The sequence below is a fragment of the Cupressus sempervirens genome, chromosome 4, assembly GCF_028749045.1.
Source record: "Cupressus sempervirens isolate cs-2001-9-10 chromosome 4, ASM2874904v1, whole genome shotgun sequence".
Lineage (NCBI taxonomy): Eukaryota > Viridiplantae > Streptophyta > Pinopsida > Cupressales > Cupressaceae > Cupressus > Cupressus sempervirens.
This window is the reverse complement of record NC_143121.1, coordinates 481,628,040-481,700,128: the sequence shown is the minus strand read 5'-3', so window position 1 is coordinate 481,700,128 and position 72,089 is coordinate 481,628,040. Positions and strand designations below refer to the sequence as shown.

General features: G+C 33.6%; 3 non-coding genes across 3 annotated transcripts; 2 read left to right on the top strand and 1 right to left on the bottom strand.

Annotated features, from left to right (window-relative positions):
* The first annotated feature begins 42,423 nt into the window (after positions 1-42,423).
* On the top strand, positions 42,424-42,495 carry TRNAW-CCA (transfer RNA tryptophan (anticodon CCA)). Its single transcript has one exon. It is a non-coding gene; the product is annotated as a tRNA-Trp (tRNA).
* Positions 42,496-42,607: 112 nt separating this feature from the next.
* TRNAA-AGC (transfer RNA alanine (anticodon AGC)) lies at positions 42,608-42,680 on the bottom strand. Its single transcript has one exon. It is a non-coding gene; the product is annotated as a tRNA-Ala (tRNA).
* A 128-nt stretch (positions 42,681-42,808) lies between these two features.
* On the top strand, positions 42,809-42,970 carry LOC149562056 (U1 spliceosomal RNA). The gene has a single exon (XR_016364286.1). It is a non-coding gene; the product is annotated as a U1 spliceosomal RNA (small nuclear RNA).
* Positions 42,971-72,089: the final 29,119 nt, after the last annotated feature.

Here is a 72,089-nt window from a genome sequence, read left to right as displayed (position 1 = left end):
TTTTTTTGAATTCTCACCAACTATGCCCATTTTAACATATTTGGCAACTTTTGGCTAATGCAATGACAACATTTTTTCCAAGGTTGGCAAATGACTCTCACATTCTTCCTAACTTTCTAGAACATACCTATTGGACCCTTAACTTGATCCTTATTTAAACCATGATGTGGCTAAGGTAATTACAAGCCAAAAATTTTAAGTGTTTATTGTCCAAACCCTAAGTTCTCCTGCACCACAAATTAATGGAATGGGGGTATTAATTTTAGATAATTGAATTCTTTGTTTTACTTGTTCTATCATGTATTCATTTCACTATCTTGTTGGGGTTTCACATATAAATTCTACCATACTTGTTTGTACCTACATCCCTTTGAATTTAATAAATTTTTAAGTGTCTTGTGAAGTTACAAGTTGGACATGTAGATCAATGCCTATATTACACATAGCAATGCATGCACAAATTATTGCCTACAGCTGAATTAACCTTTCCACTAATTTAGTTTAAATTTTGGTTTTGAAGGTTCTAACATTTTTTCAGTTATCTATGACTACCTTGGTTCTACACATTTATGCCATTCCAATCTCATTCTACCATTTTTTGGTTTCTAATTCTTATTTTTCTATCAAAAAATAGTTTTTATGGAAGTATAAGATTTAAACTTTTTTTGTCTACTAACTACTATTAATTGAGTATTTTTGCAAACTAGTGCATGCATAAATTGGCATCTTTTCCCTCTATCAATATTTCCACTCTGGTAAGCACAGATATATTTTTGTGACACGTGTCCTTCAAGTTATTTGACTTTTCCTATTTGACTAACATCTTTGTTGATCATCATTTTTTCCTAATCACTGGCTATGCATGTTAATCAACACATTTTCCTTGTTTCAGATTTTAAATTGTTCTTGGTGGTTTTTCCTAAATACTAACAATTGGTGCAACTTTCTTGCACATGGGAAAGAAAAAATAAGATTATTATGATTTTGTAGGCCTTTACTTTTCATTATTGCATTGCTCATATCTTTTTTATTTTTTATTTATTTTTATTCTATCACTTCATTAGTTAAGTCCTAAATATATAATATAAGAAGTATCCTCTCCCCTTTCCTTTGTAGACCTTGTGTGTAAGATAAAACTGCTTCCATCTTTTCCTCTAGTGAGGTCTTCTTTGAGCTCCCATTAGTTCAAGGAACAACCTCAAACTAGTGAGTCTCTTGGTCATTATGAGTAGGACATGTGCTAAATATTGGAATCCCCTATCTAAAAAATCTCATGTATGAGAATGAATGATAGGTTAGACTATACCTACTTATCTAAGGAGATGATGCGACTCATTAGAGACTTAAGTCTCATAATCCTATACAAACTCATTGAAAAGATACGACAAACTTAATTACACACCTTAGCTTAGAAGCCACCCTTTTTTCCTTGGTATCCTATTTGTAGTATAAGAGGATTGTGTAACCCTATGAAGTTACTCACCATATGTGTTTCCTTGTAGATGATGTGAAGATCTTTGATTTGGATAGCAATAGTCTTCTCCAAGATTAGGTAGTAGCATCTTGAATAGGGGTACCCTTGTCACCCACTCCTTTAAGATTTGTTGAAGTATTCTAAACTCCCTTATCCGCCATAAGTGATTAGCTCCTTCTCTATTAGGGACAATATGCATAAGGATTATAAACATCAGGATTGGAAAGTAAATTCCATGTATGTGAGCCTACAAGTGTTGCATTGCAATATCCATCGGTAGAATTTGTAAAAGTAATTTTGTAAATATCTTTTGAAGCAAAACATTTGATTGATTTTTCAATTGTTTTCTAGTAGTGCATGTTATTTACATCATGTAGACCTATTTTGACTAGTCAAACATTGAAAACTTGCAAAATTTTGATCAAACCTAGATCAACATTTTACCAAACCAACATCAACATGAATCAATGGGTTTGCCCTAATAATTGATGTTTATGCCTCTTTGTACTTTTTTAAAAATTTGCTAGTACAAAAATTATTTAAATGGCAATTATGCCTACAAATTGACACCTACATGATATTTCCTCCAACAAGGAATGTTGTTTTTTATTTTCTAAGGAGAAAACCAATTAGACCAACATCTATGACATTGAAACCTCATGTTGGCCATTAAATCAAAACTTAAAAGTTGTGACTTGTTGAATTTTAGTCTTTATTTTTTACCTATCCAATCCAATCCAATTAAAAAATTAATCCAATTCCATCTAACCCAATAAAAAACTAAATTAGTCAAACATGTATCAAAGTCCACATCAAATTTTAAATTAATTCAATTCAATTTAATCTAAATTGATTCCAATCCAATAAAAAAGTTTAATGAATAAAACCTTGATCAAGAGTTGATCCCAATCTTTAGATTGAAATATTATCCAAAGTGAAACAAAGATACCCATCCCAAAATTAACTCCCTACTTAATTTTTCTCTTGAGAACATAGTTTGGCTCAAGTGCTTAAATTGGAGTCTTATAGTAGAATATTATTACTTTTGTGATTGGGGATCACTTAGATAATGACTTTCATATTCATGATATTTTTCTTGAATTACCTTATAAGCATCTTTAAAATCTTCATCCTCCTTGTAAAGGTCCTTAAAAATCTCAACTCCTATGCATGCACAAATGATCACCTACTTCTGAATTAACTTTTCCACTAGTTCAATTTGAATATTGGTTTTGAAAATTTTAACATGTTTATGGTCATGTATGACTAACCCAATTATGCATGTTCATGTCTTTTAAATCTCATTTCTATCATTTTTCAGTTTTGAACTTCCATTTTTTAATCAAAAGCCAATTTGTATGGAAGCATAAGATTTGAAAATTTTATTGTTTTCTAACCACTAGTAAACTAGTTTTTTTTGCAAATTAGCACATATGTAAATTTTCATCTCTTGCATGTATCAATGTTTCCACTTTGGTAAGTATTGTAATCACCCAAAAATGGTCATCTAGATTATGAACCCCCTTTCTAGCATTTTTTCATAATTTATTAATCACTCGTCTTTGATCAAATCCTCAAAAATCTATTTATTCGATTATGACCTATGATTTGACTACTTTATCCTAAGTCTTTTATTTAATTGAAAGAACTTGCTTCCTTTTAATTAAATAAAATTCCCCATAGTCTTACTTATCCTAAGTGTGCACATGAAAAGCTTTATGTGAGAGGAATCTTCTATTTTAAAAATAACTTTCTAGAAGAATCTTCTATTTTAAAAAATAACTTTAATTCTCCTCCAAACGTATTTTTCCTCTAAAACATCATAGTCAATCTTTCTTAGGTGAGATTCTTGTACACATAGATCACTCAAGATGCACTCTCCACCCTTGATTAAGTCTTTCTTAATCTCAATTTTCCATTTATCTTTAAAGCAAAGGGCTCTATCCTCATTCTCTAATCTCATGGTTTTGTACTAACATTATGCTACAAGTTTTCTAGGTTCCTTTGGATCTTTGGAGATATTGGAGCATTCTTGTACTTGCATTCATGGAATTCTTATCTTAGTTTCATTTTATTGTGTAGCTTAACTCACATAGCTTAAATAGGAGGCTTTGTAACTATCCATTCTTGTTGGTTTGTGTCATGCATATCATCTTAGTTTACCTTTCATTGCATTTTTATATTGAATATTGGATACTAGAATTCTTCCTCTTATCTTTGAATCACTTGTTTTATGGTTTGCATTGCAAGGGTTGTGTAGCTTGAATTGTTTGAGAGCCACCACACTACTATTTTGCACATTTGCACGTCATAGATAGAGAGCTATAAGTTGCCTCTCAGGTCTCCCTCTTCATGGGATTCTTTGAGAATAAGGGTTTATAGAAGTGTACCTAATTTTTCATATATATTTTTGGCATCAACCGTGGGGCCGAACAACCTTGTCTAGCTCCATTTCTTGCATTTTTGTCACTTTTTCAGCTTGTTGGTTTAGATTTTATTTTTACATAGAAAACTATCATATGATATTTTACCAGTGATCATATGATACTTTCTGAAAGGCGATAGAATACAAAGCCAATTAAGTTGTCATACTAGTATTTTGCACTCTTTTATACTATTATTCTACAAATTTTCATATGGTTTGATACAAAGTATTATACTAGACAACTATCATTTGGGCATACTGGGAAGTATTGTACGAAAATGTTGCAGCCAAAACTATCATCTAGTTTGTTTCATTTTCTCATTTCAATTTCTAGTTGGTATTTTTCATTTCCAAGTATTTATATTTATATTTTGGCTTTTTGGTTTCCTAATAGCTCCTAAAAGCTAGTTTTGTAGGCTTATTTTTTAGATTTTGATAACTATTTGATGCCCTAAACCTTGTTCATTGTGTAGGGGTTTATTGCCTATTTTCTTGCTAAGGACATTGCTAAATCAAAAGGGGCTACTAACATTAGTTGCAAGTTTGTCCAAGCTTTTTTTTAAATGATTTTCATGTGTCCTTTATTTCATTTCATTTGTGACATTTAGTAGTTATTTCATTTTATAGGCACATAAAACCCATAAGTAAGGGTTCATTATTAGTAGGAAAGTATGATCTTCACCTTTTAGGTGAATCAGAAATATTGACCCTTCATTGAATAAATAAATTTGATGGGATAATCCACTCTTTAGTGGATTTAATTAACTTGCTTGAGGGTAAAAGCACAAACCTATGTCACCTTTTATAAAGGAAAAGTGATATCAGAATTTAAACTCTTCAACTTTAACAACATAAAAGTGGCATTTGTGTTTAGAATTTGAAGATGATGTTAACTAATGAAATGTGTAAAATTGGATGAAGATTATGTCTATAATTTCAAAATAAATTGAGTGAATTTTTTTTTTGAATTTTTAAACTCTACTTTTGAATTTTTTTAAATGCTAAAAATATAGAGTTTTTTTCTCGTCAAACAAATATATGCAAATGTTTCATATATTCATCTAATTTTGGAATATGTTAGAGTTAACATGTATACCTAGTGCACCAAAAAAAAAAAATTGAAATTCGGCTAATATTTTTCAAATTATAACTGGTCAAAGTCAAAGTTATCAGAAATTGATAGTTTTTTTCTCTTGTCAATTTTAAAACAAATTACATATTCTTGAAGAAGACTCTCTCCTCTAGTGTAGCATTAAAAAATAATAATTTTTTAACATGATTTACTATTTTTTTCCTATTTTTGAATAGACATCTTCCTGAATCTTAAAATACCTACTTGTAATATTTTCAAATTATAACATATTATCAATAATCAAAATAATAATAAAAATTATATGATCATAATCGTCACTGCAAGACCTACAAAAGTATATTTTTAGTTTTAAAAAAAATTCAATTTAGTAGGTCAAATTGGCCTTCAAATTGAGATGTTTATAGAAGTTCTTATTTTTGCTTATGTGCCTGCCACCTAGGATGCCACATAGGGAGTTACGACTTTCAACCTAACCCTTTCGGCCAGACCTGTTCCAACCAAAAACCCCATCGGCCAATTAAACTGCATGTGGTTAATATAGATGTTTCATATAAAATAAAGTTTATTTTTCTTTTTTTTTAAATAAATATACAAAACAACGAAAATTGGAAGAGCATTTTTGGAAGACAACTAATTTTGAAGCCATTTTCAGCAACTATTTCACAGATTTAATCAGAATTGCAAAGGATCAAATATTTTGAACTTTTTTTTTCTTGTCTACTTATTTTTATTTTTATGTATTATATATTGAAGCATTAGTTGGTATTTAGTGAAATCTAAATTATTATTTTTGTTTCTATAGATTAAAGTATTCAATGGGCAGTAAAAGGAAAAGATCAAGGAAATATGATAGAATAAGAGATGACAAAATGAAAGGTCATACAAAACATAACCAAAACCAACCTACTAAAATTCTTGAACAAGATGAGATTCATGAAGAAAATGAAAGTAATGAAGAGGAAGAAATTGGCAGTTCTCCTGATAGAGACAAATTAGAAGGCATAACAAATTTGATGGATTTGGATGATGAACTACTTTTAAACCAAATTCCATCTAAAGATATGATAAATGATAACACTATTAGAAAGCATTTTCAGAACATGTGGGATGAATATTTCAAGGATAAAAGTATATTTGGATAGGCACAATTATTTGTCAAGTTATTTAGGAGAAAAGATATAAGACCTATTTTGGAGTTGTTGGATATTGATAACAGGAAAAGCCATGCACATAATAGTAATAAAATAATAGTTGTAAATTTGCAAAATGCTTATAACAAAATTGACATCACAACTCGAGGAGGTGATTTGAGTAATTCACGTAAAGAATGGATGACTACTATATCTAGTAGAAAATTGACACATAGAAAATAGTTACATGTAATTTCTAATGTACTACATATATCTAGAAGAACTATCTAGAGATACATCAAGAAAAGAAATATGCTAGATGATAACATTGAGAATAACGGGGTGAATATTTGTAGAGTGCCTTGAAAAGAAATTTTTTTTGAAAATGTAAAAAGACAAGTTGTTGAATTTTGGACCACACATTCTCGTGTTTCTTCCAACAGACGTGATACTATAAAATTAAAGATCAAGAGACAAGGGGAAAAATTGAACATCCAAAACATTTCATAGATATAACTCAAAGTGAATTATTTCAAACATTCAAACAAAATTTTCAAATGTCAAAATATGTCAAAGAATGTTTGAGACTTTGTGTCCTTCCTTTGTATGCATAAATAAGATGCGTGAAACTTTTTGTTGTCAAAATCATGTTGAATTTGGTCTACACTTGCAATAAAAAAAAAAATTTATGGTAGTACTTGATCCTAATTTGGTCATCCCTAGCAGTACAACACAATTTTTGAAGTCCATATTATGTGATAAATTAGAAGATTCAAATGAATTCAAAGTGCAATGCATCAAAAATTAGTGTGACGATTGTGGAGATTTATGCAAATTTTCTGAAATGCGAATTGAGAATATTAATGAATCCACACCAATTTCATGGATGAGATATGAATATGAGACATACCAAAATAAGACAGGAGATGAATCCAGAAAAATTGTATTGAAGGAGAGGGAATTGTGTTATGATGAGTTTATGATCAAGTTTTGTTCTTTTATATATCCACATATCCAACATTGTCATGGTGCACGATGGCAAGCTAAATAGTTTCATGATTCCAAAAATTGTTTTCCACCTCATTGTATACTTCTAGTTGTAGATTTTTCTGAGAGCTTCAAGGGAAATATTATCATTCTGAACAAGTTGCAATATTTGTGCAAGTGACCTATAGACATGCACAATTTGAGGTGGATCAGATAGAAAGGTTGGATGAAAATGAATGCATCATCATCAAAGAGGTTCATTTCTATATTAGTGGTGATAGAGTTCATGATAGGAGTTATGTGGCTCATTGTTTTGCAATGTTCTCTGAAGATCTCAAAAATCGTGGAATAAATGTTTCAGAGCATTGGATTTGGTCTGATGGATGTGCAGGTTAGTATACATGAACTTACACATTTATTTAACTTTATTTTAACTTATATTTATTTGGACATGTCTATTTTGATTTGATACATGTAGACAGATAATTGTAGATACTTATCATGTTTCATGTTCACAGGACAATTCAAATCTACAAAAGAATTTAATTGGTTAGCAATGCAACATGTTAGAACCAATGTTAGGTTTTTATGGAATTTCTTTGAAAGTGGACATGGAAAAGGGGAGCATGATGGAGCAGGAGCATGTATAAAATGTGCACTTCGACAACATGAACTTGCAGGTAAATATATGAATTTTTAATGTTCATATTTAATACTAGAGTAGCATATATTTTAAATTGTATATATATATATAGTATGTACATATAGGGAATAGGATAGAGAGCGCAAATCAAATTTTTGAATGGTGCAAAGTTCATTTTGGTTCTCGAGATATTGAATACAATAAGCGTTACTTTTGGGAACTGAAAGGTGAACTAAGTTATATTTATTTTTAATGTATTTTTTCAAATCAAGTTGAGTTTTTTATTAAATATTTATTTTGAAATATGACAATTATTTTTTTATATTTGTAACAGATATAGATCAATCTAATCCTTACAATTGTCAAACAATTCCTAGTATTAGAAGTTTACATCAAGTGATGACTACAGAAAACCATAAACCTTCAGTAATTAAAGTAAGAGAAAAAACATGTTTTTGTGATGACTGCATTAAGGACAATCTAGCGAGTGCATGTCAAAATATTGTGAATGGATATGTTTCACATTGGGATTTGAAGGAGATAGTTAGAAAGCCTCCTTTTGAAGATGCTAACATTGACATTGGCATTCATGATCCTATAGATTCAACTAATTATGAGCACATTTTCTATTTAGTTATGGCAGGTTTGTGTGCATATATACACATATATAAATTAATATGCATGTATATTCATTTTAAAATTAATTTATATTTATCTATTTTTTTATATACATGCACGAGATATTTCTACAGTTCAAGCCTTACCAAATAATGTGGAAAATGTGGACTATTATCTTTTAAGATGCACAAACGCAAAACACAAGTTGCTAGAAGGAACTATAGATGTTGATCAATAGTCATATCCAATTGGATCAATTGTTATTGAAGGAACATAGTATCAACAAACAAGGGTAACTGATAGTGGTATTGAATTTATTGAATACAAGCCTGGAGGAAAGGTTTTACATTACAGTAACCATGTTATAGCAACCAAATTACAATTTGAAGCGATACAAAGAAGAGGACGTTGTGGAAATCAAAAGTGGAAATTGTCAATTGAAGAACATGAAAAACTTCTAGAGATAATAAAAACTAGAGAGGATCCTAACAATACATTGTTTGTGGAGCTCTAATTTACCTATGTACTTATTGTGGAGCTCTAGTTCAGCTATGTCTATATAGCTCTTATACTTTCACATTTAATGTTGACAGGATATTTGTTTTATAAATTTGTATACATTGGATCATTTATCTTGGATATATGAAATTAGACATGTTTTGTTATTTTTATTTAAATTTGACACGGATATCTCATTTAAGACCACCTCTTAGGACCTCCCCTTAAGACCACCTAGTAGGAAATCCCCTTATTACCACCTTTTACCTAACCTCTCCTTAAGACAACCCCTTTAGTATTTGTATGTATTTATATACATTGTTTATATTCTCTTACATATGATTGTTAATGTTGTTATGTATTTATGTGCATATAATCTTTATATGTTCTTATATGATACATTCTTTATGTAACTTGTATATAATCTTTATGTTCTTATATGTATTAACTTTTATTAATTAAATGTTGTAACATGCATTCTTTAGGTCATACTCTTTATATGTTCTTACATGTATATGTTATATTCTATGTTACATATTACATGTTATATTTTATTAATTAAATGTTGTTAATTATAGTTAATTAAGACATGTCATTAAATATAGTTAATTATACTTAGATTAAGGCATTAAAAATGGTAACATATACATAAACATGAATATTGAAAACATATACATGTCTACATTTAACATGAACATATTTACATACATCTATGAAATAAAATATACATTCTTTATGTTTGTATAAAATCTAAGTTATGTTCTTATATGTATTAACTTTTATTAATTAAATGTTGTAACATGCATTCTTTAGGTCATAGTCTTTATATGTTCTTATGTACATGTATATGTTATATTCTTATCCATGCATTAATCTAGACATTCTTATAACATATTAAGTTTAGGATCTCCCCTTAAGACATGTCATTAAATATAGTTAATTATATACTTAGATTTTAAGGCTTTATAAACAATAACATATACATATACATGATTATTGAAAACATACATGTCTACATTTAACATGAAAATATTTACATACATCTATGAAATAAAATATACATTAATCTACATTCTTATGTATAATTTAGGATCTCCCCTTAAGATATGTCATTAAATATAGTTAATTACACTTAGATTAAGACATTAAGATGAATAGCATATACATGTAAACTTGAATATTGAAAACATGAATATAAGGCATTAAGATGAATAACATATACAGAAACATGAATAACACATACATAAACATAAAAGATTAAGACATTAAAAGATCAATAACATACATGTGTACATGTAAAAGATCGATAACATACATGTACATATATCTGGAGAATAATGTACCCATATCAAATGTATAAAAATATCATGTATCAAATGTCTAGAAATAACATATATAAAACATCAAAGTCTCCATATAAACATGTATCTAGAAATAACATATAAAACATCAAAGTTTCCATATAAACATCTATTTGGAAATAACATATAAAACATCAAAGTGTCCATATAAACATGTATCTGGAAATAACATATAAAACATCAAAGTATCCATATAAAATTTAAATCCAAAATACTATATTAAATGTCTCCAAAATATCATGTGTACATAAAATAAAAGGCCATGATCTAATCAGCTACATCCCCCTCCTGATCCTAGATGACCCATAAGGGTCTATCAGCTACATCTGAACCCTATGTCAAATGCTAGTGGACCAAATTATGTACAGACAAATTATATCAAGATACATGTATATAAATCAAATATATATTTAAATTGTAACATACCTGAGACTCAAGACGTGTAGGATCTATCAGTGTCTGTAGATCAACAAAACATAACATACTATCACTCAAACCCTATAACACATACACAAACACACACATATATATAAATTTAAACATATAGACATATTATTTACCATAATTAAAATAAATTTAAACATATAGAGATATTTACCATAGCATCATGTAATGCTCTACTGATCTAACTAATATATGAATCATGCAATGAAAAAACACTATCAGTGTCCAAGTCAATAGTGCGGCCCTGATCTGAAAGCATGGAGGTAAATAGACCAAGTTGTCTAGCCATGAAGTCCTGAGTAGGGGGGTGTTTTAGGGTCCTAAGTAGTTGGGGTTGGTGTTGTAGCCTGGGCCTGTGTAGCAACAAGAGTAGTAAAAGGTGCAGGAATTTCCTCCTACCTCTATGAACCCTCTGATCCTACTATACATGAAAAAATATGACTAATCTGAGAGCTAATGTCATGAAGTGGAATCCCTATGACTATAGATAATGCTCAATATGAATCCAAAAGATCAAATGCTAAACATGATCCCAAATGCCACAAGCATCCACCTCTAATACTACAGAAACCTCTAGTGGAGAAGGCATGTCTACTACTCCATATGCATCATCAAAAAGTGCGCTAGATGATGCAGTTGTGGGAATGGTATCTCAAGATTGTAACATATATCTACCACACTGATTAGAAGAAATCTCGTGCAACTGTGTGGCAACGATGGTGATGCTTGAATAAATTTGTGTCTTGATTGTGTCATCGGGAACACTCTAGCCTGCAACAACTATCTATGGACCTCTCGTCATAACCAAAAGGTTTGGACCCACCATTTCTCATTTGTTAATGGGCGCAAGAGTTTCCATGCGTCTAAATTTGTCTAAAAGTCTCCCCAGACCCTGCCCAACATGCCTTGGATAATCTGTGTAGTCAACATCGTAGTGTAAATGAAATTCTACAAATAATTGTTTACAGACATATAGAGGGAACTCATCCTTCTATGGCCATATATGATGAGTGGCTAACCAACGAGGATACATGAATGGTGTGACAAGCTCATCAATACACTTAATCACAGAGTAGCCTCTAAGTCTAGCTCCATCTCTATAAAATGGAAACATGGCCTTCACCATGGTAGTGGAAACCTCAGTGTCAACCTGTCTATACTTCACAATGCTAGTGACACTGTGAGATAGAGAAGAATAAAACATCTCAATGTTAATATCATCAAAAGGGTTGTATGATTCAATGGTCTAAATCATACAAAACAACTCCTCTCGCATCGCTGTGATCTTCTCCCTATTAGGGAGGGTGGTAGAAGAGGAAAGTGAGGTGTCCAAAACCTCTATAGCATGAGATAATCTTGCAAGTTTATCTCTGAATAACTGCTCTCTATCCTTAGTGGAGGATGTTGATCTACATGTTGTGCCAGACTGAGCACTCTAACCCCCTTTGTGAACACTAGCATCCCTTGAGGATGCAGGACCACAATCCCCAAAACTAGATGCCATAATGTATATATGTATATAATGTATGAGGATATGAGTGTGAAGCTACAAGACTGATAAATATCTAGAGATTTGCACATACACGCGCGCGCGCGCGCACACACACACACACACACACACACATACAAACATGCAAGTGTATAAATTAAAATAATTAAAAGTTAAATTTAATTTGAAACACACATACATATAAATACACAACATTAAATGTATGGTGTTATTCAATCATGTAATGTATGTATTTTAAAACAAATTATCTTAGAGACCATATCTAATGTATTTTAACACGCTCATGGGCAAATGTGAAAAATAAATATTTGTACATGTACATGTATATATGATAAATAAAATAAAATTTCTTGATTAAATTATAACTAAGTGTACACATGCATATGCGATAAAAAAATAAAATTCTTGACTAAATTAGATTTTGATTTAACTATAGGGTTAAACAATTTTTCTAAATTTCATATAGATGTAAAAGTGTTTCTAAGTTTCATATAAATGTACATTTTACCTAATGTTTTTCTACAATTTTACCTAATGTTTTTCTGCATTTTTTCACTAATGTTTTTCTACATTTTTACCTAATGTTTTTCTACATTTTTTAACTAATTTTTTTTACATTTTTACCTAATGTTTTCTACATTTTTAACTAATGTTTTTCTACATTTTTAACTAATGTTTTTCTACATTTTTAACTAATGTTTTTCTACATTTTAACCTAACATTTTTCTACATTTTTTAACTAATTTTTTTTACATTTTTACCTAATATTTATCTACATTTTTAACTAATGTTTTTCTACATTTTTACCTAATGTTTCACTAAATTCTTGCTTATGTTTTAAATAATTTACTAACAAATCTAAAAAATAATTTAAATATATTAAAAAATTAACAAATCTAAATATTTCACTCATAAAATACATTAAAAAACAATTAATTTAAGTACCATTAACATTTACTAATCAAAAAACACATTAAAAAAAATTTAAATGGAAAAAAAAAATTGCTAACCTGTTACAGTTGAAACACCTAGACTGCTCTCTAAGAAGTTGGGAACCGTGAAAATCAAAATGATAGTTGCAAAGGGTTTTTCGACGCTTTTATAAAACTCAGTGTTTTGGCATGAACACTTTCGGTTGAAACCCTTCTAACCGAAATGGTACATGCCACGTCTACACAGGAAAATGCCATGTATGTACAGCTGAAAATGTTACAACTGAAACTATTCTGGCCAAAACCCCTATTGATATCAGCAAAGGTGACACAGGTTTGTGCTTCCACCCTTGGTGTGTTTGGGCGAAACATAAGGGAGTAGGAGAGTATGCTCTTCACCTTTTAGGTGAATCAAACATCTTGACCTGCTTGGTGTAGATCCATTCTGTTAATATTCTAGTGAGATTCATGCCTTTAGAGGGCCTTCTATTGGTGGAAAGATACTAATAGGAATGTCCCAAAGTGGGAACAAGAAAAACCTAGCTATTCTGACCCTCTATAGTTACAAACCTCTTCATAAAGGTGAAAGCCTTGAGGGATTTATTTAGGGGGAAAGGGTGACACTTTAAATAGGGTCGTAGATCTCCCTATTTGGGGCCACTAAGACATTCAAATAAGTGTGTGAGGGAAAGAGAAAAATTTTCAAATATGATTCTACTTATGATCCAAATTAGATTAACTAGGTTGCAAAGGAAGAAGGGTGCTAATACTAAATTTGAATTATAAAGAGGAATGCAATACAATGTGAATGTGAACATGGAATTGAACTTGCTTAAACAATATAAATATAGATACTATGTAAACACAATTAGCCCAATTGAGATATAGATCTAGGGAAAATATATGAAAGGAAATAAAATATAAAAGCCTCATCTTGAAATGAGTAGAGAAAGATGTATTTTTACTCAAAAACTTGCTGATCTAAACTGTAATTGAACTTGTGTCCATAGATCTCAGAATAAAATGGTGAAAGGAATAAAACCCATAAATCTCCTTGAAAATGGAGATCAATGGACTAGGTTGACTTGGGAATATTTCCTACAACTAAATTGATATAGTTCGATGACTTGAAACTGACTTCTCTAGAAGGTTTCTGAAAAGTAGATTTCAAATCCATAATTCTTTCATTGATATCTTGCAAATCATCATAGAAAAGAAGGGTTTTAGGGTTGGGGTTCGATAAGGGACTACCTTGGTCAAACCCTAGGTTAAGGAATCAACCATAAATTAAAATATAAGTAATAAGGAAATTTCATGCATATAATAGATCTAAATAATATCAAGTGAAAGATACAATTACTTGTGATGATGCAATTGTCTTTGAGATATGATCAAGTATGTAAGTGTAATAGTCTTGACTCAAAGAAACCATACGAAAATCAAAGAAGCCAAAACCTCATGCATGGAAATGTATGTGACATGACATGGATGAATAATAGAAGAACTGTAATGGATTAGAATGGTGGATCTTCTCCTTAGAGCCAAACTCTACTATCATCTTGAAGGAAGAATGTTGACCCAAGAAGGAGATGCTTGGACTTGAATGCTTGAAGATTCTTTCTTGAAGAAGAATGCCTTGAATACTTTATGTTAGGGAGTAGAATAAATTGATAATGTGAGATCACTTGAGAAGATGAGATATGAAAATGAAGCCCTCAAGCCTCCTTTTATACTAGTTTCTAGGTAGGAAAACAACTCAGACCAACTAGGGAGGTAATTAAATTAATTGGAAAACTCAAGGACTTTCAATCCCCAAACCTCACAATCACCAAGGAATAGGTAAAAATGGTCCCAAATGACTAGATAGGAAGGCACATAAAGTGCTAGGAGGTGGTGCAAGTGGAACTAAATGATAGTGAACAAAACAAGAGATATGGTCAAAATGGTATCAAAAAAACACCTAGAAGACCAAATTGAAAAAAAATAATAACAAAGAGGGGTGAAATGGAAGATGAGAGGAGAAAAAGAGACCAAAATCACACTAAAGAGGGCTAAAAGGTCTCAAAATAAAGTGTGTCCATTTTGAGATGATACGTTTAGCCCCCACTTTAGCAGGAGTATGAGGCAAGTCATACTCTCGGTAAAGGAAGGAAGAGAAGAGAGACAATATAACATCAAGGTAGAGTATCACTAAGCTTAAGGACATAAACCCCCAAATCTAGGATCCCAACTCCATTCTCATGCATAAGAGCACAAAAACAAAGCAAAAAGAAAGCCAAAGAAGAGAAAAGGAAAACAAATCCAAAAAAGATACAAAAGAGGTTAGTACTAAAGCCCAAATTAACTAGTCAAAGAGACCTTAGCTAAGGAAAAGTCTTGCTCACTAATATTATATTTGGACATCTATTAAAAAATATAAGAGACCATATATGAAAGGAAAGAGCACCAAAAAGTATTGCTTCCCTCATGATTATGTCCTACCAACATGAAAGCATAGAGATAAAGAGAGACATTATCTTGCCCAGTAAGGTTTGTGTCCCTTACCATGAATCAAAAAGAGGAAGGATTGAATGGTCTAATTGGTTCATGTGCCTAATATTCAATCCTATAAAAGACAAAAAACAAAAACCAAGATCAAATGGTCTAGCGGGTTTTTGTGCCCAATAGTCAATCATGTGCACCCATTAGTGGCCTATGCATGCAATGTGCATGTGTCAACCCATGGATCAATTTCCTACTATCACCACAAAGTAAAAATGTGTGTGCACTACCCTAGGAGGGATTTAGCATAAATAAAAAAAGGTTTGTTTCCTTGGGACAAAGAAGTGTCACTATTGCTTGTAGAGGATTTATCAAAAAAAAAAGTGTTTCCTTGGGATGGGAAGATATCACTTATACCTGTACAAGACTTAGAAAATGTACATGTGTTACCCATATGTATGAGATTTAGCATATGTTATTATGTTTGCAAAAGATACATGAAGCTACAATGCATATATTTTGGGGTGACCTAGAAATCATACCCAATAGACAAGGCTAAAGTACTCCAAATCATACTAAAAAACCATATTTGTGTTCCTTGGAAACTATGTACAAAGAGGGTGTATATATGACCCCCTCCTTAGGATGACTATGTAGCCATAGAAATTATAAGGAAGAGAATAAAGGATGACTAATTCTATCAACAAGGAGATATCCTTTATCAAAAATATATACCATAAGCTTAGAAAAGAGCATGAACTATTCTAAGCTAAGGAAATAGATAAATTATGAATGGATATGTCACAAATGAGAAGAGACCCTTGAAAGGAATAAATCTTATTGAAAAGAAATCTACCTGCAAGAGGAGTGTTGGGAACAAAGATATAACTTCCATGAAGAATAAGGATGCACCTATTTAGCCCCCTTGTGTAGGTTAAATAGTGATCCTTGGAAGAAAAATTACAAACATTAGAGCGCATGGTAAAGGAAAATGCTTATAATAAACATAGTTTTGAAAATAAAGAAGAGATGATGATCAATGATATCCATCCCTTGTACGCGACAGAGTCATGATCAAAACACAATTCTTTATAGGAAAATAATGTCACATAATAAACAAATGCCACTATACTAAGGGAATCAAATCCTTTGACAAATAAAGAGAAAGAAAAAGGCCTTGCCCCCCAATCTTGAGACAAGAAAGAAAATCTATGATAAGATTAGGCCACAATATCTCATGACATATAAAAGATGTAGGCAAAAACCATAGCTATGAGAAAATCATCTCATATCAATAAGAAATATTATAGAATAATATCATAGCATAGAAGGATATAAGAAGGAAAGCATCATAGGATAGCCTATTCAAAACATCATAAGATGCTAAGAGAAGATATCTCATATGAAAAAAGCTATAGATGATCAGAAAATGAAAAACATTAATATTTAAGATATCAAAAGTAAATTTTTAGGAAAAAGACACACAATCCTACATGTAACAAAACCTTTTCATACCCAAAGATAAAAAAATATCATGAAATAATACAATCTATAAAGAAATAATTGAAAAGAAGAGAGTCATGCTATACTTATAATAAGAGATAACATGAAAGAATGTGAAAAAAATCCATCTAAGTGAGATCCTTATAATATGCATAATACAAAGATCGATTTGTACCACTAATCAATGTAAACATATTAAATAATACACACCTAAAAAGGATAAAATGATAAGGGATAACATAAGAGGTTATACCGATACTAAATATGCACTTAAGAAAGGATATATAGATATCAGATAACTAAAATAGATCCCAAGAAAGGATGATCATTTCCCCCCAATGAAGGTGAACAAGGATGAAGGGCCTATTGTACCACTCCTGAAGATATTATGCAAAATAATAGGGTGTGGCAACAATAAGGGTTAGAAATGCTAAGAATTTTTATGAAGAAGAGAGTAAATATCTTGTGTATAAGAAATTTTACCATCTTCAATGTTTCCATGAATATAGATGATAAATTGTATACAATCATGAAAAGAATGTTCACCGGTGTAGAAAAAAGGACATTTAATATAGCAACAAAATTTAGAATCAATGGTTGATGTTGTAAGGCATGAGCTTGCAAAAGGCGGCAATAAGCCCTTAAGGCTAAATCTTCCCTAGTGTCAGAAGGAGAAAGGTGAGGAACCAGAAGAAGAAGATGTAAACGAGGTCAAGGTGGAGAAGAAGAAGAAGGATCACTAGAAGGAGTATGACTAAGACCTCACTTATGATTTTGTGTAGGAGGGAAAATAGACTAAATATCATGTTCATTAATACCAAAACCTAAACCCTTATAACATTATTGAGTGATAATGTTATAAACCATATGATAAGTATGACAGAGAGTATAAGGAGAAAATGTAGTATCGAAAGAGGTATGAGTGAATGTAGTATAAGGAGGAATTATAGAAGTAGTGTGAAGATAAGGTTGAGAATTAGGAGGGGGCGACAAAGGAGATGGCTCATTTAAAAATTGAGAAATATCATAATCACAAACCATAGCTTGAAATATATATGAGAAAACAACATAAAATTTGAATGATAGTCTTGAAATATGTTCTATCTAGAAACCTTATGTTAATTAACCATAACAGAACATATCCAAGAAAAGTATGTAAAGACATGAATAACATAAAGTGATAGAAACTTACATAAACATCATAAATATGATAAATACATGCAAGAAGAGTAGTAACCATAAAAATCATGATAGACCTAAATAATGTCATTCATAAAATCCCCAAAAGGTTTACCTTAAAAGGAAGTAACTTCTTCATGAAATAAGAGAGATCTAAAAAAATATCTAACTTTAAGAAAGATGGTAAGAAGGTCAACTTCACCAAAAGAAGGTAAATACCAAATGAAAATAAGGGAGATTAAGGGATCTAACTCCAAAATCAAAAAGAAGGGGAAAAGAGGTCAGGTTCAGCAAAATGTTTAGGGGGAAAGGGGAGACACTTTAAATAGGGTTGTAGATCTCTTGATTCTGGGCCACTAAGCCATTCAAATAAGTGTGTGAGGGAAAGAGGGGAATTTACAAATATGATTCCACTTATGATCCAAATTAGATTAGCTAGAACCCAAAGGAAGAAGGGTAGTAACTCTAAACTCAAATTATAAAGAGGAATACAATACAAGAAAATGTACTGTTTGGCCCTTGAAGGGATAATGTGAATGTGAAATTGAACTAATTACTTAAATAATGTAAACTTGGATGCTATGTAAACACAATAATCTAGGGTAAAGATATGAAAGGAAATAAAATATAAAAGACTCGCCTTGAAATGCATAGAGGAAGATGTATTTTTACTCCAAAACTTGCAAGTTTGAACTTTCAATCGCGAATCTCGGGATAAAGTAATGAAATGAACAAAACCAAGAAATCTCCCTAAAAATGGAGATTGGAAGACTAGGTTGACTTGGTAAGAAGTCCTACAACTAGGTTGATGTAGTCTGGTGACTTGAAACTGGCTTCTCCACAAAGCTCCCAAAAAGTAGGTTCTAGATCCACAATTCTTTTGTTGATATCCTACAAGTCAACACAGAAAAGAAGGGTTTTGGGGTTGGGGTTTGATGAAGACTTTTCTTGGTCAAGCCCTAGGTTAAGGAATTAACAATAAATATAAATATAAATAATAAGGGAAATGCTTGCATCTAGTAGATCTGAAATAATATGAAGTGAAAGATGCAATTACCTTTGAAGATACAATTGCCTTTGATATGTGATCAAGTATTTAAGTATAATCACATTGACTCAAAGAAACCATAAGGAAATAAAAGAAACCAAAACCAAGTTGAGTTGGGTTGACTTGTTCTTAAAGGGTTGGATAGGAAGGCCACATGAAGTGCTAGGAGGTGGTACAAGTGGAACTAGAGGATAGTGAACAGAACAAGAGATATGGTCAAAAGGGTATCAAAATTATACCTAGAAGACCACATAGGAAAGAAAGAGATGAAAAAGAGGAGTGAAATAGATGAGGAGAGAATAAAAAGAGACCAAAATCTAAGGAGGGCTAAAAGGTCTCGAAATGAAGTGTGTCCATTTCAAGATGGTATAGGCATAATACTTGGCATTACTTGGTGAGATTACTTGTGGAATTAGGATCATGAGGAAATCACTAGGTTAGTATGCTTAAGGTACCATTGTGGTTGTGAGGTATTTTATTAATTCTTGCACTAGGAACAAGGGGGTGTTGAAAATAGAACCATTACTAGAAACTTTAGGATTTAAAGGCCACACTTTTTAGCTACTCAATATCTTGGTGCAAGAATCAATCCTATTGGACTACTTGGATCACCCCAAGATTTTACTCACTATATGTGTCCCTTCAATTGTGTTACTAACACTTCCATGACAAAGATAATATTGATTATGGAAAAGCACTTTGTGTGAGGTGGGGGGCATCAAGTTTTGGGTCAAGGTATTGAGTAATGAACTGTGACTTTTAGGTAGATATTTCTTCATGTGTCTTCAAATGTGCTAGACCTATGGCGATGATAGCTTTCATAGGGTCTTTGCTTTAAAATCTTCGCAAGTGTTTTTTTTGGTAAGGTTCTTTTGTCCCTTGTCCAGATGCTTGAAAACACATTTTTTCATCATCATTACTATCAAAATTGTCTATTTCATTGTCAAAACTAGATCTAAACACTTCTACAATAGTCTAATTCATTATAAAACTTGACCAAATCAAGTCATTCGAGAAAAAATAGTTTAGAAGTTACCTTTTCTACCAAATTAACAAATTATCGTATTAGTGCACTAGAAATCTCATACAATACTTTTGGTTTTTACAAAGTATCATTATACTTATTGTAAAGTTTAGTATTTTTTTATAGAAAGTATTGTATTGGACAAGAGTGTAGTAATTCTTGCAAAGTGTATTATGACATTTTATGTTGTTTGGTTTACCAAACTATCTCTCCTAGTTGCTAAACTTGCTTGGTGTGTCTTCAAACTTGTTCTTGGCTGATCTAACATCCCAATACTTGGTTTACCATGGTTTCTTGGGTGGAAATCTACATATCAGGGACTATTTTTCTAAAAAATTTACCTTGATATCTTGACTACACTCTTTTATTGGCAAAGTTGTTCACTTTTCCCCACACTTTACCTATTTAGCTATTGAGCTTCTTGTCTTGCCCCTGATTTGAGTCACTGGTGTCATAAATTGGTTGGATACTTTACTTGAAAATTTCATTATCTCATTGCTACTTATCTTGGAAAATAATAATTCTAACTCTCTAGTTTGGACATCAAGGTAGCTTGTGTCACCTCATTAGCTTTTTCTACTCTCCTTCATGCTTGAATTTTTATCTACCACCATGGGATTCAAACATTTTTCTTCCAGACCTCAACCAAGTTTAGATGATCGTGAGTTCCTACATGCTGCTAAATATTTTTGATGCATATACATTGAATATAAAGAGATAGAAGAGACAAATGATCATAATTACCTTCATCTCACTAAGCACATAATGAGAAAGCACTCAAAATTTGAAAAAATGGTAAAGGAGAAGATAGCATCCTAAATGAATCTTCCTTAAGAATATCACATACATATGAGTCATCTTCTTCAAGATCTACATATTATACTCCTAGACATCAATTGTCTTCATCTTCTAGATCCAACTCTTTAGAGAGAAAGCAAGTGATACCTCCTTTGAGCCTATGCAACCTATTCAAAAAATTTATGACAAACCTATCTTTGACCACTATGATGAAGACATGAATGCATGATATTCACTTGAGAAGCACCAAAAGAGAGCCTAAGAATACTTGTGAGAGAGAATTTACTCCTTTGGAAGACTCTTATGATGTCAACTTTCTAATACTTCTAGACAATGAGCTCATCACATTTCCTAAATCTAGCTCATATGACAACCCATTCTTGGAAATATATTGTGCTTATCATTGATATAATAAATGTAGTACATGGATTTAAAACATAAATTCCAAGATCTAATTGATGATGAGATAGTTGATGTTGTAACCTCTAAAGACTCATGTGATGCTACTCTTGAGCAATTTAAAATTGTTGAACCTATGTCTAGTAATGGTCTCCTTGATACTTAAACTTCTTCCAACACTCATGCATCTCCCAAAACTTTTTAAACTTACCAACATTCCTCCATTAAATGAAGAGCCTAATGCTTTCTACATTGACTTTGCATACCCTCAAGGGCTACCTTTAAAATAAACTCAAGATAATCGTCACTTAGCTACAAATATTTTCCATAATACTAAGACTAAAGATCCTCAACCTTCATGCGAGGCTATGCCCACTTTAGCTTTTTGTTTACTATCTCTTAAATATCGTACTACATGAACCTCACATTCCCCCTTTTCCTTAGAAGTGGTTCCATGTCAAGGGGACTCTCAAAAAGTTAAAGCTATAAATGTCAAGAAAGATTGAGGTTGAGAAACCTTTCATCTCCTTCAAGATGTCACATTTCCATATCCTATGTCTTTTCCACCTCCCAAGTAAGATGAATATACCACTTCCATTGAGCTTATTTAATATCAAGAAAAAATTATTATGCCTATGCCATCCAAAGAATCTTGTCAAGATCAAAGTATTTCCTCATCCTCTTGTTCCACTTCTTCATACTCACTTCAAAACTATTCTCAAGATTCAAATGCTGCTATAAAAGATATTTCTCCTTATCCACCTAATCTAAAGCCTTTAAAACTACCTTCAATATTGGGACCTTATGTTCCTCCATCTTGTACTTCTACTTCTAGCTCATCCTCTACTTCTCCCATCATACCTCAAGATCGACAAAGACACTCATCCTTGATGAATCTCCATCTAACCTAGTCATATCAACCTTATTTATCCACAAATCTAAGTCTTTTGGAAGCAATTTGTATGATCTACTTAAGAATAAATGCAATAATCCATTGAAAAATGAATATCACTTTTCCCTATCCAATCGACATGTGACTAAAAAGAAAAAAATACTCAAGATCCCACAAAGGTCCACTATCTAAATCTTGAAATCAAAGAAAATAGGGGTTTCTAAGTCTATTATTGAAGAAATGTTCTCTAAAGCGTCCAAAGGAAAAGAAAAATCAATAGCTATATGGATTCCAAAGTCTCTTTTGAAAGACTTCAATCTTGAAAATAAATCAAAGCTGACATTCAAGCTTCCAAAGGCCTCCACTCCATTTTCTTCCAAAAATCTCTCTTAAAAGATTTTGAAGCCTTCCACTCCATCTTCCTCCAAAATTATCTTGTTGTCTCATTTATCAAAACCTCAACCTATGTCATCCATGATTCCTCCATCATTCCACTACCTTTCAAAGTTTGATCTTACCTAGTTTTTTCCCTACCCTTATACAATCCTTTCAGTCCTACATTTACTTACTATCCATACTCCTCGCCTTAATCCAAGGTATGAACCCTTATCCTCCATATACTTTTCTTAATATCACCTCCCTTTCATCACCCTATCAACATCTTTGATCATACCTTTCTATGATCTTGATTATCATGGCTTATCCTTCCAATAGGAGCACTATTTATTCTATCTAAAATTCAAAAATAGGCAGGAAAAAAAAAGAGAGAAAAAAATCTTTACAAATATAGAAAAAGGTGCCTTGGTGAAAACCCAGTAAAGAGACACCTTGGTAGAAAAAGTTAAGAGAAATAAATTTATACAACTATGAACACCACTCCTTGTGGCACCTTGGAAAAGTACCATGATGAAAACCTAGAAAATGGGCATCATGTGTAATTCTTTCATCATTCATCTTTTCCCTCTTCTCTCTTTCATCTTGACAATGTTGAGCTATCCTTAAGTATGGACTATCTTATCCATCAGCTTCCCTATTATGATCTTTATCAATCACTCATAGCATTCATATCTAGTTTCATTATTGTTGCTCTATCATATCACTATCCTATCCAATTGACCCCTTGGTCTTGATCACATAGAGAAAAACATGTTTCTCATAGGCATGTTGACATGTCTACTCTTTTAGATTACAACTTTCATGCTATCTCACTTATTAGCTTCCACTTCTTATCCCATATTCTATCTTACTTATTAGCTTTGACTTATGCCCTATATTTTATCTCTCTTATTGGCTTCCACTTCTTATCCTATACATTATCTCTCTTATTTTCTTTAACTCCTTATCCTACATGCTATCTCCTTTCATGGCTTTCTTTTCTTATATAAAACATTCTTCATTTGGCTATTTTCACCCCTTTTCCCTAGCTTGGGTACTCTTGAGGAGTTTGTCCTTGAGGATCACATTCATCTTGCTTCTTCAATTCTTTTGTATCCATCTTATCTACCTTTGGTACTCCATCATACCCTTCACCTTGCTTGTCACTAGAACAAAATGATGTGATCTTTCTTAAGAGCTAATCAACCCTTCCTAGTGGTGAACTTGGAAACATGCACTACTTAAGACCCTTGCACCTATTTCTATCATCATCTTGATTTGTTCTTATTAACCATTCATATCCTATTGCTCTACCTTGCCTAGCTTGGAATTGACTCGCATCTAGGTCTAGGGGGTACAATTTACATAGCTTATCAGGGTCTCCTTGTTGCATTGGTGTTTCTTTGGCAACTCACTCAATTGTGTTTTTCAACACTTCCCCTTTACATCGAGTGTTTCTCAACACTTATTGAATACTTTGAATATAGTCTAGGATGTTTCAATACTTCTCACTAGAAAACTTGAGTCCTAAGGAGACAATCATGTGATTTCCACACATGCACTTCAATACTAAAATTGGATGAGATTTGTTGACTTCTTCTTTTTTAATGTTGTCTATGATGATTTCTTTTGTAAGTGTTCCCTCCCTAATAGTCTCTCAAGGACATTATAAACTAGAGGACTAAGGGTATGCGACATGTTTTCCTTTGATTTTTGTTTGCAGGTGTGCTTTGTTAGATTTTAGGTATCTTGAACATTTTTCTTGACCCACTTGACACTTAGGATCTACAATGTATCATCCTTGTCTATTTTTGTAAGATTGTTCTTATGGAAATCTCAATTTTTTTTTTCTCAATGCAATAATACTCACTTATCTGTCATTTCGTACCTTGATTTATCTTTATTTGATCAAATCTAGCTCATTTTTGCATCTCTTCTATCTCATTTTAGTTTTGATCCTGAGGGGGCAGGAATATTCCATCATTATTGCAAATTACTTATTCTCCTACGGTTATCTATTTACTATTAATCTATTTTCTTTCTTTGCTTGACATATTAGTGTTTGCCTTAGGTATTGGTATGTCTATTTCTCTTTCCTCATGCTCAGTTTTGTTGCTAATTGATTTTGCATTTATGATTTTCTATCTCTTTCTGCTTCATTCTTCAGAGGCAAATCTATCTATGTGTAAATTTCTTGTTATCTTCATTAGTTGACATAATGTGTTCCAAGATTGATCACACATTAGTTAAAGAGGGGAAAATATAATCAGCCAAAAATGGTCATCCAGACTATGAGCCCCGTTTCTAGCATTTTTGCATAATTTATTAATCACTCATCTTTGATCAAATCCTAAAAAAAAATTATTCGATTATAACCTATGGTTTGACTACTTTATCCTAAGTCTTTTATTTAATTGAATGAAATTTCTCCCTTTTAACTAAATAAAATACCCCAAAGTATCACTTATCCTAAGTGCGCACATACATGAAAAACATTATTCTTATTTTAAAAATGTGAGGAAAAGGCATTTTTGTCTACACGTGAATACTTTATATGTGAGAGGAATATTCTATTTTAAAAATAACTTTAATTCTCCTCCACATATATTTTTCCTCTTAAGCATCATTGTTGATCTTTCTTAGGTGAGATTCTTGTACATATAGATCACTCAAGATGCACTCTCCACCCTTGATTAAGTCTCTTTTCCCTCTTAATCTCAACCATCCATTTAGCTTTTAAAGAAAGGGGTCCCTCCTCATTCTCTAATCTCATGCTTTTGTACAAACATTATTCTGTAGGACTTCTAGGTGTCTTTGGAGCTTTGGAGATCTTGAAATATTCTTGTACTTGTATTCTCGCATTATAACTTCATGGCATTCTTAGCTTAGTTTCATTTTAATTCATAATTTAACTCACATAGCTTAAATAGGAGGCTTTGTAACTCTTTATTCTTGTCAAGTTGCATCTTGCATATAATCTTAGTTTAGTTTGCATTGCATTGCATTTGCATATTGATTCTTGGATACTAGAATTCTTTCTCTTATCTTTGAATCTCTCATTCTATGGTGCACCTTGCAAGGGTTGTGTAGCTTGGTTCACTTGAGAGCCACCACACTACTATTTTACACATTTTCACATCATACATAAAGAGCTATAGGTCACCTCTCAAGTTTCCCTCTTCATGGGATTCTTTGGGAATGAGGGTTTATAGAAGCAAACCTACTTTTTTTGTATACATTTTTTGCAACCACCGTGGGGCTAGACAACCTTGTCTAGCTTCATTTCTTGCATTTTTGTCACTTTTTCAGCTTGCTAGTTTAGATTTTATTTTTACAGACATAACTATCATACATTACTTTACCATTGATTATATGATACTTTCTAAAAGGCGATAGAATATAGAGCCAATTAAATTGGCATACTAGTATTATGTACTCTTTCATACTACTATTCTACAAAATTTCATTCTATTAGTATATCATAACAAATAGAACTATCATTTGGGCATACTAGGAAGTATCATATGAATTTTTTGCAGCCATAACTATTGTCTAGTTTGTTTCATTTTCTCATTTCAGATTCTAGTAGGCAATTTTCATTTCCAAGCATTTATATTTTGATTTTCTGGTTTCCTAACAGTTCCTAACAAGTGGTTTTGTAGGGTTATTTTTCAGATTTTGTTAACCATTTGATTCCCTAACCCTTGTTCATTTTGTAGGGGCTTATTGCTTGTTTACTTGTTAAGGACATTGTTGAATCAAAAAGGGCTATTAACATTGTAGGATTTGAGAAATACAAATTCACAAAGCTTGAAGAATACCTACACATAAAAACTTGTCACAGAGAAGAAAAAGACAAGAAGAGACAAGGGTTTTCTCTAAAAATATGCAAATTGTATTCTTAGAAATGAAAAAGATAAGAGATAATTACAAAAGATCAATCCTTATAGAAGGAGATTGAAACCCAAAAAAGGATAACCTAAAAGGTAAATGCCATTTAATAGTTACTAATTAATTATTAATTGTGAATGCATAAGTGCATAAAGTGGAATCCTAAGAAGGGAGAAAAGGTAATTTAATAAATGAAATGAAATTAACCATTTTCTCTAACACCCCCTTAAGATAAACAACAATGTAGCTACAAACAATGAAGAAAGAGCAAAGAAACAACAATGCTGAAAGAAAACTTGGGTCCCGACAACAAGGCCTGATGAGGTACCTAATCACAATCAAATCTCTATGAAGTGAAGAAATAGAGAAACCTAGTGGGAAAACTCCTAATCCAAAAAGATATAGAAAAGGATACACAGACAAAACATCTCAAGAGAATCTCTCAAGACCATAAGTATAATGAAAGCCTCCATGATAAAAGCTTGAGACTCCATAGCCCCCCCTAGAATGATTGAACTCCTATGTCAATGAACATACCAATGTGTGACATTTATGGGGGGTCTGAAGTTATAGACAAGAAGATGTCTCGGTCATTGTTTTAGAAGTTGTTGGATTGTTTTTTGCAAGAAAAAAAAATGACCAAATGCTTAAAGTAATATGTCCATTCAATATTATTCCAAACTGATACCAGATTTGGAAAGTACACAAAAAATTATGCACGTTAAAAAAATAGCACCTAAATATGTGTCCATATGAGCCCAAACGAAGCATTTGAAGTTGCAAAAAATAGGATTTGCAATTTTTAGAAAAATTTAGAAAAATAGATTCCAAACAACTTGCAACAATGTGTAGATCACAAAATTCTACCCAAAAAAAAATTGCTCAGAAAAAAGGAGTCTATATGAGTGAGATATCATTGTTTGAAAATCACCTTTGTAATTGTTTTTCTAAATCGCCACCATCACACTTCCAAAAATAAATAAAAATGCTCAAAATGCATCAGAAATATTATGTCAAATCCTCATTCTCCTTTTTCTCCAAATATCAAACAAGCTACAGTAGATCTGGCTCTGATACCATGAAGGATTTGAGCAATACAAATCCACAAAGCCTAAAGAATACTTGCATGTAAAAAATTGTATACATGTTCTATTTATATTCTATTGAATTCATGTTGTGAATGTTCTAATGAATATTATGCTTCAATGTTAATGTAAATGGTGTAATGAAACTAATGTGTTATTGAATGTTATCATGTGACAATTCATAAATGTTACACTTTATTAATAGAATGAATGAACTTTAGATGTTAATAGGGGATTTAGATGTTGGGGGGGTGATGTGTGCAGGGCAAATGAGCTTCCACCTTCATGTGGTTGGCCTTGATTAGTGGAGAATATTAAACTATTCTTCAAACTAAGTGAAGCTCAACATTAAATTATGATTGCATGACAACTAATTGTGTGAATCTCTTGGTTTCAGGCAATGTAGAAGGACGACATAGTCAAACTTGTTTATTTATGAAATCTAGTTGTAGTGTATGAAGTATTCAAAAGAATGGCTTACTATGGAATTTCCTCAAATTATTCCTCTCTAAGGTATTCTATTGTTTCTATTTTTCTACAATCATGTTTAATTGCATTTGATAACTTATGTTGTAAATTGGGAGACATGAAGAAGAATTTGAATAATGGAAACAAATGATATTAGATAATTCTAAAGTAAACATTGATTCATGAACTATTCTCATTATTTCTTTTGAGTGTGGTGATATGTTGAATAATATTACAGGGATGAAGTAGAGGATCCTAAGGTATAGTCATTGTCTCAAGAAAGAGCAGAAAACTCTTGAGCTAGCGGAGCTTGTATTGACAAACATCAATAGACATTATTTCAAACTCCACAGAACCTACCAACATGGAAGATGCATCTCTCTGAATAAATTTGATCTTTCTCTTAACCAGGCTCTGATACCATGTTAAAGATCCCATGTAAGATCAGAGCTCAGATTATTCATCAAGTCTTAATTTTTTCTCCTACAAATCCTAAATGACCCCCAAACTAAATTGCCTATTTAGAAACTCTTTTTAGGATATGAAATAGTATCAAAGAATGAGAATTTGGTTTTTTTCTCCTAATTTTTTTTTACCTAATAGTTATTACCAGATTCATATAGATGTAAAAATTTAATGAATATGATCATTACTATATTCAAACATTACATAGATAATAATGATAATAAATTATAGAGAGAATTCAAGTATGCATATTAAAGTCACTGTTAAACAAAATTTTAAATAATTGTTAATGTCCTATCAGATCTGACATTGACTTAAACCAAGATCTCATCATGACTCATGTCTTGTCAATTAATTTCCCACACTTCAATAGATTGTCTGCACGAATGTACATTTGTCACCTTCTCTTTAATTTAAACCCCTAAATTTGATTACAAGACATCCTTGCATTGAAACAAGTATATCATGCCATGCAAGTAGTGAAGAAATTGTAATATAAAAGTATTCATTTTTTGGCCTGCAAGCAATAGGAAAAGTTAGTTTATTCAATCATTACTTTGATGTACTTATTTTTCTTCTAGTTTTGATTTGTAATTACATGAAGGGAGAGATTTAATTACAATAAGGGAGAGATTTTTTGTTTTGCTAATTTAGAATTAGATTGGGCAATTGCAATATACTTTGATGTACGTATTTTTCTTCTAGCTCTTTGATTCTAGACAATTGCAATATACATGAGATTGTAGTTTTCAGGACACTGACCATACATGTATGGTTTTCTAGAATATGTTGGCTAAGAACAATAGGCAATATTTAGATCCTTCAAGGGCACTTGCAAAATATGGAATCCCAATCTTAAATATCATTATTTGTATTTGTTGAAGAGAACTATTCATTATAGAAGGCCATTGCAAAGATCTAAAACATGAGGCATTGCAATGATCTAATGTTTCTACATTCAGCAACAATATCACTTTATAGAGGGTTACGACCATGTCTTTGCCTTCCATCATCATTAGATCTTTTAAAATAAGGTTACTCATGTACCTAGGCCAATTCTATGTTATGTTAAACAAAAGTGTAGGTATTATTACTGTTACCTTAATTAAATGGTTCATTTTGTGCTTCCAATCAATTCCTCCTTCCATGTTGGCAAGTTGTATATGTTCCTTGTTCGAAATATGACATACCATGAAAATTTACGGTGGTTCAATAAGCACTTCCACTCTCGTGGGAGTTTGTGATTCCCTGAAGCTAAATCAATCAACTCATAAAAGATCTCAGCTTCTTCTTTGGTACAGTTTTGCATCAATAATTTTCTAATTAACTTTACACCTTCTGTAGAGCTCAATGAGTTTAAGCTTTCATCTTCATAGAGTTGTATAAGTTCAATTGAAAGGTTGCAAGCAATGGTAAAAGTGAATACCAAACTACAACCAAGCCAGTCAACTACACTTTCCATAATTCTCGTTTAACAACAATTTGATTAGTAATTGATATTAATGCAAGCATGATGTAATTAGTATTATAAATACATTTATCATTGTTTCTTACCTCTTCTAGATAAACTCCATGATCTCTAATGATCTTATGGATGTGCTCTAGTGGCTCTGCCTTCCACAATTTCAAAAATTCAATTGTGGCCTTCCATTTGGCAGTGGTGTTGATGGCATTCTCTTAGATAGTGTCATATGAAAGCTCATCATATAGGCCAATATATGTTTTGAATTCTGATGAAGTTAGGTGTATGTGGAACTTAAACTAAGTAGAGGCAAAGGGAGAATGTGGCTCTCATAGTATAAGAAATTTGGGCTACCAAAATCAACGGGCAATTAAGATACCCAATACTAAGCTTGACTAAATTCAAAAAAAACAAAGACTCCCAACTGTTTAATAAAACATATAACTTGCAAGCCCGAGTCTAGACAAATAGGCCTAAAACATACCTTCTAACTCCAAACTCACTAAACTCTTAAAGAAAAATAACAAATGAACTTAACTTCATAATTTCTTTACTATAAGACCTCTCCAACTTTTGATTTTTGGGCTCCTAGTCATTGAGAAGATAACCAAACCTTCAAACCCTTGAATTGGTGAGGGTTTCACTGATGAATATCTTAAAACTCCAATACTTTTCTTGTTCTACTCTTCAACAAGGTTCCTCAACATTCTATGAATGTAATCGATCTTTCAAACATTCATGCTGATCATATACAAACTTTTACCATGTTCTAATTATAGATTATCTGCATTTTTATTGCAACAACATGTAACTTGCAGATTTTCGACCAACTCTTCACAAAGGGCAGTGATTATGTTTCAAACCCATGAGATGGATATTAATACAACCAAGAATATCCTTAACATTTTCCTCTAACTCCATTCAATGATAACATGCAGCTAAAGTGGTGTTTCATTCTGACAAAGTACGACTTTGTTGTACTAAAACATGGAGTAATGATATTTGACAATAACTCAATGATCCTATATACAAGTTTAACATCAACAACAATTCTTATAAATTCCTTTCCATATAAAAAGAGATTAATAATCACCAACACCTCGAAAAAAATTAAGGAGAAGATATTAAGACTGTAACTCAAATACAAGTATATGCAAATTTTCACAAAACAAAACAAACTTGTATTATACAAAGTTATACATCATAATTTGAAGTTTTCTACTCCACCTCTCTTCTTTTCTATGTCTCCACATGAGATTAAATTTTTTTAATATCATAACAAGACCTTTCACCTCCTCTAAGAGGTCCTCCAAGATGGATGACTGCCCATCTTCCACAAAACTTTTCATTTTGCAAAAAATGCTGACAACTTTTTTTTTGACAATTTTACACTTTTTTGCACATATTTGCCTTTTGTGCTTTCACATGTTTTCTAAGCACCCTAAATAGGTCCAACATCTTATTATGACTTTTTTAACACTCTATCTATTTCTTTACATGGCATTTCCCACATTTTCACTCTCTTTGACCCACATTGCTAAAAACATGAACTTGGTCAACATGACCTTAATTGAACACTTAATAACATGAACTTAAATGACTATTACCCTAATCTAACATGACTAAAAAAAATGCTATGTATGACTTGAAATTCCATGGGAGATGGTCAAGGTGCTCTTGCACCATACGAGTGGTAATATATGATGTAAATAATTTGGCAAGAAAATTGCTACATGATTTTATAGTTACCATAGCTAAAGTATAGTTGATATGGAGATTGGTTCAGAAGATTTTGCAATTTGTAAACAAGAAAGATCTATAGTGTCCCCCTTTTTTATTCTTGTTATTTTTTAGTTTATCTAGAATGTACACCACTAGAAGGGAAACTAAATGTAATACAAATGTTGGTTGTATCTACCACACAGAAAACCTTAAATATCTTTGAATCATACTGATCATGACTTGTACTTGTTTTAGATCATTGCAATGCCTCATGCTTCAGATTATTGTAATGCCCTTCCATAACAAATAGTTCTCTTCAACAAATACAAATAATGATATTTAAGATCAGGATTCCATATTTTGCAAGTGCCCTTGAATTACCTAAATATTCGATGCAGGAGCATCCTAGGTGTAAGAGAAATATTGCATCACCCAAAAATATTTTCTTTTCATTCTTTTCTATTTTAATAAGGACTAGTAGACATGTGGTCACTATTTATGAGAACTTGCTATTTTTAGTAATTTTTTCATACCAGATCGGAGTGTTCTCATTTTCTATATGAGGGTTCATTTGAGAATTATAAGCCTACCATAGAAATCTCATTGCTCCAGCTTAAGTATTAGAGAAGTTATTGCAAATTTTTGGTGGAAAAATTTGTAGAAAAATATTCAAGCTCACAGTTGGAGGCCTTAGATTGTCTAGATGAGGTTTGAAAACTTGATGAAAGGGCACTTGCGCATATTGAGCCTATAGATTAGGAGCTATCATTTCTAAGAAGTGGTTATAAAAGCCAATCAAAGCAACAATTCAAGAGTTATGGCCTTCTGAAGTTGGGCTACTTGAAATTTCTAAAATAATTTGTCAAAGATGTATTTAGCCGACTCTATATGTATTGTTAGGGGCTATCAACCCTAGGTATTAAGTTTGAGCATCTAGAACCTTCCCATATGGCCTAAAATTGCCTATTTAAGAAAGGCCTGAACATTGTTTAGGACAACTCTGGGTGGTAGTTCACAACTAAGTCTTGTAGATTATTGTAGTGAAGGAACTCATGTGGGTTAGTATATTGTACTTGTGAATTCTGTAATTTTACATTTGCGGTGCAAATAAGAAGTCCATATTTTTTTCTTGCATTTATTGTTGTTTCTTTGTTTCTGTTATAGGTTTATGGTATTAAGGGGAGCACCCTTCATCATATGTTGCTTATTGTGCTTATCCAACATATTCTAGCAAACCATATATGTATGGTTAGTGTCCTCACAACCACAATCTCGCGTATATTGAAATTTCCCATAGTTGAAGAGCTAGAAGAAAAATAATTACATCAAAGTATATTGTAATTTCCCATCTTCATTTCTATCAAACAATTTTTTTTTGAAAATATTTCAGCAGGTCATCGCAATTGCGATGACCTGCCTGCTGGAATGTTGTTGGACTCCCGTTGAATTCATGACAAAATAATCCAATGGATTGTCATCACATCGACAACATGGTTTTCACACACCATGGCACTTGCGATGGTATTGTGATAGATGTCTATTAGCCATATAGCATGAAAGTCACTATGGGGATGGCATAATAGAACAGTCAGCCATCATAATTGCAATGCCTACCTGTCACAATTACAACAATGTGATGATGACCTATTGGCATTACCATTTGCCAAATTGCAATGTTTCTTGTGTCACAATTGTAATAGAAGATCTTACTATCGTAATGTGTGACCCCAAAAGTGTGTCACTTGTCTGACGTCCTGCCATCGCAATTCAGGTCCAAATATAACAGTGTCATATTGTCTTGGTCATCTCTTCTTCCTTTGTACTTTCTTTCCTTTCATCTTTGTCTTCTCTATCAGGATATCTTGCAACAATATGACCAACTTTGTTACATGAAAATTAAATTATAGGAAGTTTACCTTTGTATTTCCCTTTGCCTCTTGGAATTATTCTAGTTATTAGTGCTTCAACCTCATCAAGTTTTTCATCAAAATTATCATTGCCACTTTTCACATATTTCCCTTTTCCTTTATTGCTAAGAACTAATTGTGATTTAAAAGCAATTTTAATAGAGATAGGAGTGAAATTATCAATATTTGTGATCTCAAAAGCAGTTTTCCTACCAATCACACCTTCTAAAGTTAGGTCATTACCTAGAGTACATCTCAATTCTTGTATTTTAGAAACCCTAAATGCATAAATAGGAAGTAGAGTTCTCAATACCTTGCTGATTACAGTTTCATCATCAATGTTTCCATTGGCTCCTCTTATAGCATTTACAACCTCTTTGATTCTCCCACAATACTAGACTATAGTCTCACCTTTTGTGATTCTTATTTCATCAAACTTACCTCTCAAGCTCTCTGATTTTTCTCTTAAGAAATTCTTGTCTCCTCCATAGATGTTCTTAAGTGCATGCCACATTTCTTTAGCAATCTTGCAATCTTTTATGTCATCAAACTCAACATAACTTAGGGCTAATGCAATCTCCAACATAGCTTGGTTATGTTCTTGTTTTTCTTTCAACTATTGAATTGTTAGAGGAACTATTGTTATCTCCACATATACATTGTCCACAAAATGTATTGCATCAGATCATCAATTCCTGCTAGATGTAGTATCATCAAACTTTTCCATGCACGGAAGTTCTCTTTGTTCGACCTTAGCACCTCCTTTTTTTACATATTGATCTTTAGCTTCAAGTACCTTCAAACTTTTCTCTACAAGAACCAATGCTCTGATACCAATTGATAGAATGTTTTAAATAACTAAGAGGGGGGTTGAATCAATTATCTAAAGTCCAGATGTACCAATTGAACAAAAAAGCACTTAAACAAGTTCATATCTTAACATTTATTAGCTCGACATCTACAATAAAATTTTAGTAACATCAATTAGCAGTCTACTGTCCTAAATATAACAAACTTGCAAAATGTAAAATTAACAATAATTCATCACAAATAACATCCACACAAGTTTGACACTATGATTTGACGTGGAAACCTAATTTAGGAAAAACCACCAGTAACATGTCACCAACCTTTTCACTCTTTTGAAGTGAGCTCTTTTAGGAACCAACCCTGTTAAAGGTTATAAAACACACTGTTAAATGTGACCTTGTTAAAGGATTTAATCACCTTGTTAGGAGTGACCTTGTTAGAGGATTTTAGATCATCCCATTAGTATATGAATAGATTAAAATATTTAGGATAAAAATATGAGGTATTTGATATATTGTCAAAATAAATTGGAGAGGGCACTTCGGGCTGGTATTAGTGTTTATGTAAATTTAATGGAAAAGAAAAAAATTCTTGCAATTTGATGGAAATAAAATCTTGTTTAAAATATTGATGAATCATAAAAAATCCTCACTGCTAACAAAGATTATCCTCAAAAAAAAAAGTTGGTCAATTGTCTTGCAAGGAATGCCATTGAAAATAAAAGCTAACAAGATACTCAAAATTTTAAAAGAAGGCTCAATTTTTAGAATATTTTTCAGCCGTCTCAATTGCAATGCCTACCTGTCGCAATTACGACAATGTGACGATGACCTATTGGAATTACCATTTTCCAAATTGCAACATTTCTTGTGTCACAATTGTAATAGAAGATCTTACCATTGTAATGTGTGACCCCAAAAGTGTGTCACTTGTCTGACGTCCTGCCATCACAATTCGGGTCCAAATATAGCCGTGTCATATTGTCTTGGTCATCTCTTCTTCCTTTGTACTTTCTTTCCTTTCATCTTTGTCTTCTCTGTCAGGATATCTTGCAACAATATGACCAACTTTGTTACATAAAAAATAAATTATAGGAAGTTTATGTTAGAGTAATTATTTGTTTTAATTAATTAAGTTGCCTATTACTCTAGTTTGCTTAAGCTATCTTGCAGGTGCATATAATTAATATTTTATTAATTATATTGTGCAACCTAGCTTTTTTAGGCTTTAGGTTACCCTTTTTGGGTTTCAATCTCCTTTATAAGGATTGATCTCTTTGTATTTTTATAAAATGAAGATCCATTGAATAATATTTTCTTTGTCTGAGTTTTTCAGATCAAACCCTTGCCTCTTCTTGTCTTTTTCTTCTCCATGACAAGTTTTCTGCATGCAGGTTTTCTTGGGCTTCGTGGATTTGTTGTGCACTTTTTCTCAAATCCTACATGGTATTAGAGCCAGATCTGCTGTAGCTTGTTCAGTGTTTCAAGAAAAAAGGAGAACAAGGGTTTGGCAGATCAGATCTAGTATTTTTTTAAGCTTTTTCTGAGAAAATAGGGGGGTCACTAATTTTCAAAGCAATTTGAGGCCAAATAAACTTCACGGATGGATTTAGAAGGCATTAAAACTCCTATTTTGATATAAAATATGTCCGATTTGGACAACGTTGATCTGGGAGGCAAAAAAAATTTGTGCAACAGGCTCGTACGGCCCCTGGCACGCAGTTCGAGGCAAAAAAATTTTAAATATTGGTTTTCGACCACCGCAGTTAGCAGAAACCACTAGTGGTCACCAAAACTGCTAGTGGTTGCAGAAAACCGCCAGCGGTTACTGCCAGCTGTCCCGCAGACTGCCAGCGGCTTGGTGACCGTCGTGACTCCACCGCCGCCGGCCGACCACCCACCCTCCTCCTCCGCTGGTGTGGCCGCCCAAGACCTGTGCTCCGCTCGGCCCCTGCACCACTCAGCCACCGCTCATCGTGGTGGCGCATTTTTTTAAAGTTTTTTTTTTAAATTATTATTTTATTAAAAAAAAAAAATTTCATGCATTTTCAGAGGCCCTATTGGTTTTTTCTTTGTAACTTGAGCATACAGACGTATTTTTTTGATCCAAAAAATGCGTCGGAAAGCTGGTTCCAAGATGGAGATGATGGTACATGTGTTTTTGGGTTTTGATGCAGTTTGCTTGCCTATTTTGGTAGTCAAAGCCCAATATTCTGTTTTGCACTCCGGGATGCGTATCTTGAGCATCTGATCTCTGATTTTAGACTTCTTTATATCGCTAGAAAGCTCTTTTTGTGTTCTTTCTAGTGATGTTGGTTGTTTTTTCAGATTCTATTCTAGGCACATCCTATTCAATCTTTTGCATTTTAGCATTCTGGTGGATATCATGTTTGTTTCAGGTTTGGGGATCGATTTTGTTGCTTCAGATACTTTGTTTTGGGCTCTACCTTCTGTTGTTTCAGCCTTATGTTTTTTTTTATCATTGTTGATTTTCATTGTAAGTATCTTTATGCAACACACTGAGATAAAGTGCCACTCTTGCGTTTTGGGATCCTTTTCATCATTGTGATTCGTTGTACTTGCACTATTTTATAAAGTGCCATGGGGGGGATAGTTGTTTGCCACTTATAGGCCCTCTTTCTCTTTTGCCTCATGCAGTGTCGATGACACATGCCTTTATTGGTGTCTGTACCTCACTCTCGATGTGTTTGGTTCCTGTGTTGTAGGAAATTTTTTGGCCCACCTTTTCAACTGCCTGTCACCTCATTTGCATTAAGGGGGGGTTATTTTGTTGTTATATGCTTCTTTGGTTGATGGTTCGTTGGTGTGAGCTATGTATTTAGTACCTGATCCTACATACTAGGCCATTGCAGTGGCTGGCTACCTATGCATTTCGGTGAGATGGATCATCTACAATATAGACACACTCGGTTTGTGCCTTCTATTTCCATGGAGGTTCTACATATCAACATTTTGATAGAGTTTTGCGGTTCTTCATGCTTCAGTGATCCTCTTCTTATCTCTCTTTGTTCCTTCTTCTGGAACATTCTTTGCTATCTCTTTCTGGAGTAGGGTTTTTCCCATGTGGTTTTCTCTATTTCTCCTCTTTATAGAGATTTTGTTGTGATTGGGTACCTGATCAGGCCTTGTTGTCGGGACCTAATTTTCCTGCTTTCATAGCTGTGCTAGGTTAGCTTACCTCCTGAGCTTTGCTTAAGGGGGGGTGTTAGAGTAATTATTTGTTTTAATTAATTAAGTTTCCTATTACTCTAGTTTGCTTAAGCTATCTTGTAGCTGCATATAATTAATATTTTATTAATTATATTGTGCAACCTAACTTTTTAGGCTTTAGGTTACCCTTTTCGGGTTTTGATCTCCTTTATAAGGATTGATCTCTTTGTATTTTTATATAATGAATATCTATTGAATAATATTTTCTTCATCTGAGTTTTTTAGATCAAACCCTTGCCTCTTCTTGTCTTTTTCTTCTCCGTGACAAGTTTTTTGCATGCAAGTTTTCTTGGGCTTCGTGGATTTGTTGTGCGCTTTTGCTCAAATCCTACAGTTTACCTTTGTATTTCCCTTTGCCTCTTGGAATTATTCTAGTTATTAGTGCTTCAAGCTCATCAATTTTTTCATCAAAATTATCATTGCCACTTTTCACATATTTCCCTTTTCCTTTATTGCTAAGAATTGATTGTGATTTAAAAGCAATTTTAACAGAGATAGGAGTGAAATTATCAATATTTGAGATCTCAAAAGTAGTTTTCCTACCAATCACACCTTCTAAAGTTAGGTCATTACCTAGAGTACATCTCAATTCTTGTATTTTAGAAACCCTAAATGCATAAATAGGAAGTAGAGTTCTCAATACCTTGTTGATTACAATTTCATCATCAATCTTTCCATTGGCTCCTCTTATAGCATTTACAACCTCTTTGATTCTCCCACAATACTAGACTATATTCTCACCTTTTGTGATTCTTATTTCATCAAACTTACCTCTCAAGCTCTCTGATTTTGCTCTCAAGAAATTCTTGTCTCCTCCATAGATTTTCTTAAGTGTATGCCACATTTCTTTAGCAATCTAGCAATCTTTTATGTCATCAAACTCAACATAACTTAGGGCTAATGCAATCTCCAACATAGCTTGGTTATGTTCTTTTTTTTCTTTCAACTGCTGAGTTGTCAGAGGAACTATTGTTATCTCCACATATACATTGTCCACAAAATGTATTGCATCAGATCATCAATTCCTGCTAGATATAGTCTCATCAAACTTTTCCATGCACGGAAGTTCTCTTTGTTCAACCTTAGCACCTCCTTTTTTTACATATTGATCTTTAGCTTCAAGTACCTTCAAACTTTTCTCTACAAGAACCAATGCTCCAATACCAATTGATAGAATGTTTTAAATAACTAAGAGGGGGTTGAATCAATTATCTAAAGTCCAAATGTACCAATTGAACAAAAAATCACTTAAACAAGTTCATATCTTAACATTTATTAGCTCAACCTCTACAATAAACTTTTAGTAACATCAATTAGCAGTCTACTGTCCTAAATAAAACAAACTTGCAAAATGTAAAATTAACAATAATTCATCACAAATAACATCCACACAAGTTTGACACTAGGATTTGACGTGGAAACCTAATTTAAGAAAAACCACCAGTAAAATGTCACCAACCTTTTCACTCTTTTTAAGTGAGCTCTTTTAGGAGCCAACCTTGTTAAAGGTTATAAAACACACTGTTAAATGTGACCTTGTTAAAGGATTTAATCACCTTGTTAGGAGTGACCTTGTTAGAGGATTTTAGATCATCCCATTAGTATAAGAATAGATTAAAATATTTAAGATAAAAATATGAGGTATTTGATATATTGTCAAAATAAATTGGAGAGGGCACTTCGGGCTGGTATTAGTGTTTATGTAAATTTAATGGAAAAGAAAAAAATTCTTGCAATTTGATGGAAATAAAATCTTGTTTAAAATATTGATGAATCATAAAAACTCCTCACTGCTAACAAAGATTATCCTCAAAAAAAAAAGTTGGTCAATTGTCTCGCAAGGAATGCCATTGAAAATAAAAGCTAACAAGATACTCAAAATTTTAAAAGAAGGCTCAATTTTCAGAATATTTTTATAAGTTAAACAAAATAAAATCTTTAATCAATATGTCTATGACTACTTAATCAAGTGTAAGGTGTATGAAGATATTTTAAAATGACATAGTTTCAAAATTCAAAATTCAAAATACTAGGATAAGTCAAAATTGAAATGATGTTGTCTCTAAAATAAAAGGCCATTTAAATAGTAATATAGTTCAACACTATTAAATTTCTTTTAATAACCATTAGAACTTTATGTTGATTGTGTAAAAATAAATATAATTAATATTTTTTCAACATTAAATATAGTAAACTTATATTAATTAATTGTTAAAAGTTACTAGAATTAATTTATTTTATTATTTTAATGTATTATAAAGCTTGAAGTTTGCATGTGGAAATGGAATAAAACCTAATTGAGGTAGCTCTAATTCTGAAGTTAGAAAAATACAATCATCACATGTACATTCAAATTCCACAACCTATGGTAGCATCCTCCTAGTGATTTTTTAAGTGGTGAATCTTCGCCAATTGGCTATTTTGTCTCTTTGGAAAATCGTGATTTGGCTAATAAAACCTATATATGGGGTCAACCATGTCACCAAGATATTAAATAATTTGGATCAAAATCCAAGGTTAATCACTTATTAGTTTACACATAATTGGTCCCAAATCCTAGTCCAATCGCCAATGTAATCTACATTTAAAACACAAATATTTTAAAATTTTTGCCAACGTTTCTGTAGTGTTTTCTTATTGAACAATATTATTTCGCCCTTAAAATAAGATAATATTTTCCCTCGGGTTAAGCATTGCCTACCATTTTATTGACATATGTCTCTAACTATCCCCATTTAGCCAACTATTTTATGTTTTGGTCTTTGGGACACGTGTCCTAATTCTAGGAAGATTTAGATTTTATGATATGTCGTTTAAAATTGGGCCCGAAATAGAGCTAAAGCCATTGATCTATATTGCATCAATGGTCCAAATTAATTCCTTTCACCATAAAATGACAACATTAAAAGTGATGACGACCAAGTTGGCAATAAAAAAGGGATCATTATTAATTGAATCTTAATGGATTAGCATACTACAAGTACATTGTATAATGTACACTTGGCATGTGGGCCATGGACCACTTGTGACTATAAATTCACCAAAAAAAAAAATCTCTCTTTGGAAACCGACATATTATCCAATTATATTAATATTTTGTGTTAGATGAAATAATTAATTCACCTCTTACATTATAAAAATATTTATGACCAACAAAAAGAATCGCCTACAGTTATTTGCGTACCAAAAAATATAAAATTAATTCGCCATAGTTATTATTAAATTTTGATACGGAAAGGAAAATTTCGCCAATAGAAAATAAATTCTCCCTTGCCTCGAATGAAAAAATCACCATCAATTAGAAATTTTTCATGCATATAAAATGTTGAATTCGCCAACATTTTACATATTTTCTTCAGGAGGGGTTTCTTAAAGTTATCCCTACATCCTCCCTGACTATGCCTCATTATACTTCATGAACCAGTAGACATTTTAGTGAGAAGTAATATCTTGCTTTCTAAGACCAAGTAAATGTGTAATGAAAATAATACTTAAGCATGAAATGTAAGCATAATATGATGGTCTATGTGTGTGTGTTTGCATGTGTAAGGGGGGGTGGAGGGGTGGGGGCGCAGAGAGAGAGAGAGAGCACGATTGTCATTTGAGTGCTTGTCATTGTCATTACTGTCTATGGTTGCCATTATGTTGTCAGTGCTTTGATTTGAGAGAATGAAAGAGGGATAGATATATAGATGGACGGATGGATAAATAGATAGATAGGGATGAAAGACAATTATCGTTCCAAAAAAAATAAGTTGGTCAATAGTCTCGCAAGGAATGCCATTGAAAATAAATGCTGACAAGATACTCAAAATTTCAAAAAGGGGCCCAATTTTTAGAACATTTTTATAAGTTAAACAAAAAAAATCTTTAATCAACATGTCCATGACTACAGTAATCAAGTGTAAATTGTATGAAGATATTTTAAAATGACATAGTTTCAAAATTCAAAATAGTAAGATAAATCGAAATTGAAATTACCTTTTCTCTAATATAAAAGGCCATTTAAATAGTACTATAGTTCAACAATATGAATTTTTTTTTAATGACCATTAGACTTTATGTTGATTGTGTAAAAATAAATATAATTAATATTAATATAGTAAACTTATATTATTTAATTGCTAAAAGTTACTAAAAATTAATTTAATTTATAAAGCTTGAAGTTTGCATGTGGAAATGGAAGAAAACCTAAGTGAGGTACCTCTAATTCTGAAGTTAGGAAAATGCAATCATCAGATGTAGGGAAAGGAATTCATTTGCGTTTGATTGTAATGACAATTAATTTTAACTCCGTTGTATCTGGCGCTCGCCATCAAAACAGTATGCGAGTCTTTGCCATTATTAATTATCTGGCACGAATAGCTATTTGCTACCATCAAAGCAGGCAGTATTTTGCACGAGTCCAATTCTAATCGTCTTTCACGCTCTTTTTGCTGTAGAGCCTGTGAAAGCTAACCAAGATCTTATTGCTTTAACGCTTTTATCACTTGCAAGAACAATAATTAAAGTTCGATATGGCGTTTTGATTAAAACTAAGTTAAGCGACTCAAGCAAATTAAAATAAGAGGATCCGTGGCGCAATGGTAGCGCGTCTGACTCCAGATCAGAAGGTTGCGTGTTCGATTCACGTCGGGTTCAATTCCCTGAACCTCTCCTACTTTTACGAAATTGTGGACAGCAACCAGACCGATTGAATTTCTCTACTTTTTCGAGCCAAAGAAGACGAATTGAGAACAAAACAGCCACGGAGTGGAGATGCGGGGTATCGATCCCCGTACCTCTCGCATGCTAAGCGAGCGCTCTACCATCTGAGCTACATCCCCCTGTTTGAGCCTAGGCAAATCCTGCATCTGTCTCGTATAGCGGAGCGTTGCAATGAAATGATCCCACATGCGGGAGAAGAGGGGAGAGGAGGGGAGTAGGAGGAGGAGGCGAGGGGGAAGTTGAAAGCATACTTACCTGGGCGGGGTCGATCGGTGATCTGGAAGGCCGATGGCCTAGGGAGAGCACCTTCATTGCACATGAAGAAGGGGGCTCTGCCTAGCATCTCCCACTGTGGAGAGTGCACGTCATAATCTGTCACAGAGGGGGCTCGCGTCCGCGCGGCCCCCAACACAACACCAACACCCAAATAAATAATTACTCAAATGATGCTTCTACAGAAAGAGAACCTACAGCCAGAAGGAGAGAGGCCGACGAGCTTTCGCTTTGTGAGGTTATGTCTTCTGCTCTGTAAATCAAATGCACAAGAAGGTAAGTAGGATGAGCTCTTACAGTCTCATTGACTGACCTCTTTACTCACATATTGTATATATTTGGATGGATCTCTTAACAAGTGGTTGCCCTGAGAGGCTAGAAGAAAATAAAATACAAGACAGGGTCTCGCCATATATCCCAGTTTGTTTGCGAGTGTGGATTCGCATTCAAAAGTTAATGAACCAAGTGTCCTTGATTTCTCAGCCTCTTCCAACCTTCGCGAGACTGGTAGAGGCGTGAATTCTTGTGAAAACAAATGCCTAAACAAAGCCCCGGTTTTGATCTTTTGATGTTCGGTTTTGTTCTTTCATTAGCTATAAGGTAAATGACCCGGGTGCTTTTGATTGTGCATCTGTTCCAGACCTTGACAGGGTACTACTGTACTACTGTTTGATGGAACGAGTGTACCAGCAGATATCTCTGCTTGGTCCTTTGAGGAGAATTGATATTCAACGTAAGTGACCAAAGTTCATTTCATTTTAGGCCCCCGTTCTATTACATTGGAGGAAAACTGTAACTCAGTGTATGTGACCCAAGTCTATTTCATTCTAGACCCGTTCTTTTTCATTTGAGACAATAAATCATAATATAATGAATGTGACCCAAGTTCACTTTATTATAACCAGGTCTAAGTAACATTTATTTAGTGCAAAAATCTAATTCAATGCCTAAGTAACATTTATTTAGTGCAAAAACATAATTCAATGCCCAAATGACTTAAGTTTGTTTGAGGAAATTTGTAATTCAGTCTTCTATTACATTTCAGGAAAATTGTAGAAAAATTGTAATTCAATGTATGTGACCCAGGTTTATTTCATTATAGGCATGTTGTGTTCCATTCACTGCAATTTAATGTCCAATGTATCCTACTTCATTCTATTCCAGTCGCTGCAATTTAATGCCTAATGTCCTATTTTGTCTTAGGAAAACTGCAATTCAATGTCTTATTTCATTCGAGGAAAAATCATAATTCAATGTTCTATTACATAAACAAACCATGTTCAGTTCATTTCATTCTAGGCCCGTTCTATTCTATTTGAGCAAAATTGTAAATTGAATTCAATGTAAGTGATCCAAGTTCATTTCATTCTATAGGCTCCTTTTATTAGAACTTTGGAAAAGAAACCGTCATTAGCTTTTCCTTTCCTTGTACTCTAATGTTTGCAACTATGTTCCCCCGAGTTTTCGGGATGGAGACGACAAGGAACAGTGGGACGGGTTTTTGGGACAGCAAATTTTTTTGCCGATTTTGGGGTCAGGGAGGGACGGCAAATCGGGACGACTATATAACAATAAGGAAAATTAAAATATATAGAGAAATTTAAAATATCTAAATGAAAACATGGATAAAGTATGTACTTATACATAATAGAACCTAAAAATATAAGAATCACCAAAATTCATATGCCAAATTTGTGTTACTTCAAGAGTCAAAGTCTAATTTGTTCTAGGAGTCAAAGTAAAATTCCCTTAGGTGTCCCCAAGTCTCTTAGACGTTTCCGGAACGGTGACAACTGAAAATATACTGAGGACACGTTCCTGGGTATGAAATATCTCCAATAGATATTTACCCGATTGTTTCCTTAAAATAATATTCAGAACTTAAACATAGGCAGATGTATTACGAAATAACGATAAAAACCAATACTCTCATAAAATGCCTTGAAACAAGTTATTGCATTATACAACAACAATACAATAACTATTATTCAAAGCCCAATCTTAAACAAAGTTTATAGTCGGATTGGAATGCTAAGAGAAGAACCTATAAGCGCATGCGAGACACCTAAAGTGACATGTCCACGGACACTGGGTTTGCATCCATTGTTTGCTGGCACAAGGGACTACGTCCTCACACTGGCTGAAAGCTGAAGCTTTTTGAGTAACTCTCGCAAGGAGAAACAAAAATCTTAATCATAACACAAGCATATCCCAAATGAAAGAGTCTCTCTCCTTTTAATCCACAAAGTTGTTGTAGTGCTTGCCCTAGTTCGCATTTTGCTATTATGGCCAAACTCTTTTAGGATAGTTTTATGTTGATGATTATTGGTGACATTATTTTTAGATTATCAGATATTGTTTTAGATTCAGTTGATATATAATGAGATTACTTGGTACTTTATATTTCATGTATGTATGATGATTATTACAGTGTTTGCAATTATTAATGATGATTAGTAAGATGATTTATTATCATATGCGTTTTCTTATGGATACTTACCACATACTTGCATATGTATGGTGTGCGTGTTTGTTTTCTTTCTGTATGACATTTCTGATGTGGTTAAGGAAGGGAGTCGTAGTCACCTGCTAGTCGGGATCTACACGATGCACCACTTCCTGCCATTGCCTATTTAGTTTAGTATATATTGTGCTTGTACATGCGTGGATTTTATGTAGGTTGCAGGTACCGGGTATCGACTTCCCTGAATTGCCAGGATGAGTGTACCCTATCACATTACCTCAATGGTAAGAAAGGGGAGATAAATTCTCAAGTCCAAATCCCAACCTTTTCAGCCATTTGTCCTAATTGAAAATTAATTGAAAATTAGGACAAGTATCTAAGTTGAGTACCCTCCGAATATGTCGGATGACGTAATTCGTGATATTAACCCTTGGTTTGATTTTGTATGTGTTTTGCTATGATGGGTTTTTGTATTTTACTTTATGAGTCTTTAGTGTATTTTCTATTAATTAAGCCTAATTGAAAGATTTAATTAATGGTTTAATTTAATGGAAAATTGATATGATATTTATTTTATTAATTGGAAAATTATTTAAATAAAATAATTAAATTTGAAGATAAAAGTTATAAGTTTAAATTTAGAACGTGATAATATTTATTAATTTAATAATAATATATTTAGAGCTCATTTTTATTTTATCGATTAAGTTTCAAAAATAAATTTAAAAGTGAAAAAGATATTAAAATTATTAAAAGATTCTAGATCACACGATTAAAATATATTACAATAAAACAAGTGGTTTTAATAAAGTGAGTGCATGAGATTTAAAATTAATAAATTAATTTTAAAATAGTCAAGTGAATTTTAAATAAATTAATGTGTATTATTTTAATATTTATTCATATAGGAGTATGCAAACTCTTGTGAGTTGTCATGTTGACAACACAGGAGTTTGCACTCTAATTATGCACATGTTGTCTACACTTAGGAGTTAGTGCATTATTGAGCACATGGTGTCTACAACATTCTGAACACCTCATCATGTTTATCTTCTTATTGTGGAAGTTATGTGCTTAGTTGTCATGCTTATCTCTTAGTTCTTTCTAGACACATTCTAGATGCATCTTAGAGGCCTTTATATAGAGTCTCTCCTAGTGTGTATGAACATCCTCAAATGCTTTTACAAGCACTTCTAGTCATTTGGGGGTTTCGGTTCTTGGAGGAATTGCGAATGTTGGAGAAGAAAAGAATTTTCGAAAAGGAGAAGGTTCTAAGAGGAGGAGCTTCTCTACAATTTTCTGAAGCATAGCGAATTAGCATCAGTGTCCAGGTAGGCACTCGTGATTATTTCTCATATTTTATTATGCTCTTTCTTTTCCTGTCTTCATCGTGTCTGTTATGTGTGTTTGAATAATTCTCTATGAATGAATCTTCAATTTTGTAATTTGGAATTCGGGCATGCATATTGTTTCATCTAGTTATGGGAATTAAAAATATTATTGCATTCTTCCCTTAGTAGAATCAAGATTTAGAAATTGTTTCGGGTTTGAGTTCGAATTAAAATAGAATTTTATTATTATGCATTAGTTTTATATGATTTATTAACTAATCTAATTAAATTAAATTTAATTAAGATTAGTTAATAGTAGAAGAAGTGTAATTAATTATTTGCCAATTTAAGTATATGGATTTTTAAATGAGGAAAAATTAAAAGAAAGGAGACATTAATAAGTGTTTAGTGGAATTAAATAATTGAATTATTGATGAGATTGATTTTATTTAAAATCAATGAAGATTGTTTTAAATAAATGATTGTCCTTGAAGTGTTTTAAAGGAAATTGTAAATTATTTATTTGAAGGTTGATAAGTATTATTCTAATGTTTTGAATTATGGGAGATGTTTCTTGGAATTAAGGGATTTCTATTTAATTATTAGTAACATTGATTCTAGTAAAATAATGCGAATGGTTTTATGGGAACTAGTTCAATGATTTAAAATAATTATCTTTTAATTATTTTAGAAAAATGTTTTAGAATAATGGAGGGATAATTCTATTGAGGGGATAAGTGGGTTGACCTATAGATTTAACAAAGAATCCTAGACAAGTGAAAAGTAATCGAGAAATGAAACTGAAACCCCATATTTAACTCAACTATGTGATTTTTTTTATGAAACCAAAACATGTACTTGCCTTTTGTGTTTTCTCTATGCTATCTGTTTTGGATTTTTGGGTGGTCCTAGAGTGTTGACTAGTTATAGGACGTCTACCAGAGGCTCGGCGGTTATGAGATGTGATGGCATGTTGATGTTATTTGGTCTTGATTCTTTTAAAACCCAACTATGGTAATGTGATGGTATGCTCTATGAGATGTTTGTATTTATTACTTGTTATTGCTTTTCAGTCTTCATGTGTGAAGCTGAGATTTATGTGTATGAGACACTCGACTTAACCATTTTTGAGTCACCGATCAGTTATCCTTGGACTACTTTCCAGTCGCCATGATGGGACTAAAGTGTTGATTTATTTCTTGATGTTGTCATGTTGTGACATGTTTTGACTTGACTATTTTGGAGTCTTCGATCAGTATTATTTGCTTTGAGATGCCTTTTTGGTTGCTCGTTGAGAACCAATGGATATGGAGATTTATCATTGATATGGATATTGAGATTTATGCGATTGCTTGATGAGGACCAATGGATATTGTGATTATCTTTGATATTGTGGATATTTGATGTTCTTATTGTGGATTATCTTTTAGTATTTTTCCAGTCGCTTGTATAGGACTGAGATGATTTTGTGATTTATGATTCCATGAGCCTAGGGTAGGTTATCTACTTGTAGTGTCGGGAAGTGGCTTGCAATGGGGGCCGGGTCCCTAAGTGGCTGCCAGGGTAACTCATTGTAAGTTTTATTAATAAATGAAAACATTTACACTAAATGGGGATTAAATGAACTTAATAAGATAATTGTATGTTCTCGCCCATGCCTCGAGTGCTAATACATACTAGGATGGGAGTAGAGAGAACGCTTGCTTGCGACCTTGCATTCTGTAGTATGCCTCGTCAGTATGAGAGGATACTAGTGGCCGCATAGGGATCACTAGGGGGCCAAGGTCTATTGAGAGACTACCAGGGTAACTTTAGCGTGATCCATGTGATGACACTTTCCCGCTTACATAGTAGGTTTCCTACGTATCTTGTGTGCCTCTGGGATTAGAGGTCGGTTTGTGATTGGAACCTTTGAGTTAGTATACTTTTAGGATTCCTGGACTTAGAGAGTATTTGTGCTATGTGATTTGATAGCCTGTTTGGGACTTGAGATTATCTCCTCAGCGCGGTGGGAGTGGACCATTTAGGTTCCACGCGGTCGGGGGTAGTGCTTTTTCACTCTTACCACTTGAGATCCGTCTATGACACTGTCGCTGATGCATTCCTTGTTGGCATCTATCTTCATTCTGTTCTTGGATTATGATGATGGACACATATCCTTATATTGATGATTAGCATATGTTAGATGATGTTATTTACCTATTTTATGCTTTAATTTGCATGTTAGATTGCTTTCTGCATATGATGTAGTATGTTTTAGGAGTGATGTCCCTACTATGATAATACCGATGATCTCTTCGGTGACTTGGGATGTTACGCACGGAGGGATGGCTAGAGCCCACGATGGTCTAATGATGCTATTTACGGTTGGGAGGAACTGCGCACTTAGTTAGTTGTGTTTTGTGATGGATGGTTATCTTTTACGATGGTTGTTATATCTTTATTGATTAATGGATGTATCATGTATGTTATTGGTTTCATTTACTTCATTGCACTTGTATCATGGATTCGATGAGGATGATGTATCTTTATTTTTACATATGTATATTCTTTTAAGCCTTTCGTACCCTGTGTCATGTACAGTGGATGATTGAGCATTCCGAATTTAATTGCCAAGAGGCATTCGAAACAAATGTGTAATATGGACATTGGACTTTATATTTATTCTTTCATGTGGATGTGGTAGTGGTTAGACTTAGTATTAATTAGATCAAATGTGACTCAACGTCTTGGGATCCTTAAGGAATGTAACCTATTATGTATGCTTATAGTTGATTGTATGTTATTACTTCCGCTACTATGTGTTTGATATGAATGGTTTATCTTTCATGTTTTAAAAAAAAAAATTGTTTGGCAAACTTAGTAAAACTTTAGGTTAATTTTTTTGGATCCCTTGGCGGGGCGTTATAGCTGTGACTTTTCGACTCCCTTCCTGGCTTTCGTCTTATCTTCCTAGTCACCTTTAGCCACCTTATAATATTAAATTGCCCCTTTTATATTCACGCTCTCATAGACAATTTTAATATTATAGGAACATGCCTTTAATCTTCTAATGTCCCAAAAAGGGACATTACAATTCTTCCCTCAAGATCGCTTGTCCCCAAGCAATCAGTACCTGGATCCCACATAAATTTGTAAGTAGCTCTGTAGCCCAATTTGAAAACAAATCCTGCCATACGGCGAAGCAAAGTGTCAAACTGCAATCCATCCATCAACCAAATCCTTGGATCCCATGTTAATCTATGAAATATTGCTGCATCTATAAGTTGTGTTGGTTCCCAAAACCATAGATTGGAAATCCAAAAGCTTGCCACTTCTCCGATAGGATTCCGCAATCAGTTTGGCCAACGAATGGGAATACTTCTCGATTCCCTTGCACTTTGGGCTCCACTACACCCAGGTGGGTAAACCTTTACCTTGAACCTGATCACTTGGTTCAGAGCTTTTCTGAAGCGAATTTAAGCTTTGTGAGTTCATTGGCTGGCAAGGACCTTGAACTTGATGAAACTGAAACTGAATGCTAAGTACTTGAAATAATTGAATGTTTTGTATAAGGTTTTAATAATGGATCTGATGCTTGTAGAAGGAATATATAGATTTTCTGACTTCAATGATAGAAAGACTAGTGCCTCTGCTCATTCGGGTAATAGAGTCAACTTCATTGAATTTTCACGTACAACTTCATAAAGTTCTTATGCACTTATACTACTACCAATTAAATAATCAAGATGCAACAAATCAAATATATATGCAATCTTAAATTAGTCCAGATTGAATTTTAACTCCTTTGGTAAGGAGACAAAGTGGACATAGATACATAAATAATCAAGATGCAACAAATCAAATATATATGCAATCTTAAATTAGTCCAGATTGAATTTTAACTCCTTTGGTAAGGAGACAAAGTGGACATAGATACATAAATAATTTGATATTTCACAATATCTATGATGATCGAATTTAAAATGCTAAATGACTATGTCCACTTATCCGACATATAAATTGTACACAAAATTCCAAAAAATAATTACAAAGGACGATTCATCTGCAGTTTAAATCTCCACGCCTTTAATAATAAACAAATAACATTTTATTTTATTATTAAAATAAAATAATAGAATTCATATTACAAAGCCATGTTAAGCCCTTATTCCTCCTTACAAAAATATATAAATATAAAATGCTTCTTGTTGAGAATATGTGAATGTTCGAATATGTCCTTGCAAATAATATAACTTCCTTTTATATCTTTCAAAATAGAAAGATATGTCTTTTCGTTCATGAATAGATGCAACTATTCTTGAACACATATCTTAAGCCATAAACACTAATAGTAAAATCGAATGAGATAGTTAATTCATTAATCTCATTGGCCTTTGACTCCGATTGAAACTCGTCATGCCTTTATATTTATCATTCGACTTAGATTTTTCAAATTGCAATGTGAGATACTACCCAAAAATGTTCAATTTCATCTCTTGGCAATCATCATCTGCAAGTATAGACGGCTACCTGGAATTTCTTGTCAATTTCCTTGGCCTTTGGAGAAAGAGTCGCAATATGCCATTGATTCTAATACTTCCATCGTATCTTCACAGATTATTACTGTGGCCTTCTAATTATTCACAACATCTCCATAATTATCCACCGCTTATTTACTTTTATTATTTTTCTAAAGGTATTTTGATGCATCGCTCTTCATTATACACATATCATCTTTACTAAAAATAATATTGCCGCTACACAACACCATCGATGGTGATTCTGAAGGCAAGCTTTTAAAATGAATATTTGTGTATGAAAATTTGTGTGTGCAGTTAAATCATCATCGCTGTCACATATAGTCGTCGACTTGTATGAAGACTAGTTGAATTATATCACTGCAATCATCTCTAGATGTTGTGAGTGTGTTAATACACACTAGTGCCTCTTCTCTATTGCTCTGTACATAATTGCTCGATATCTTTGAACCCTATATGGCTCCCCTGCTTGGAATTGCGTACGCTTGCTTTCAAGGTGTTGTCTCAACACTTTTGAGTTCAATACTCCCAAATGTTTATTCTCATTGACATGGTAATGACCTTCATTGTTTGTCTTTATACTGTATGCTATCAATGATGTTGATGCTGCTCTGAGTATATGTCTCTTCAAAATAATCTGTGTTAGTATTGCAGTAGGGGAAATATTCAGGCAAATAAGCAAACACTGACACCGATTGCCAAGACTTTGATGTTCTGATCATATTGCTTCCCTGGCAAAGATAAAGCTGTAGCATATCCCCCAAAGTCTCCAGCAGCTCCTTTTCAATGAATTTCACCAATTGCTGTATATATTTGTTCTACTACATACAATATTATAAGGAACTCTACAGAAGGTTGCACTCTAGATATGATGGTGATTTGAATTGTTATCTAAGATCTTCATATGCATGTTCATGTCTTCATTAACTTATAATCATTCAAACTTTATCCATCTTTCTTTTCAAGGAATCCATGTTTTTGGTACAATCATCTAAAAGTGGGATATAAATGGAAGCCTTAAATTGCAGAATTTTAGAGCTCCATCAGGTTGTACAACTCTAATTATCATTGCATCCAGTCTCAAACTGAGTAGAACTACAACAAAATCCTCAACAAGCCATTGATACATACGGTCAACACCTGGATCCCAAACCCTATTGTCATGACCCACTGATATGATGAGGTAGAAATGTATCAAGGTGCTATGCATAACCCAATAGATGGTGACGACCTGACCTAAATAGATGATGTAAGAAATAAGCTGCTCAAAAGCTGAAAATAACACCATGGGCACATCAAATACCATACTGTTGTCATCAATCTGCGGAACCCCCAAGTACATAGGTGCTATGAGTAAGAATGGCATTGAAAAATCACTCCCTATGATCGAAACATAACTCTCATCAATACTCCACCAAGATCTATTCAATGGCTGATCTATGAACGCCATCCCACTCCTATATGGGTTGAAATCGGAAAAAATATTTGGGCTGATCAAAGGGCGAGCGATCGTAATCAATCCACCATACCAATCATGTGACCAAGATTCACCTCTAGGAACTGTAACTGGATCCAATATTCTGAAGTCCAGAGCATCCTTCTCATGACAATCAAAAGGAGTTCCCTCGTCCGTCTCAAAAAGGGAATTATCAAAAGTCCAATCAGCATCTACTTCAAACATGGGGTTGTCTACAAGCTGAATATGATATGAAATTGTGGTGCTTGGTCTTTTGGGACATCTGTCCAAGTCATAAGTCTGCTGAATGCTATCAAATTCATCAATTACTTCTTGGAACAACTCTTGCCTCTCTTTACCCTCATGCTCTTGAAAAATGATTTGTGATCCTAACCTAATCTTCTACTTCTTGAAGAGAAATCTGAGTATCATCCAATGCCTCATGAGCATACTTAAGCTCCTTATTGAGCTCCATAATCTCATTCCTTTCTTTATTCAACTGATCAACATATATTCCAACAACTTTAAGAATATAATCCCTATCAGAAAACAAACGTAAATAATTTGATTTTGTAGTCTCAAGAGCTGTTTTGACTACTTGCAAATCAACAAGCAGCCAATCTCCTTCCACTCCCCTTTGAGCCTTCCTATAGAGATACTCAACCGTTTTGTGAGTGCTGTCATAGCGTACCAAAGTTGCCACAACCATGTCTTCACTAACCTTCAACTAGTTCTTTAAAACATGCATCTCATTATTGTCATGTTGATACAACTTATCTTCTTGTAGTGTCACCTTGGACTGTTGATGGAAGTTAATATCATGCGTATAAGAAACATATGGTTCATCATACAAGGACTCCAACGTGCTAATTCCTTGAGTACAACTTGCCTCATCAACATGTTTGTGAAAGCTAACCTCCAAATCACCAATGTAGAAACTTGTATGTTCCTTATCCACATCAGAAATCATCTTATCTACATTTTTCCTTGCACTGGTCTGAATTTTTTTTGCCTCCTCTTCATTATTATGATTCCCACAAACAGGATCGGGTGTATTAGTGCCCTCACGTGTTGGGCAAATCTGCTCCTACCTCGTAGGGATTCCTTTAACTTGTAAATCCTTCAAGTTCTTTACTACCAACTACAAAACTTTCATTACCACATCATTGTAGGCTGTTGTAGGAGAACTTATTTGCATGAACTTGGGCTGGACCAAGGTCACCATTGAAGGTTGTTAAGCCCAATTTAAGAGCCTACCATTTGTCGGCTCTATCCTGGTCAAATATGATTCTATCTCTTCTAATTTGGAAAGAACATTATTTGAGGATTCCATATGTTCTAGTTGTGATTCTAATACGTACAACCAACCAAAATCTTTCTCTTTTGGCAAGTTTCTCAGTTGTTCGCCATTAAAGGTTTTATTGAATTCTTTTGAGAAAACCCTATGTTTCAAGTTTTCCATTTTCGAGAAGATTTGTTGGGAATAGCTATGCAAGGCTGATATTTTGACTTTTGAGATCGACCACTAAAGGTACTGCCCTGTTTGCCTCTAAAATTTCTTCCTTGTGAAGAAAATCAAACATTTTTAAATCTTTTCCTTACCTCCAAGGTTGTGAACGTTTATCTACTCACATAGTCTTGACTTTACTTTGCAACCATTTAGGAAATATTAACACCATGAATTGAAAGATTGTCACAGTCGCCAATGAATACCACATGATCTGCAATAGAAGTTTCTCCGAGTTAACATAATTGGATACTCCAATCATCTCCTACTAGGGATAGCTTGCTAGCCGTTCCTGGTAAAGATAATCTTAAGTTCAAAGAGTTCAGTTTTGGCAAAGGAGATGATCCTTGTTACTACCCAAATTGAAGCTGAAGATTTTGAAAGATTTGCTGCCTATATTTCTTTGTGCAAATTACTGCCTGTGTCCTTTATGAAGCTTGAATGATACTCATCAAGGAAATCTTCCTGACTAAAATGCACACCTCCAAGGTTCCTCCTTACACTCACAATTGTCTGCTTGTTCCTAGAGAGATATGATTATTAATTTGAATGAATAATATTAGATTGGTGCAATCTAGAATCGGATTCAAATATATTTCTTCGTATTCAATAGCTCTTGCCCAGATTTGTCCTCATCAATGGCCTATGGATTTCCAAACCAATACCAATTGATGCTAATCAAATCAGGATTCATTGAAATTTCTTTCCTCGATAGCAAATAGATTTTTTGGATATGTGCACAGTTCTAAGGATGTCCTCCAAGAAAAATTGGCTAGAATGCAAAAGAACTCCACCAATCACAAGCTCTCATGATGAGGAGTATAACAGAGTCCCTACGGGCAAATTCAAAATCATAGATTAATAAGGTCCGAGGCCCCCAAAATATTAACACGGTGTAATTTCCTAACCATAGGTGTTATTTGTGTTTTTCCAATTATAAGGATTCTTTAACCAAGGGATTGTCAATTGGAAACAATATCTTTGAAAGTTATTCTATTATTGGACTGGAAGTTAAATTCTCTTAACATGTGACTCCATTGGCTCAAACTGGGCCTTTCCCTGTAAGTTCTCTATCTTAGACAGTTCTTCCAACTATAGATATTGGTAGAGACAAGGTTGTTACTCCGACCCATCGATGATATGCGAATCACGCTCCTTATTTGTGAATGAAAGCTTGATAATACTCCTGACTACTAACTCAACACTTCCCCACAAATTAGCTTCTATTGGGAGTGTTACTTCTGAGACGCATAGCTATTATTGATAGAGACATTACATGCATAAAGTTTCTTCCATGTCGAGTCATGTAATGCTCTGCATTGAATATTTCAGCACATCTCAATTACATCCGCACCTAAAATACCTTCAACTATAGGCCCAAATTAAACTCATGTCTCAATGCAAGCACGACATCTTGACAATCTTCATATGTTTCTCTTTTCTAAGCATAGAGCTTGCTAGGCACACAAGCATCACCTGACTTATTTGTAATGGTGTACATTACTAAACTCTGTCTTCCCGAAATAGCCACCCACATGTCAATGTGTTCGCACTATTGTGTCCACTCCTACTAATCTCAGATGCTTAACAGTTTCTATTTACAATATGCTTTGTTCTAATCAATTCATTCCGACTGTAATGAGATCATTTGGCCTATTTCAAAATAGTGTCGAAAGTCTGGAGAAAGCAAATGGCTTCAATTTTCGATAAACTCATTGCTTACTCCAAATAATTTTCAACCACAGTTCCGGCTAAGTAGTAATCCACGACATCATTATTTGATTGTTACACTTCCTTGACCTTCTACAATGACTCGTCCCTCAATATATTGCTCGAGCATGCACAAATAGAGGAAAGATGCCCAAACTTGTGCCTTGTATGGTGTGTTTGATACATTCCAATACCATCGGAGCCAAAATGCAGAGTAACACCCTCTGTGAATGGAATACCATGTTTCACTAAAATTTGCCTTCCAACCCCTTTTCAGCAAGCTCTCAAAGCTGCATTGAAAATTCAAATTTCCATACACAATGGTAACCTTTCATTCCCGGTAAACAGGAGTCGACCTATGTTAAAATCTTGAGCTTTCAATTATTACAGTTGTTATGCTATCCCAATAGCCACAACGAGAAATGACTCCTCACAACTATCAACTAATACAAAAGTGTATTGCCGAAAACTTTAGACTTTCGTGCTTGATTCTGAGTGCACAACACATAATATCTCGAGAAGTGTTGTTTTAATTCTCCGTATACATTCACGATAGTTACAAAGCTCTTACCTCCTCGATTGAAGGTCCATTTAAAGTAAAATAATCAACTGACATAAATTATAATCTTCTCCCAAACTGCTAGAAGATGAAACGACACTCTTCTAATCATCTTCTTTGAACAACTATTTTCTAGAGCTTGTAGTGTTTCACAAATACACCTTTGTCTTGGATGTCTGTAGAAAAATATCATCCAGAATCAATTCTATGTAAAAGAAAAAAACACCGAGGTTGCTCCCTTCACCATGACAAGCAGGAATGAAGTAGATGGAAGCTTTGTCTCTATATATTGTTAGGCTCTAGATGTGACAAATGCTTGAATTTAAATATTTGAGATCATATGAATTTATTTATTGCTGCATAACATTTGTGCCCAAAACCCAATATCGACCTTGGCTACACATGAAATGCAATATTTAATCGTTCCTCACATTTTCTTTGTCACAGGAGCTTGATACTGAAGATTTATCTCTCTATTGAAGAGGTTGTATATCATTTCTTTGGCCAAGCTATAGTCGAAACTCTTCTAGCAAAATAATTAATATTTCAAAAATCTTTAAAGAACATCTCTCTTGCACTTGCACTTTGCGAAGGCGACCAATTAGAATATATGGACTTCCATTGAAATGATGAAAAGAAACTGGCACAACAAATTTTCTCAACCTTTGATGAACAAAAAATATTCACTACTTCTTTAGAAATATGAATCAATTCCAAAAATTTTGTAAATGTCTGTTATACATAGCCCATTTAGGCTGGCAGGAAAAATCAGCTTTGATACCACTGAAATATCCCCAATAGATATTTACCCAATTGCTTACTCAAAATAATATTCAGAACTTAAACATAGGCAGATGTATTATGAAACAACGATAAGAACCAGTATATTCTCATAAATTGCCTTGAAACAGGGTATTGCATTATACAGCAGCAATACAATAACTATTATTTATAGTCCAATCTTAAACACATTTTACAGTCGGATTGGAATGCTAAGAGAAGAACCTGTAAGCGCATGCAAGACATCTAAAGTGATGTCTCCACAGACAATGGGTTTGTGTCCATTGTTTGCTAGCATGAGGGGCTACATCCACACACTGGTTGAAAGCTGAAGCTTTCTGGATAACTCTCGCAAAAGAAAAATGGAAATTTGAATCATAAAACAAGCATATCCCAAATGAAAGAGTCTCTCTCCTTTTAATCCACAAAGCTGTGACTCTTCGACTCCCTTCCTGGCTTTTGTCTTATCCCTCCTTGTCACCTTTAGCCACCTTATTATATTAAATTGCCCCTTTTTTTATTCACGCTCTCATTGACAATTCTAATCATTACATGGTAACAATATTGGTTTATGCTTCTTTGTAACTAGCTAGCTTAGATAAAGATTAAAATCATTGCTACATGATTGGTCTATGCTTCTTTGCAACAAGCTTAGATAGAGACTAAAATAGGCCATCCTGAAGTTTCTCTGCAAGAGTAACATATGTATGATTGGTCTATGCTTCTTTGAAACTAGCTTAGATAAAGATTAAAATATTTGCTATATGATTGGTCTATGCTTCTTCTTTGCAACTAGCTTAGGGCAGGTCCCCATGTGGCTGCTAGGCTTATTTTGGCTAGCAGCCACTACTCAACATTTCTAGCAGCAATTTGGGGAGCGGGTAGCCCCATGCTTATTGATTTTTGCTGCTGCTTATTTTTTGACAAGTATAAATAGAATGTATTAATAAAATTCTTATAATAAATATTGTAGAAAAATGTATTGAGAAATAAGAGGAGAAAAAAATGAGAGGGAAAATATTTTGTGGAGCCATTTGTCATTTTCTTCAATAAGCAGCTGCTGCTTATTCCAGCCTCCCCTTTTTTTCAGTGCTTATTTTTAAATTTTAAGCCATGGCTGCTCCACAAAAGCAGGGATATATTCCAAATTATCCTTTTCCTGTGATCCAAAAATGCCATGGGAACACTGTGGCTGCTTAAATTTAAGCACAAAGCACACTTAAGAAGCCGCATGGGGACATGGGGTTATTTAAAGATTAAAATAGGCCATGCTGAAGTCTCTCTGCAAGAGTAACATATGTAACATATCGACACAGACATACAACAGGCCTGCAGCTTTTACAGCATATTCGGAAACAATAGAGAAATTATGAAAACTATGAAAATGAAAATATGAGAGAAATCAAAGAAAGCATAACACTATACTCCAAGAACACTAATGAATCTCTTTATTGATAGAGATTGTACATTATTTTCCACAAAATAAAACTAACCTTTACCACAGAAAAAACCTCTCCTTTTATTTTAGTTTCCCCCATAAAAGACTAACCCTTACCACAGAAAAGCCTCCTCCTTTTATTTCAGTTTCCCCCATAAAAGACTAACCCTTACCACAGAGAAAATCCCTCCTTTTATTTCACTTTCCTCCATAAAAGGCTGGAACTACTCCCTAAGTATACTCCATCATAAAACTACTCCCTACGTATAGACTCCAACAGAAACTAAAAGTCACAACTGAATAGCCCTCATACGTGGACACTAACAGCAACATCAACCAAACATTAACATCAACATCAAACAAATATTTAGAACTGAAATCCTAAATTAACTCCAACGTAATATTCCCTCAACTGAATCGGACACTAAACTGGAAATGTGACAGCAAACAACAAGACCATATTAGGAAGAAACTCCGTAGTTAAGCATGTTAAAGTTGGAGTAGTACTAGGATGGGTGACCCTGTAGGAAGTCTCAATATTTCACCTCTGTAAGCATCACCTAGATTGAATGTGTATTATGTGTAGTGTTCATTCTCATGAGGGATGGCTTCTGTGAACCACTACTCATGAAACATGGGGTCAATGAGTTTGACTCAAAAAACTACCCAGTTAAATCTAATTTTGACAGCAATATCACAACCGCAAGATGAGTCAAATATGGGAACCAAATGCTCTGCATCTCATATCTGATACACTAGAAATTTCCTCATCATTTGACATTGCTGAATTCCAATACAAAGCAAGGAAAGAGTAGAGTGTTCAAATATTACAGTGATGGCGCTTTAGTGTACGTGTTATAATGCAAAGTGTATTCTTGTGTTGTTCTGCTACAATCGAATTTCTCCTATTATGATTTCCGATGGGGAAAAATAAGTGGATCTTAAGTTTGTTGCATCTCTCCAAGCCATGAAATTCTTTTCAGATGCCTACAACTAAGGTGTCTGTATTACTACATGAATGTTCTGAAAGTGAGCTGTCTGTATTACCACATAAATGTTCTGAAAAGCATATGGATTTCCGTGAAATTTGGAATCCAAATGTTTCTGTGTTACTATGCAAAGTGATTTCTTTCATATTATGTTCTGTTACAATGGTCTGAGTTTCTTGCAGGCTATTAAGTTAGATCTTACACATTTGAATTTCCTAATCTGCTTTCATGATATTTGTCACGATATTAATAAGTGCCTGAGATGTTCAAGGAATGTTTCCCTCAGATGGTTATGTTTGGGACAGGATGCCAGTCAAAGCAATTCTTTGCTAGTTAGCCAAGATTTTTCAATTTTTGAGGTCGGAGTTAATTTCACTGTCTAATTTGATGTCGGAGTCAATTTCACATTCTAATTTAAAGAATTCATAAACACACAAGATTTTCATATATACTATTACTTTTGTAACTGAGACTTATATCTGGCTGCAAATTTCTCCATAGAGTTGAGCAAATCATCAAAACATTCATTGTGTGCATATGCTGATATCATTGCATTCTAGGACCAACTCATTTCACTGTAACACCCACATCTTGGTGTAGAAAGTAGATTGATTGAATCTAAAAGGATTGAATACAATTCAGGCATTACCCCGAGCATGTCCCTTATAAGCAGGGCACCAGGGATGGGTTGAACACAAATCCATTCACCGCCCTTACAAGCTGTTTTTAATATTTGTTGTTATTATCACAATTTTGCAGTTCAAAGGTTTGGTCATTTCTTTCAAATTTTGGGCTGTAGCTTATCTTATCTAGCAGTTGACTCTAATCCGTCAAAGCTGCCTCTAGATCAGATTTTGTCATCTCAAGCAACTATTGTTCAAATGTAATAGTTTTTTATTTTTAACTTAACGGATGACAGGCCCATAACCATCCATTTACATTTAAAACATTTTTTATCCATTAGTTTTTTTTCAATTCTCCACACTATTACTCAGATTTACCTGACCACAAAGATCATAAAGAATAGTGAGTTGCTAATTTGCACAGTTTTTCCAAATATTAGAAAAATGGTTTATCCGACTCTATATTGGACTAGAAGTCTAGAAGTATGCTTGTAATTCTTAATAGGAGAGAAGACGTGATAGGCCAGTGTCTCTTTTGCATTTGTTCAGTTTTTGGACAGACAATCAACAAAGAATGTATGTTTGTGTACAAATGTTGCTATATATGTTGCACAATTGTTCCCAAATAGAAGTGAGATCTAGATGTACAGTTTGTAGATAGTAGTAATTGGACAGGTCACTCAACAATAGATAGTTTTGTGCATAGTAGTAATTGGACACATCACTCACTCAGCAGTAGATAGTAGTCATTGGACTGGTCACTCACCCAACAACAGATAGTAGTCATTGGGTTGGGTGAAGACTTTTGTTGATAAATAATATCAGTAAGAGACACCACTACTTGGTCTTCAATCAAGCTATAACTTGTTTATAGAAGAAGGTTAACTTTTTAAAATATTATGTTTGGTTTGGTTGTGTGAACTATATGTTCTTTCCTCTGTGGATCTGTAAAGATTCAATTGAAATTTAAAATTTAGTGAAGAAATAGCTAGTGTAAATGTTTGAAAATTTGAAACAAGCTTGACATTTTGGTCAGCGATTATTCTTTCAAATTCATTGAAGAAAATATTTTATTGATACAAAAATAAGAGTGTTGCAAAGTGGGCAAAATGGGGGCTGTTGAGGAAATCTACTACGTTGCTGGCACATATAGTTGTTGAGGAAATATACGACATTGTTGTTGCAGTAATAGGGCCTGTTGCACTTTTGGACTACACAACTCTCATGGCTCACTGCAGTATTTGTTAAGGGTAATTACTTTTAAACTTTACTTTTGAAGTTCTTGCTCGGATGAGAATAAGACATACAATCTGGATCAGTTTTTCTTTTAAAGTTCTTGCTCGGATAAGAATAAGGCATGTTATACAGTCTGGATCAGTTTTTGAATAGACAACTTTCATGAGATCCCTGTCGTATTTGCCAAGGCTAATTACTGTAAAACTCTTCGTTTTTTCATATATCTCAGTTTTTGAATACACAAATTTCATGGCTTCCTGTAGTATTTGCCAAGGATAATTACAGTAAAACTCTTTTTCTCATGGAACCAGTTATGGATTTAGTACTTCTATATATCTCCAAACAACTCGCAATCCCATCAAAACATTCATTGTTCAAACATTTATTCTGTGCATTTGTTGATGTCGTTGCTTTCTAGTACTTAGTCATTTCGCTGTAACATCAATCTTGGTATAGATTGAACCCAACCGAAAGAAGACAATTTTGGTCTGAAGACTAAAAGATTTCATGGGATTACCTCGCCTATTTATTCCCGTAACCCTCAAATTACATTAAAAAATGATGATAATCATTATGCTTTCCTTTAAGCATGCCACGTTACTGAAGAATAAATCTTAGATTTCCCTGACCACAAAGACTTTTAAAAGATAACGACTAAAGATGAAAAAGTGAAAATGATTGTAGGGCAATGTTTGAGTAGCTATTTTACACATTTTTAATTTTTAATATTAGCAAAATGGCTTATTTCACACTTTTATTTGACTAGACTCTCAGTACAAAAAAAGAAGTGATAGATCAGGTTTCCTATTGTTTTTGAATAGGCTGTCAACAAAGAGTGTAATTGTACAAATGTTGGTTTAAGAGGCTCTGAAAGAATGTATGTGTAAAAATGTTGCTTTTATAGATATTATCAAAGCTAATAATACTATGTGGCTAATAGAATGAATGTTGCTTAAAGCTAATAATACTATGTGGCTTATAGAATGAATGCTGCTAAAAGTTAATAATACAATAATATAATAAATGTTGCTAAGAGCATAGTTATGAAGTAATAGATCATTGGCTCAATTGCCTAGATTATTATGAAGTAAGGATAAGGGACTACTGTCAGATGAGTTTTCTTACAGAGCAAACTCTTGGTATTAAGGTCTGGAAGAAGGATTCTACAAATGTTCTAGATCCCCTCTAGAAAACTAATAAGATTTTTGACCAAACTATTTTGAATGCCAATGTAGATAAGACAAATAGTGATGATATATAGTTATGCACATGTCATATGGTGGAATTGACCAATAGATGGGTCACAAAGTCTTTTCCACTTAATCCCTAATAGACCATCCTTGGCAGTGCTTGATTAATAGAGAATGGGAAATGAATCAAGGTTATATTTCCTACTTGGAAGCCTTCTTTATGAGTGAAGTTGGCCACAATTTTTGGGCATGAGAGAGATGTGGCATATCATCACCAAATCGATAAGGGGTAAGGTAAGAAAAGAAAGTCTCCCATAGAGGAAGAAGTATCTACCCAGGAGTAAGTCTCCCCCAAAAGGTCAGTGCCAAAGAAGAAGATGACACTGCCAATAATGATAGAGCCTGAACCTATGAAGGGAAAGGTGTATAAGAAAAAGAAGATTCGTATTGTATAACCTTTTGCCTTGGAAGCTCTCCCCAAAGAACAAGAGGAGGAAGAGGATCCAGAGGACAATGTTCCTTTCGTCAAAATAACTCAAGTTAGCAAGGCCACGCAAGCTGAGAAAAGGAGAAGAAGCCAAACACAAACTTCTCCTATAACACAAGAATAGTTCATTTAGATTGATGAGTCTACATACCAAGAGAAGGAAGAGGTGTCTGAGGAACTTAGCTCAGATGTGTTTCAGTAGTTAGACTTTTAGTTTATGCCAATTATAGGGGGAGCATGGTGAATATAATAGGGGATGAGAAACCCATGGAGAAGCCTAAGAGTGATGATTCCATCAATATTCAATCTTCTATAAGGAAATACCTCCACAACCTCTTGAAAAATTAGACACTCCTTTGCCTCCACCTCAAGAGAAGGACAATGTATCCGTACCTCCACCTCTTTGGAATGTTCAAAATTAGGAAGTAGACAAAGGGGGGCTAAGTACAAAGAAAACAAACAAATGTTGCTAGAGTTTAAACCCCCCCAATTTCATTGCCCCATCACCGAAATAGACAAAGATTACATAGGTGGTATAACAGAGGTTGGTAGAAGGAACTTTAGGGAAAAGGAAATATAAAGGTAAAGATCTTGCCACCATTGCTGCAATGTCTCCACAGAATCAAAGTCATTGTAAAGTTCAAGATCAAAATGGTTTTCCAAGGCCATCCAGCCGAGGAAGAGAACCTATACTATGATGGCAAACATTGATGTGCTATCAATCAAAAAAACATTCCTAGCACTGGTTGCACCACCAGAGCCTCAACAACTAGCATTTGTGACATGGGATAAGTAGGATAACTACGTGCCACAAGTGGCACAAATAACTATACCTCCTATATAAGGGGATCTATCCAATATAGCCCCTAACGATTATAGGATATAGGAAATCGCTCTTGGAAAACTAACTCATGAGGTAGGAAAGGTATTAGCCACACTTGGATTATGCAGGTATCTAGCTAGTTAGACAAAAGTGTTGCAAAAATCCAAGTGCTTAAGAGGCAAAATAAAGCCTTAAAAGAATTTGTGAAAGATGTAGCAGGTCCCATTGACCCCGCTAACCCAAAAATTGCACTAAAGGCTTCCCTCGGACAATGAGCTCTAACCCTATTCTAGAGAGAGACTTTTTGTACACACTATAGATGGTAACACATTTTTGAAGAAAAAGGAGTTGTGTTACATCCCAAATTTTAAATTGAACTTAGCCATTGATTTAATGAATCAATATCACGAATCAATATCATAAGAAATTGAGCTAGTTAATTATAGTCGTTGTATCAATTTATTTCTTCCTGATGATATGAAAGTGAGTTAGTTAATTCTAGTGTTGTATCAATTTAATTCTTCCTGATCATGTGGAAGTGAGTTAGTTAATTCTAGCCATTGTATCAATTTATTTCTTCGTGATCATTTGAAAGTGAGTTAGTTAATTCTAGTCGTTGTATCAATTTAATTCTTCCTAATCATGTGGAAGTGAGTTAGTTAATTCTAGCCGTTGTATCAATTTGTTTCTTCCTAAACATGTGAAAGTGAGTTATTTAACTATAGCTGTTGTATATAAGATGAACATGTGAAAAGAGTTGGTTGTTCTGATGTTGAGGAAATCTCTAATGGTCCCTAGATGATTTTGAATTAACAATTTATAAAATCTTGAATTGATGTATTGGCGAGAATGTTGTTTTGAATGATTACAGAAAAAAGAATGAAGAGAGAGGGGGAGCATTGCTAAATGGGGTCATCAGAAGGGGATGGTCAAATAGTCCTCATCAGAATCAACAGGTTTAACCTAAAACTCTGTTGGCAAGGTTATTAGGACTTGACAACATATTACATGGTGGAATCGTATGAGCTATAAAAGGAATATTATAATAAATAATGTAAATTAAACATAAATTCTTACTTTTAAAGAATTATCAAATATTATTATTATTTAACTATTATTTTACATTCTTAAATATGAACATATGTATATAAAAATAAGATGACACCAATACATTATAAATTATAATCTAATGATGCCACCTTATTAATATGTACACATGAACGTAGATAAGAACATATAATAAAAAAATAATAATAATAACTTTTAACTTCCTATTTTCTTTCTTTCTTTCCCTCCATTTTTCTTTATCTTTTTAAATCGATTTGAATGGCTTTTGAAAGGCTTCTTGTAACTGAAGAAAGCTATAGAGTTAGGCTCTTCTCTATAATATAGTTTTTCATAATCGTATCACCTCATTTGTTTTCTATTCGGCCTTCAAACTCATTGCTGCCAGTATCTTTCAAGTAACAGAGCTCCAATTTCTGATTACTATACTGTCCAAACCATTTCCTTCATATCTAGCCGCGAGTCTCAGAATAGGAACTGACGTCTTCTTTTCAAGCACAAGCTTTTTCCAGAATTTGCTAGAGAAGTCACGTAAGGCATCTATTGTAACCTGAGTATTCTTTATGTTCTTTTCATGCTAAGTTCAATTCATAGCAAACAAAATATATCCCTTACACCGCCAGTTCCTCTGTTTTTACTTTCTTAGTATAACCCTAGTAGTATGGTATTAGTGAACCAAATTCATAACATGATATCTATTGTTTCATCCAAATTCATGGGATAATAAATAGATTTATTTTGCAACATGTAATATTGATGTAATCCATGCTATGGAAGTTTATCAACTATGTAAAAATCAATCTTTTGTTAGATCCAATTACATTTAGTTATATCTCACAAGGGAGAAAATGATATCTTGAAATTAGAACACCAAGGAGTTCACTAGGCGATGATGCCAATATATGATGAAGAAGGTGTGAAGTAATACTGTGATAATAATATGATAGCACCTAGGAATCACCGACTTGGTAGCCTAAAAACGATGAGGAGGTCTAGAGAATCTGCAGAATAAGATTGACATCAGAATTAATAAATAAACATGTTAAATATTACATTAGCTCATGCATGTTCCATTCATGTAAGGTGTTGTCAAGTCAAGTTGGTGGAGATCGAGTTTGTAGACCCAATTTTGAAATCCTTGGCCAGGGTAGAATTAGGCAGATATGCCAAACATGTGATCTTTGTTGATTGTCTAGACGCTTCAGTTATTTTGGAGAATAACTACTGGGACTTCAACTTGTAATCACTTAAAAATGGTCATCTAGACTATTAGCCCCCTTTTCAACATTTTGGCTAAATTAATTTAATCACTTACCTAGGCCAAATTGCTAATAATCAATTTATTTGATTATAACCTATAGTTTGACTATGTTATCCTAAGTTCATTATTTGATTAAAAGAACATGTCCCTTTTTAATTAAATAAAAGACCCCATTCTTCTAACCCACTTAAAGTGCACACATAAAGTCCTTTTTCTATTTTGCAATTAAAAGAAAAGGTTTTGTGACTTTTGTCTTATGTGACAAGTCAACTTATATTCTATTGGTTGACTTGTGTGTGCACATGGATCACTCCTCTTTTCAAATTCCACCGTTGATCATCCACCATCTTCATCTTGATCTCTACCATCCATACGACTTTAAAAGGGATTGAGCTTTCCCCCTCAAATCATCCAATCCATCATTTGAATATTGTTATGTTGCAGGTTTTCTAACAGGTTTCTTTAGAGCTTTGTGAAAAACTTCTATTTCTTGTCTACATTCTCTCATCCATGGCATCATGGCATTATAGTTTAGCTTAGCTTAGCTTTCATTTTTACATATAGCTTAATCTCACATAGCTTAATAATGGTATTGTAACATTCTCATACATGTTTTAGCATAGCTCCACTTTGCATCTCATTCTAGCTTAATTTTCATTTGCATTGCATCCTTGAGGAACTCCTTGGGACATTTGCATTCTTGCATCTTGTCTTTGGAACCTCCCATTGCATGGTTTACTAGCAAGAATAGTATCTTTAAGGCTCATCTGAGAGCCCTTGAACTTGAAATACACTCTCTTGCACTCCGTGGATAGGGAGCTCTAAGCCGGCATCCAAGCATTCCGAACTCATGGAATTGTTTGAATAGAAGGGTTTAGAGTGGGACACTTTCGAGTGTACATTTTTGGCGCCCACTGTGGGGCTTGAATCAAGTTTCTAGCTCCATTTGCTTTTATTTTTCATCTTTGGTTTTTTTACAGCAGCATACTGGATCTAATTAAGTGCTTTTGTAGGATTATCACTTTGATTTTAAGGCCAACCCATAAGTAGATTGGTTTGAAGGCCAAAAATCTAGTTGGTTTAAAGATTTGATCGTATCTTTTAAACCGCTTGGATTTTGATTTTGAAATTTTTTCTGTAGGTTGGGTATGTATCTAAAATGTTTCAGTCCAATTTTCAGAGCATTTTAACGTGATTTGCGAAAGTTATGATATTTTTTTTTTCATAAAAAGTTGTTTCTGGTTGCACATTAGCGTCTTTTTCAAAAAAATTTACATTTCCAAAAAGGGTTTTCAATTCTAAAGGGGGTTCTTTCTTTGTGTTTTGAATTTTGAGGTCATATTAAGGATCAAAAACTCGATTTGATAAATTTGGCCTGTTTTGACAAAATTGAACTCTAGAGCGCAAATGAAGAGATTTTTTTAAATTTCTTGCATTTTTGGAAAGCTCTCTGATTTTTAACAGGGGTCTCTTCTTTTCATTTTTATTTTTGAATGCGAAATCATAGCAAACAAGTCTAATCTTGTTGACTAGGTCAATATCAAAGAGTAAAAATGAGGGCATTTGTGATTAACTTGCATTTTCTTTGCATGCACTTGGTTGGAAGATAAATTGGATTTTTGAGTCAACTAACCACTTTTTATTGCAGTATTTTATGTTATTTTACACTAACTTGTGGTGCTAACAAGTTGTGATTGCAGGTTGCCATCTTTATGAAAAAAATTGAAACATTGTATAAAAAGAACGCATGTCAAAGCTTTAAATGCACAAGGGCTGCTAACGATTGTTTGCAGGGCTGCCCAATGCATAAAAATCCAATTTTGCTTGTTCTTTACTTTTACATGTGCGACATATACTAGTTGTTTATTTTTAGGCACATTAAAACTTACAATTGAGATCTTTTGGTGATAGGAGAGTATGCTCTTCACCCTTGTGGTGAATCAGAAATCTTGACTTACCATTTGGTTTCAAGAGTAAGAGGCAACTGAATCTTCTTGGCGTGTTTGAGAAAAAATGATTGGAATAGGAGAGTATGCTCTTCACCCTTGTGGTGAATCAGAAATCTTGACTTCCAAAAGTTGATCCACTCTTTGTGTAGTTTAGAATCCTTTAGAGGGTCTGCTCTCGGACAACCTGAGAGGAACGACCTAAGTGGGGACAAGCAAATTACCCGGCTCTTCCAACCCACTATAAACTTAAGGCTATCAAGGATACAAAATTTTGGTAGACGTAGTGTTTATCTTCACCTAGTGTGATCGCTTATGGGATTTTGACCATAGGGAGATCACTAGGCAAGAATGCTTAAGGTACTCTTGTGGTCGCGAGATCGGTTACTCATTGCAAGGTGAGGTGTCCCGTAATTGGGAGTAAGAGGAACACTATGAACGGAAGCCCGATCTAAAAACCCTAAGTTATTAACTACCATTTTTAGCCGCTCAACTTCTTGGTGCAAAGATCGATCCTAGTGGACTACCCGGATCACCCTAAGATTTTACACTCACCATATGTATTCCCTTAGTTGTGCTTATGGCACTTCCATGACAAAGCCATCTTCTCTTGTGGAAAACCACTTGGTGTTAGGCAAAGGAGCATCAAGTGTGGGCCAAGTTGTTGAGTAATGAACCATGACTTCTAGGTAGATATTGCTTGATGTGTTCTTGAATGTGCTAGACTTGTGAAAATATTTTGAACATACACATGATGATAGTTCTAGAGATTTCTTTTAAGACCTCACATATGCTTGTATCATGCAAGGTTGCTTTGTCCCTTACTTGATTGTTTGAAGACTACTTCATGTGTCACTATCTTGCTTGGAAAGAAATTATTTTTGAACATCAAACTTGCTATGCTATTAACTATTGTCAAACTTTGTCAACCAAGTCAAAGCATCAAGTCTTAACATTTTTTCTTGTGTTGCTTGCTAAGGGGAGTCTCATCATTTGATTTTTATTTTCTATGTCTCCAGTTCTTGAACATGCTTAAAGTAACTCTTTGGTCTTGGTACTCTTGGTCTTTCTATCTTCATGGTCTATGTCCATTTGCTAGTTATATTTTTGCTGAAATGGTTGCTTTGATTTCTTGACTACACTCTTGGGTTGGAGAGTTGTTCACTTGTCACCCCACTTGCTCTATTTATTTGGCTATTTGGGCATCTTGCCTAGCTATTGACTTGAGTCATTCATGTCATAAGTTTCTTGGACATATTGTTTGACAAGTCGCTTTAATCTCTCTCTAATATCTTGGCAAGTGAACACTCTACCTCCTATAGTTTCAACATCAAGTTATCTTCTAGACTATTTTATGCTTGGCTTTGCATCTAAAACTATGAGATCTAAACTTTGTGCTACCAAACTTCAACCGAATCTAGATGATCACGATATCCTCCATGTCACTAAAGAGTTACAAGATCTATATGCACAATACAAAGAACTAGAAGAGACAAATGATCTTTCTTACCTTCATCTCTCTAAGCGCATGATAGAAATGAAGTCTAAACTTGAGAAAAGGTTAGAGGAGAAGATTGCATCATTACATGAATCTTCCTTAAGGTCTTTACATGCATGTGAGTCACCTTCTTTGAGGTCATCCTCTTCTTCTAGGTCTACATGCTCTACTTTAAGACATCAAATGTCTTCTTCTTCTAGATCTAAAGACCTCTTTAGAGAACAAGCAAGTGATACCTCCTTTGAGCCTATGCTAAAATTTCATGATGGACCTATCTTTGACCAAGATAATGATGAAGACATGGATGCATACCATTCACGTGAGAAACAACAAAAGGACTCTAGACATAATTTTGATAGAACTTTTGCTCCCTTGGAAGATTCTTATGATGACACTTTGGAAAAACTTCTTGGCAATAAGATCATCATGTTACCTAAGTCTAGCTCATATGGAACCCATTCTTGAATATCTATTGTGCTTATCATCAACATAATGAGAATAGTACTTCAGATTGCATTGAGCTAAAACATAAAATCCAAGATCTTATTGATAATGGAATTATTGGAACCTCTAGTGACTCATGTGTTGAGGATACTTCTCTTGAGCAAGATTATGTTGATGAACCTATGTCTAGTAGTGGCTAGATTACATCTTCCACTTCTTCCAACACTCATGCATCTCCCAACACTTCAAAGCTTTCCAACATGCCTCCATCAAATAAAGAACCTAATGCTTTCCACATTGACTATGTGTATCATCAAGGGCTACCTCTAAAAGAAACTCAAGCTAACCTTCACTTGGCTACAAACCTTTTCCATGCTACTAATCTTAAACATCCTCAACATTCATGCACTACAATGCCTAATCTAAACACTACTCCATTCACTTTTCATTCTCCCTTGTCCTTGGAAGTGGCTCCATGTCAAGAGGACTCTCAAAAAGAAAAAGCTATAAATTTCAAGAAAGATCAAGATCAAGCACCCTTTCATCTCTTTCAATATTTTCCCCCTCCATATCCTATATCTTGTCCAACCCCCAAGTATGATGAAGATACCACTTCCATTATCTCCCTTGAGCTTACTGAAAATTATGAGAAAAGTTTTCTTCATATGCTATCCAAAGCTACTTGTCAAGATCAAAGAATCTCCTCGTGTTCTACTTCTCCACATCCACTTCAAAATTGTGCTCAAGCTTCAAGTGCTTCTATTAAAAATGTTGTTCCTATCAAAGGTACTCATGAGTCTATTGATAGTTTTGACCACGTTGCTCACTTTAAAGATGTTGATATCCCTTTTCACTATCCATTTGCATCTCCTAAGTCTATCCTTGGTCCTTATCCATCAAAGATAAAGTCTTCAAACCTTCCATCCATTTTGGGGCCTTATGTTCCTCCATCTCCTACATTCACTCCTAGCTCATTCCCTAGCTCTCCTATAATACCTCAAGATCAACAAAGACAGTCATCCTTGATGACTTTTCACCCATCTATACATCTAAACTTGTCATATCATCCTTATTCATCCACAAATCCCAAGTCCTTTGGAAGTGAGAATAAACATAAGAATCCATTGAAAAAAAAAGATCACTATGTCCCATCTAATTGACATGTGAATTCTAAGAAGGAGAAAGCACAAAAGAGACTGCAAAGGTCCACTATTAAGAGAGCTAAATCAAAGCAAATGTGGGTTCCTAAACCCATTATTGAAGAAATGTGTTTTGAAGTATCGAAAGGAAAATCTAAAGCTATATGGATTCCCAAGTCTCATTTAAAAGAATTGAATATTGAAAATACTTCAAAATTGACATTCAAGCTTCCAAAGGCTTCCATTCCATCTTCTTCCAAAAATCTTCCTAAAAATATTCCAAAGCCTTCCACTCCACTTTTTTCAAAATCTCTTCTACCACCTCATACATCTAAACCTCAAGCTACTTCATCCATGATTCCTCCATCATTCCAATACCCTTCAAGGTCTGTGTCAATGTTGATCTTGTACAATATTTCAACTACCCTCATGAAATCCTCTAAAGCTTACACTTACTTTCTATACATGAACTCTTATCCTCAATATATTCTTCCTACTACCATTTCTCTTTCATCACCCTATCAACATCTTTGAGCATACATTTCTATGGTCGTGTCTTATCATGACTTATCTTTCCTATAGGAGCACTATCTACATTAAAAAAGCTTGAGCTCTTTCTAAAAAAGAAAAATTGAAAAAAACAAAAAAATGAAAAAAGTCCTGAATAAATCTGTCAAGTGGTGAAAACCTGGAAACAGGCACTACTTGAAACCCTTGCACCTATGTCTATCAGTCTCAATCACCTACTTTGCTACACATTTCTTAGCTTGGAATTGTTTCTTGTCCTCA